The sequence below is a fragment of the Lactuca virosa genome, chromosome 6, assembly GCF_052849685.1.
Source record: "Lactuca virosa cultivar CGN04683 chromosome 6, Lactuca_virosa_CGN04683_v6, whole genome shotgun sequence".
In the NCBI taxonomy this organism is placed as follows: domain Eukaryota; kingdom Viridiplantae; phylum Streptophyta; class Magnoliopsida; order Asterales; family Asteraceae; genus Lactuca; species Lactuca virosa.
The window spans coordinates 110,877,598-110,949,686 of NC_136431.1; the positions used below are offsets into that span (position 1 = coordinate 110,877,598).

The window sequence follows — 72,089 nt, forward strand, 5'->3', positions numbered from 1 at the left end:
ATACATGTTCATGAACTTATGAGTTTAGAAGATCATAGGAATTATTTGTAAGTTGCTTGTTAGATTAATTCTTGATCATTATGTGTTTTAATGGAATCCATAATTTATCCTCAAGTTATGGATTACCAAAAGTCACACTTTGAAAATCCATTAAAGAAACACATAGGTTGCATAAAATGAAAAGTCTCTCATTTTAATAAACCATTTAACTCATAAGTTATGAAAGATGAAAAGTTTTGAAAGTTACAAAACTTGCCCTCAAGTTTTGGAACATGTAAAGTCTCTTTAAAAACTTTAGTTCCAACCCCTAGAATTTTAAAAGTTCAAATTCAACCCTTATACTTTATTATATTATAAGTTAATAATAATTATATATGTATAAGAAAAAATCGTTTTACCGTTAGTAGGCCTCATTCATGAAGCCGGTCTATAAGGGGGGTATAAGGTTGCTGCCTATAAAATGGCAGCTTAATGGGTGTCCACTCTCACCCACCGCTTCCTTGATCGGTGGAGGGTCGTTAGCCGAACGGGTAAGACAAAGACTTTAAATCTTCATTAAAAGTATTAATGATAAATATAAAGTAACTAAACCTTTTATAAATTCTCAATCTTAGTTACTTTTGGAAAATGTGAATAAGGTGTTAACCCATGAAATTACACTTTGCACTTTGCTTAAGTCGGTTAGTGGAGCGCGTGTGGTTAACGGGCACACTAGATGGACTTAACAAGGTAGGCAAAGGGTAACTTAATGTTTACCATAGTATCGATGGAGCGCGTGTGGTTAACCGGCACATCGATTGAGGGGTAAATATTAATGGTACCAAGTATATTTGCATGGTTATTCACACCTTGTTTTGTGATCCTCGGCATCCCGGTCACAAAACCTGAAGGGCACACTCGAGATTGAAACATGCCATTGAAAAAATTCAATGAATCTCAAAAGAGCTAGGAGTTTCAAATCCAATTAAAACTTATTAATTTATTTCGTTTTTCATGGTGGAAATTGGTGAATCGTCATTCGCCTACCTTCAAATATTTTATAGCTTGGATTACGGCATCCCTCTTCCAAGTTATAAAATATTGTGTTGGGTCCTAGCCTTAATATTTCATATTGGGTGTTATATTAAGGACTTAAACCAACTTACTTGAATATCTCCCATATTAGATGTCTGGTTTAGACATCTATGATCTTCCCAAATCTCTTGGAGCAAGTTTTCCTAATGAAGATGATGTCCCGTGGTTGAATCATGGAAATCATACTTCAATTCCTCCACCTCCTCCAATTATTCTCCCTATCCCACAAGTTCAAGGTCACTCAAGCCCTATTGGCAAGCAAGGTCTATGTGTGCTCACATCTTGGAGATGAAGTCACATATTGACAAGCCAGGAGAGTTGGGTGTCAAGGTCTTGAGAAAGTTGGATGTTCAATCACTTTCTAAGTCACATAGTGAGTTCCTTTGGGACTACTATGTAACAGACTATGACATGACCCTTAAAGATCTTATCTAGTTGCTTGGTGCTGCTGAATCAGCAATGATTTGGAGCACTGGTAAGCAAATTTGATTAGAAGATCAACTTCCCAAACCTTGAATGGACATTGACAATGGTAAAATTGGATATCCAGAAAAGCTTTCTCTTCCCAATGGAAAGGGATCGACCATAGTCAACTCGGTTAACCAAATGGTAAAGAGAATGGCTAGGTCTGAGATAGTCCCATGTACTATTACAAAATAGTCCATATGTCTCTATTGCCAAAGGAAGGGGCATTGGTTACAAAGCTGCCTTAACTACCTGAAAGATCTGAGAGAAAGTCTAGTCAGAAAGTTTGATTCTACTTCAGGTAAGTCCACTATCTAACTCTGTTAAGTTCCTTATTAATGATTCTTAATACAAAATGTGACTCGGTTACATTTTGGTGTTTGGCAGAATCAAGCAAATGAAGGACACTTAAAGAAAGAGTATGTTGAATCTGATCGCGAAGATGAATTTCAATCGCATGGTTCGAAGATCGGATTCTTGAGCTACTACTTAGGAGTTATGATAGATTGCTAGGAAATATGTAACAACATAGTTTTCATTTAAAGCTGCATTGTAAGGAAAAAGTTTTTCCGCATTTTATAAATAAATAAAATTTTAATTTTATTTTAGTTTATATCTCCTTGCAATGGCTTTTATGGAAAATTGATGTTTATATGTTTCTAGCAATAATGGAAATGTGAATTTGATTCTTTCATTTGTGGTAGTGTCTAAATTTATCAAATAAGGAAAGATTCTCATCACCCAAGGTTTCAATTGGACCGAAACTTGGAATCATGCCAGTTGTATAGTATGATGAATGAGAACTTTCAGCTTTGGAAAAAAAATTAAGACTAATTCCTTGTTCACATGTTTATGTGAGCCAAATGAAGGACAAAGGGATTGGGTACACTTGGTTGTGTGCTGGTCAGGTTCACCACAAAACATCGATAAGACTATTCGTCATGATTTACTAAAGTTTAGTACATATGGTTATATTTACCAGTTTAAGTATAATTCTGAAACATTGGAAAAGTTTCAATGTATGGCAGGACGAATAAGAAGAATCAAATTAGGCAGAAAGATAAAAGTTTCTCTAATCTGAAAAGATGGGAGAGTACTTTAGTATCATGTTTTATGATCATCTTAATGATTTAGAAATCATATCACAATTAGTCCTCTAAGGACATCTTAGTGCATTCTTATGACTAAGAAGAGGAATCTTGAATTGTTGAAATGGTTAAATCAAGAAGATGAGTCATATTTCGTTCCAAAAACAAAAGATTGTAGTCTTCGACAGGGATGTGCGGTTACATCTAGGTTATGGAAGAAGTTCCACGAGGAACTAGGCACCCAACTGCATTTTAGTATAGCGTACCATCCCCAGACAGATGGCCAGAGTGAGAGAACGATCCAGACATTTGAGGATATGTTGCGAGCGTGTGTGTTGGATTTTGGAGGGAATTGGGATACGTATCTCCCACTAGCAGAGTTTTCGTACAATAACAGTTATCATGCCAGTATCGATCGAGCTCCATTCGAGATGCTATATGGTCGGAGGTGCAGGACTCCAGTTTGTTGGGACGAGGTTGGGCATCGGGTCATGGGGAGCACTGAGGTAGTGCTCAAGACTACCGGGTTGATTCAGCAGGTGCGCGACCGGCTGCAGGTCGCGCATAGCCTTCAGAAAAGCTATGATGACCGATGGCGATCAGATCTTGAGTTTCAGGTGGGGGATTTCGTGTTGATGAAGGTGTCGCCCTGGAAAGGGATTATCAGGTTTCGGAAGAGGGGCATGCTGGGGCCTCGGTATATAGGCCCGTTCGGGATCACGACCCGGGTGGGCAAAGTGGCATATCACTTGGATCTGCCAGAAGAGCTTAGCCAGATTCACAATACCTTCCACGTGTCTCAACTTCGAAAGTGTGTCACCGATGAGTCCGCAGTCGTGTCGTTGGATGACATTCAGGTGGATGAGAGCCTGAACTATATCGAGAAGCCGATTGCGATTCTTGATAGGAAGACCAAGGGTCTTCGGAATAAGGAAATAAGATTGGTAAAGGTGCAATGGCAACATCGAGGGGGCTCCGAATGGACCTGGGAGCCAGAAAAGGAGATACGAGAGCGCTACCCGGAGTTGTTTGGGTCAGCAGACTTCGAGGACGAAGTCTAGTTCAAGTGGGGGAGACTTGTAACACCTGTTCCAGGTAGCTATTTGATTTAGTTAAATTTCAGGGGTTTTGTTGCATAGACTCGGCGAGTTGGGAGTGCAACTCGTCGAGTAGGGGCATTTAATCATGGACGCGAATCGGGACCAACTCGGCGAGTCGGAAGGCCCGACTCGGCGAGTTGGAGCTGTAAAGAGAAAACCCTAATTTCGGGTTTTGCCTCATATATAAGGATCATTATCTGCCCTTGTGGCCTCCATTAACACCTTATCTCCCTATAGAAAGCAGTTTGCGTCTGTGAACAGCCTTGAGTGAGAGTAAGAGCGTTTGTGGGTGATTTTGGTGGGTTGTGAAGGATTTTTAAAACTTGAAGAAGAAGGAGAAAGGAGAGAAGCAGTAGATCCGACATCTACATTGTATTGGCCACCATCTTGAGGTATAAAGTCGTTACCTTGAGCTTTAGTTACTCAGATCCCTCTTCTTGGAAGTAAATGGCCATTTTTGGTGCAAAATGGAGTCATACTCGAATCTGGACTTATCACAAGGATATGGTTCCAGATCTGGACCTGTTTAGGTCCCTAATGACATAAAGTTGTCTCCTCTAGGCAGTTCAATCCCTTTCCATGCATTAAAACCTTGCATGAAGACTAGTTTTGGTGTTATGGCCATGTGAGGCCTTGCATGCACGTAAAGTTTGCAACTTTACGTGACATCTATACTAGGGAAGGCTAGATCTGAAGTTTTGAACTCTAGATTCCACTGGAAAAAGCCGAAAATGATAAGGACTAAAGGAACTCGCCGAGTCCTTTAATCGACTCGACGAGTCGGCCAAAGAGTTTACGGCCAAAGAGTTTACGGCCAAAGAGTTTGCGGCCAGAGGTTTGCGGTTGAGGGTTTGAAGTCGCGAACATTAAGGAACTCGACGGGTCACTCAAGTGACTCGGCGAGTTAAGCAAAGAACTCGGCGAGTGACTGGTTATACTCGACGAGTCGAGGTCAACATGGACTGTTGACCTTGACTGTGAACTTTGACCTTGACCTTGATTTTGACCAGGGTTGATCTGAGAGTATTTATGGAATAGTGTTACGTTAATCACTTGATGATTCGGCAAGTAAGTGTTAATTGGATTATCACACCTCCTCCAAATAGCTTATATATCAACACCGATGCGAAAAACACCAAAATCACTGGTGATTGGATCGTTTCTGTTTGCTACCCCTACGACTATTCTGCTCTAAAAATATGTAACACCAAATTATGACGTATTTGAAACTTGAATTCACAGGGCTGAATAATCTGAGCTCGAATATTAAAAATAAATAAATAAAAACAACTGACCCTGATCGATTCTATTGTTGTTTACTTGTGGAATTTTTATGTGGATTTTGGATGAATCAAAGCTGAATTGGAAAAAATGGAGGATTTGAAAGATTTAACGGTTCTAGAGAGAGAGATCCCCGCTTTTTTTTAATTTCTAATTAACAAAATATTAAAAATAAATAAATAAATAAAATCAAAGGGCATTTTCGTCTTTTCACACACACACACACACTTAACAGAATCTATTAAGAAAGTTAGTCATAAGGATCATTTGTGTGCCAGGTTTGCTCCGTAGGTACCATCTGAGGAAAAAAAAAGTTTCGTACAGACTACTTTAGGGGAAAAAAAAAACCTTAAGGACCATTCGTGTAATTTGTTCTAAACAATATTTGACGTGACACATAGAGTCTGAGAGCGTTTGAGAGTTTCTAGTTTCTAGCGTTTGACAAAACGCTCCGTTTTAAACAGAAAGTTACGTTTGACGCTACAAGCTTCTAGTGTTTACTTTAGATAAAACACTACAAATTCAAATGTTACTTCACGTAGCGTTTAACAAAACCCTATCAGCTAAAAGCTATTCGCTACCCACTATCAGTTATTTTTGTCGAACATGCCCATTGTTGATTTGTATACAAACTTCCTCTTTGTTGATTTGTTTTCTAACTAAAATCAAGAGTTTATTTTCTTTTTAAAAAAGATTAAAAAAAAAATCATTATTAAACAATATTGGATGATGACATATCGAGGAGTCCTAAAGGTCAAAACATCACTAATTACAAAAGTTGGCCTACAACTCAACAAGCAAAAAGATGGAAAATATGTCATGTATATAATTGAAAGATGAATTAATAAAACCACGTACTTACAAAATTAAATTTATAGTTATATGTATGTATAGTAGTCATTTTATATGTTTGGATCTTGCAAATGCAAAGATGTGATCATGTGAACACTTTGTACTTCGTAGTAGGTTGGGTAGATGGCATAAAAACCATTTTTGATTTAAATCTATATATAATTTTGGCTGGTTGCTTACTAATTTGAACATTTGGTTTAATGATATTTGGTTGTTTGTTAAAAAAAAACTTTTTAGAAGCATATCGGCAAACACCACTCTAGACTCTAGTATTGTACTAGATTCATAATGTTACAACATTATATCTATAATGTCACGCTAAATAAACTTTATAAAGTTAGATGACAAATTATTTTGATGATGTATAGTAAAACCCGTTCGATTATGCAAATGACTATATCCTTTGGCAAACATGTGTATGTGTAATGCCACAGTTTCTTATACAGTTAATTAATATTAATAAAAGTTTCTCATACAATTAATTAATATTAATTTTATTTTAACATGGTGCTATAAATGGTGAAACTAAACCACGTTATATGCCATTAATTCGAAATTTCGAATGCCAACCGCCGTTAGTGTTCGGTGTTGAAAGTAAAACACGTTTATAAGATGTTGGTTCAAAATAAATAAAAGAGAAATTATAGTTTTTGTCCCTATAGTTTGGTCACATTCTCACATTTGGTCCAACCTTTGCAATGTTGATAGAAACCATCCTCGTGATTTGGAATCCATGGTCCGGATAAAAAAACAATTTTACTCTTTTCAGTTTCTTTTTTTCTTTTACACATTCATAATATTTAATAATAGAAAATTAATAAAACACCCCACTCACCTAACCTCCACCCCACTGTGACATCCCCAATTTCACGGCCAGAAAAAACCGACTCGTTTACGCTTATTTAAAAATCAAAGTATCTTTTTTGAAGAATAGTATTGCGGAATTTGTTCCCCAGAAAACATGATAATGATATTATCAAAACATTCCTCAATAAATGTATTTTATTTGTGTTAAGACATTGGGTTGTCATCGTCAAAACAGAAACATAAGCATAACGAAATATTACAAGCCTTACAGTAATTAAACTAGTGTAACGCCCCGTTCCTGGTACGCATTTAATTTATTAAAATATTAAAGTATTCATTTTGTAAGAGCTACTCGACGAGTTGGTAGCCCTAACTCGTCGAGTAGATGCCATCTTGGTCGCGGGGTTTAAGTGGTCTACTCGACGCGTCGAAGCCTGGACTCGGCGAGTAGGTCCATCAGGAGGAAACCCTAATCTTCAAGGTTTGCACCCTATTTAAACATCATATCTGGCCTCCACCCCAACCTCTGTCACCTTCAAACCCTAATCTCGAAACCCTAATTCACCTTGAGTGATTTGGAGCTAGTTCTTGCCATTTTTTAGTGTTAGTGTGCATTTTGAAGCTTATGGAAGAAGAAGAAGATAGAAGGCTCAAAGGGGAAGAAGTAGATCCAGGAGCTACACTTCATTTACTGCACTTTCTGGTAATCAAGTCCCTAACTTGATCTTTCTTCTCCTATATCTATTTGTTTGCATTTTATGAAGGAATTGGTTCAAGAACCCTTAGCCCTTGGGATTGGGACGTCCCAAGTGATGTATATCTCAAATCTAGGGTCTAGGAAGGGTTCCATGGCATAAAGGTGCAAACTTTATGACCATGGAGACCCCATGCAAGTTTATATGCAAGAACATGGCCTTTTTATCCCTAAAAGACCATGCATGGGAGGAAAGCTCGGGACTTTATGTGTCCCACAGATGATAAGAGCCTAGATATAGTATATTGTGCTTTGGTTTATGGTTTTATGGCTTGTGGACTAAGTATTATGTCTTAAAGAAGTTAGGGTTTGGGTTAAACCCATTAGGAAGGACTAAGGACGGGTAAAGTTGGAAACTTTACCCTTACGAGTGCATTTCCAGTATGTAGAAGGAGTTTGGAGCATAGATCTGAATGGTATGAGCTTAATCCTTTGAGATTACTCAATCAGACAGGGGAACTCGCTGAGTCCAGGGAAGGACTCGACGAGTTGAAGCAGGTTGTGTTGGGTTTTGAGCATTCTAACACTCCTAAGGTGTACATGCAACCCTAAATACCTTGGATCTATGTTTTCTCTATTATACATGCAAATATCAATTTTCCAAGGTATTACTCTAACTAGCATACAATCATATGTAATAGAATAACCAAACTAGATAGAATACATACCTCTTTGTTGTAGCTTGATTCCATGAAGCTTAAGAGCCTAGTGCCCCAAGTGTGACACCTCAAATGGTTCACACAACATCATGAACATCTTGGAATAACCATGAGAGAAGATACTTGACTCATAGAAATCGGCTTGCCCCCTTGTGTATGCATCAGTGCCGATTTCACCAACCAATGGGGTCTTTATATAGTGGGCACATTAGGGTTACACTATGTAACCCATGACTTTACCCATTCCTTATGCTCCATGGATTTTAACCTCCATGGAGCATCCATGGGTCACCACATGGGTTAAACCCAACATAAGGAATCATGGATCATAAGCTCACATATATAAGAATGAATAAATTTACACAATCAATCCCCATATATTTAATTAGTCTCTTTTAATCACTAAATTAATTCCAAATTAATTATTGATCAATACTAATTAAATAATATGATTTCATATTAATATATTAGAACTTATAATATATTAATATGTCACATATATCCTCTTCTCACAAAAGGTCTATGCAAATGTTCTAATGTCATGCAACCCAAATGGACCATGCCGGGTCGGGTCAAGTATGTACCATTTATAGTTATGGACTTAGACACTAATCCAACAGCTCCCACTTGGATAAGTCTAATAATTATTATTGCAAGTATGACTTCATAACCCGACTAGCAATCGTAGCTCTTAAAAGCTGTTGTCGAACTCTGAACAAATCAATGACGCGTCCATTAGATAAGTGATCATATATTCCTCCATTCTAGATATCATATGGACTGAGACATGGATTATAATCATTCTCTCTGTCCATTTGTTGTTTCCCGATTTCTGATTTGTGACGGCCGACTAATTAAACAAATCAAATCAGTCCATGCTTGGCCAAGCACTTAGGGTGTCATCACTAAATCATCGAGGGGCCCACAGATATTGCTTTTATCCCTTTAAGGGTAAAAGGAATGGATAAACTTTGACTCATATGCTTGTACTAACTACTTGTTGAATCATACACAAAGGCACATTTTATAACATCGAGTTACCAATGCGTTTTCGTGCAATCAATGTATAACCAACTCATAGTCAACAACTCATAGCTTTAGGTTTGAAGAATATAAGATATTATCGTCTCATGATTCACTCGTGATAAAAATCCATGAAGTGAGTCAAATGAGCGTGGGTTTAATCCATTACTCAGAACTTATGAGCACTCATGAATGTTGCAGCAACTCTTGCTATGTCTACTACCTTGGACATCTACAAACCAGCTTCATGATAGTCTTGATTCATATCTACTTCCAACATATGACCGACTGTGGATGGTTTGAATAACTTAGTCATTCGGGAAGAATGACCTAGTTATTCTGGAAGTCAAAACATGCAAAGTGAAACACAAGAATAATACTAATCATATATGGCCCCAACACTTTGAGTGTAAATAAAACACCTTTTATCTAAGCACCATATTAATTACTCATTATTCAATGTTTCGATTCATCAACCTAATACTTGAATTAAAACAATAGTCATGCCATGCTCCAAGCATGCACACTATGTTTGTCCAAACAATAGCTATGTCATATTCCAAGTATGCACACTATGTTTGTCTATGGTCCTTACTTTGTGAAATAGATCAATTGAACATGATTCCAATGATTCTCATTTCACAATCCCAATCCTTATTGTAAATGTAAGAATACCAAACTCTTGCCATTTACTGTTAGATTCTAAGCTTATATGCAATGATCCCCTTGTAATGACTATGCCCAAGTCACAAAGACTTGGCAACAAACATTACAAAGTATTCCAGTGCAGATCAATTCCATGGAAATGAAGTCTCACATTCAAAGTACATTCCTTTGAATATCCTTCTTGCATTAAGTTTTCTAATCTTACATAGATTTAAAGAATAACTTCCACCTATGGAAACATTTCCATATGCCCATTTTGACTATCACTTGTGAACAAGAGTTGCCTCTTTTCAGAGTATGTCAATATGGTCCTATCTCTATACTTCCAACTGTCCCTGAGCAACCAATCTTTGGTAAACTTTAGATTGTCCTCGACAATTACTTAATCATTTTAGTCATATCCACTTCTAATCCTTTTCCCTCTTAATGCCCCAGGCATTTGAAAAATTTAGAATGGATGAATATTATAGCACATGTAATCGATCCTATACCCGAAGCATATGGGACACGACTTACATAAAGACATGATACTTTACCAGTCTTTTGCTTTTGCTAAAATATTTTATTTGTCATTTTATTTGCCATGTTCTCACAATTCAGATTATGAAAAGGGATGCCGTAATCATAATCGAATTTTAGAACGCAAATAATGTTGCCATATATAGAATTTCCTTATGTTGAACCATTCCAACATAACATTCACATATATATTTGACTAAATTTGATTAAAATCTCATGATCCAAGCTTTTAGATTTGAAATGAAGTACAATTTCCTCTCCCTTAATTATAGCAAAACAACTTTTTCTCAATTGAAATTTTTTTGTTTTCTATAATTAACATTGCTAACTTGCAACACTTATTATAATTATCATACTCCCACTTGCATGGTGATTATTAGCATAACACTTATGCTCCCACTAGCTTTGACATGTACCCAAAAATCAACTGGACTTCTAGAAATCAATACTTTATTGACTTTCTTACCAAAGTTCAGATTTCTGATACGAGATGCTTTGATAAGACTTTATCAAAATCATACACCTTTCCTTAGATAGCTCACTTGTGTGTCTAAACAATTATGAAAAGGGATGTCGTAATAATAATGTTTAGACCTTTTGCCATTCTCACAAGTGCATGTTAGTGTGTCGGTTAACCACACGCGCTCCACTAATGACTTTGAGAATGCAAATATCACAATTGCTATCTACTTAAAATCTACTTAGTGAAAGCATTTCCTCACCATCATTTTCATGAATCGGAGAGAAACCTTATGACACTTAGATTTTTATGGTGTATGTGTTTCTATCCATGTGAATTTGTCATAGCCATAATCACAAGACAAGGTTAGTGACAAATCCAAACTCATATGGACTGAACTTGCTTAATCTTAATTTCTTGCCACTTGGTAGCACAATGCCCACCATTGCTTCCGGGTTGTCATGCAAACAATTGAGAACTCATAGAACTCACAAGCATAGTCAACTTTACGAAATGGAACAGAAACAAGAATATGTCAACACAATGGCTTACAACCTCAAGTTGTGTGCTAGTGATTAAACAATAGGTTTCAATCTTGATTAGTTCTTGAAACTATCTCAAAATCTTTTAAGACTCCCACTGTCCTCTTGACATATAAGATTCTCTTGTCAAGAACCATTCCTTGACAAAAACAAATATTCAAGAGTTAGTGCGAGTTCTTATCAAGTTTAACACTTCATACAATTGGTCTTAGTTGGTCTTTGTTTTATCCAAAACATCACAACTAACCACCTTCAAATGTACAAGAATAGGAAACATCTTACTCTACATTTGACAAGTGTTATAAACTTTCTAAAGATTATGTCACTCAAGTTACAATCTTAGAGTATGACTCTAAGACTTGATTTTTGGAACGAAGTATGATTTATCTTTTGATTTAACCATTTCAACAATTCATGATTCCTCTCCTTAGCCAAACAAATGCACTAAAGTGTCTTTAGAGGATCAATTGTGATATGGTTTTATAATCACTAAGATAATCATAAAACAAGATACTCAAGTACTCTCCCATCTCTTCAGATTGGAGAAACTTTTATCTTTCTGCCTAATTTGATTCTTCTTATCCGTCCTGTCATACATTAAAGCTTTTCCAATGTTTTAGAATTACACTTAAACTTGTAAGTGTAACCATATTTACTAAACTTTAGTAAATCATGACGAATAATCTTATCGACCTTTGTGGTGGACCTGACCAGCACACAACCTAGTGTACCCAATCCTTCAGTCCTTCACTTGACTCACACATACATGTGAACAAGGAATTAGTCTTAATTTGCCAAAAATGAAAAATTCTCACTCATCATGCAATACAACTTGCATGATTCCAAGTTTCTATCCAACTAAAACTTAGGTGATGAGAATCTTTCCTTATTTGGTAAATTATGACACTACCACAAATGAAAGAATCAAATCCATTTTCCAATATTGCTTATCAATGGAAACATATAAACAACAATTTTTTCACAAATGCCATTGTAAGGATACTTAAAATAAATAAAATCAAAACCTTTTCTTTTATTTTAAAACTTGCGGAAAAATCTTATCCTTACAATGCAAATACATATGAAAACATGTTGTTATCTATTCCTAAGCAACATATCATAACTCTTAAGCAACAGCTCAAAATTCTGATCATCGAACCATGCGATCAAAATCCATCTTCGCGATCAGAATCAACACACTCTTTCTTTAAGCTTCCTTTGATTCTTACAAAACATCAAAATGTAATTACATTACATCATGTATTAAGAATCTCCAAAAGAGACTTCATAGAGTTAGATAATGGACTTTAACCTGAAGCAAAGTCAAACCTTTTTGACTTTTACTATCCTTATGAACTTTCAGGTAAATTCGTCAGCTTCGCAACCAATGCCCCTTCTTTTAGCAAAAGAAACATATGGACTCTTTGGAAATGGTACACTTGATTGTCTCAGACTTAGCCTTTCTCTTTACCATCAGTCAAATGACTTGACCATGGCCAATCCCTTTTCATTGGTAAGAGAAAGCTTTTCTGGACTTCCAATGTCACCATTGTCAATGTCCAAATAGGTTTGGGAAGTAGATCTTCCAATCTAATTTGCTTTTCCAATGCTCCAAATCATTGCTGATTTAGCAGCATCAAGCAAATAGGTAAGATCACTAAGGGTCATGTCGTGATCTGTCATCAGGGAGTGACTGAAGAACCAAATCAACAGCCAGCTACCTCGAGACTTCGACACCCGACTCTCCCGGCTTGCCAATATGTGACTTAACCTCCAAGATGTAAGCAGATATAGTCTTTGCTTGCCAATAGGGATTGAGTGACTTATAACTTTTCAAGTCTTGAAACTTATGGGATAGGGAGAATTATTGGAGGAGGTGGAGGAAGTGAAGCATGATTTCCAGTCCCATTAATGCACAACAAAGGGATTACACTTTCACCTTGATTTCCGTGTGGGATATCATCTTCATTAGGAAGGCTTGTTCCTAACGATTTGGGAAGACCATAGTTGTCTGAAATAGACATTTATGACGGAGAAATTCAAGTTTAGTTGATTTAAGTCCTTAATATAACACCCAATATGAAATATTAAGGCTAGGACCCAACAAACTATTTATAACAGGAAGAGGGATGCCGTAATCCAAGTTATAAAATATTTGAAGGTAGGTAAATGACGATTTACCAATTTCCACCATGAAAAACTAAATAAAATTATTAAGTTTTAATTGGATTGAAACTCCTAGATCTTTTGAGATTCATTGAACTTTCAATGGCATGTTTAAATCTCGATTGTGCCCTCTCAAGTTTATGACTGGGATGCCGAGGATCACAAACAATGTGTGAATAACCATGCAAATTAACTTGGTACCCTTAACTTTATCACCTAATTGATGTGTCGGTTAACCACACGCGCTCCACCAATCTATGATAAAGAATAAGTTACTCTTTGCCACACATTGTCAGTCCCATGTTAGTGTGCCGGTCAACCACACACGCTCCACTAACGACTTAACAAAGGTGCAAAGTGCAATTTCATGGGTTAGCACCTTTTCACATTTTCCTAAGTAACTTCGATTGGGAATTTATAAGTGTTTAGTTACTTAGTATTTATCATTATACTTTTAATGAAGGGAGAATTATAGTCCTTATCCTACCCGTTCGGCTAACGACCCTCCACCAGTCAAGGAAGCGGTGGGTGAAAGTGGACACCCATTAAACTGCCATTTGATAGGCAGTAACCTTATTCCCCCCCTTATAGACCGACTTCGTGAATGAGGCCTACTAACGGTAAGACTGACTTATTCTTATACATATCTATATAATTAAAATTATAATAATAGTATAAGGGTTGAATTTTAAACTTTTAAAATTCTAGGGTTTAATTTGGAATTAAAGCATTCATAAGCAAAACTTTACAAATTCCAAAACTTGAGGGCAAGTATTGAAACTTTTCAAAACTCTTGCATTTTCATAACTTATGAGTTTAATTAAAGTTTTAAAGACTTTAATGAAGAGACTCTTGAACATCCATAACTTGAGGACAAGTTATGGAGTACATAAAACTATTTATGACAAAAAGACTCTTCATTTTGTAACCTATGACACTTTTATGAGTTTTAAGATTCATAAATGTGACTTTTAATATAACTTGAGGACAAGTTACAAAAAACACAGTTTATGAACTACTTTTAGATCAATTTGGATTGAAAACAACTAACACATAATTTTTTCATTAATCTAAATTAACTCATAAAACAAGGTGACACAAAAAAACTTGGTAATCCATAACTTGAGGACAAGTTATGGAGTCTATCCAATGTCATTAAGATCAAGAATTACACTAACAAACAATTTGCACATAATTCCTATGATCTACCAAAACTCATAAGCATGAACAATCCATATCAACAATTTTCAAGAATCATATAAACATATATAAAACTTGAAACTTTGATAATAACTTTGAAATTGGTTTACCATAATCATTACCACACTAAAAACAAGTTTTATAAGTCCAAAACAGTTTAAGGTAATGATTCTAGACCAATTCCAACCTTAAAAGTCGAAAATATGCTGTCAGGGACTTCTACTCGTCGAGTGTATGAACCTACTCGACGAGTAGGATGAATTTCTTCATGGACTCGGCGAGTCCAATGCCCAGGAAGCCAGAATTTTCGATTTATAAGCTATTTCAGCATGTATAACTTGAAAACAAGCCTAGACTCTGATACCACTATTGGGTTTTGAGCATTCTAACACTCCTAAGGTGTACATGCAACCCTAAATACCTTGGATCTATGTTTTCTCTATTATACATGCAAATATCAATTTTCCAAGGTATTACCCTAACTAGCATACAATCATATGTAATAGAATAACCAAACTAGATAGAATACATACCTCTTTGTTATAGCTTGATTCCATGAAGCTTAAGAGCCTAGTGCCCCAAGTGTGACACCTCAAATGGTTCACACAACATCTTGGAATAACCATGAGAGAGGATACTTGACTCATAGAAATCGGCTTGCCCTCTTGTGTATGCACTAGTGTCGATTTCACCAACTAATGGGGTCTTTATATAGTGGGCACATTAGGGTTACACCATGTAACCCATGACTTTACCCATTCCTTATGCTCCATGGATTTTAACCTCCATGGAGTATCCATGGGTCACCACATGGGTTAAACTCAACATAAGGAATCATGGATCATAAGCCCACATATATAATAATGAATGATTTACACAATCAATCCTCATATATTTAATTAGTCTCTTTTGATCACTAAATTAATTCCAAATTAATTCTTGATCAATACTAATTAAATAATATGATTTCATATTAATATATTAGAACTTATAATATATTAATATGTCACATATATCCTCTTCTCACAAAAGGTCTATCCAAATGTTCCGATGCCATGCAACCCAAATGGACCTTGCCGGGTCGGGTCAAGTATGTACCAATTATAGTTATGGACTTAGACACTAATCCAACAGGTTGTCCCGATTATTATGACAGCAAGAACTCGACGAGTCTGTTAAGGGAATCGACGAGTTGACTCAGTTGACCACGAGTTTAAGCATTCAGGGACTCGCCGAGTTGGGAGATAACTCGACGAGTTGGGTTGACTGGGAGTTGACCTTGACTTTGACTTTGACTTTGACCAGGGGTAAAATGGTCATTTTTACCCTAAGAAAGGATTAGCAGATTCTGATTAAGTGTTATTATGGAATTGATAGCCGAAGAGTCGCCGGAGCAGCAGACAGGGATTCCTCACTTGAGTTTTCAGCAGTGAGTTTTGCGAGGTGAGTTTCCTTCAGTAGGAACGGGTCTACGGCACCAAGGTCGGCCCGTATATGTGATATGATAGTAGCTGAGTATGGGCGGGGCCCGAATCTCATAGTAGCTTAGAGTGGGCGGGGCCCGATACGTATAGTATTATTTGAGTATAAATAATTGATTGCTTGGTAGATATACTTGTTGTTTGTGTGAAACTTATATGCATGTTAGTAGCGGAGTGTGGGGGGGCCCGAATTCCTTAGACATCGGAGTGTGGGCGGGTCCCGAATCTCCCAGACAGCGGAGTGTGGGCGAGGCCCGAATCTCCCAGACAACGGAGTGTGGGCGGGGCCCGAATCTTCTAAACAACGGAGTGTAGGCAGGGCCCGAATCTCCTTGACAGCGGAGTGTGGACGGGACCCGAATATCCATGAGAGTGGGAGGGCCCCATATCTCCTAGTTGCATGATATTTGTATGGTATGTGGTAGTTTGGGGAGCTCAATAAGCTTCGTGCTTACACTTTTCAGTTTTGGTTTTAGGTACTTCCACTAGCAAGGGGAAGGGCTCGGGATGATCGCATGACACACACCACAGTTTCAGCATGGGATGTTCAGACTCTGATATTTTATATGATTTTGATACAGTATTTTGACACGATGTTTTGAGATACACGATTTATGGTTTTCTATATGATGATGGATGACTTATTATATTGATATAAATGATTTTAAAAAGAAATTTTCGGTCTGTATTTTTGGGGTGTTTCAACTAGTGACCTAATACTCATTGAATCTCTCAGCAGAATGTATATTTCATATAGTCACCTGTCAGGGCCGGAGCCAGAATTCAAGATAAAGGGGGCTTACATCGTAATAAAATATTAAAATCAATTTTGTATCAAAATATCATAACAGAGTAAAAAATGATAAAGAAAAAAGAACATCTAAATACGAACTAAATTGATTTTTGTAAGAATCAATCTTTAAAAAATTCCAAATGATCATAATCACCAACGATTATCATCCATTAACATTTTTTTATTAAAAAAACTAGTTCGAATATAGATAAAGATCATATTATGCTCTATTTTAGACTCCATTCTAAAAGAATTAAATTAAGTAAAATTTATAAGAGTATAAGAAGTATGTTGCTTACTTTAAGTTATGGCCGTTTTTGTTTCAAAATAAACCAAATTATCAATAATAAATTATTAATTACAATATATAGAAAACAAAATATGTGATAAGAATTAGAATTTACCAACCTATTGATTAGAAAAGTGAATAACCATGTAGCTAGTAACTTCTTGATTGAAACCTGAATAAAAATAGATACACTATCTTTGTCGAATTAAGAATTAACGAATTATATATATATATATATATATATATATATATATATATATATATATATATATATATATATATATATATATTAGGTGTGAAACCCATGTATTACATGAGTTTATTTAAAAAAAAATTAAATATTAAAATTTAACAATTTTGATACAGTATTTTGACACGATGTTTTGAGATACACGATTTATGGTTTTCTATATGATGATGGATGACTTATTATATTGATATAAATGACTTTAAAAAGAAATTTCCGGTCTGTATTTTTGGGGTGTTTCAACTAGTGGCCTAATACTCATTGAATCTCTCATCAGAATGTATATTTCATATAGTCACCTCTCAGGGCCGGAGCCAGAATTTCAAGATAAAGGGGGCTTACATCGTAATAAGATATTAAAATCAATTTTGTATCAAAATATCATAACAGAGTAAAAAATGATAAAGGAAAAAGAACATCTAAATACGAACTAAATTGATTTTTGTAAGAATCAATCTTTAAAAAATTCCAAATGATCATAATCACCAACGATTATCATCCATTAACATTTTTTTATTAAAAAAACTAGTTCGAACATAGATAAAGATCATGCTCTATTTTAGACTCCATTCTAAAAGAATTAAATTAAGTAAAATTTATAAGAGTATAAGAAGTATGTTGCTTACTTTAAGTTATGACCGTTTTTGTTTCAAAATAAACCAAATTATCAATAATAAATTATTAATTACAATATATAGAAAACAAAATATGTGATAAGAATTAGAATTTACCAACCTATTGATTAGAAAAGTGAATAACCATGTAGCTAGTAACTTCTTGATTGAAACCTGAATAAAAATAGATACACTATCTTTGTCGAATTAAGAATTAACGAATTACATATATATATATATATATATATATATATATATATATATATATATATATTAGGTGTGAAACCCATGTATTACATGAGTTTATTTAAAAAAAAATTAAATATTAAATTTTAACAATTTGAGAAGTTTGAATTTATAAGAAAAATGAGAAATTTTTTGAATTATTAAAATTAATAAGGCTTTAATAAATTGAATAGATTACATATATAAACTCTTTCTAATAAATACTTTACATATATATTACATAACATATTAAATATGGAATTTTAATTTAATAAAATGAAAAATACAATAAAATGACATGTGGAAAATAGAAAATTCAAAAATTCTAGAAAATGACATGTGTCCAAATGAAGGAGAAGATGACATGTGGTAAAAAGATTTTGATTTATTATGAAGGATATTAAAGCACATTGGAAGTTTCAACAAGGAAACTTTCCATGTTTATAATTTTAACACTATATTTTTATTTTTTCTTAATTTTGCCACTAAAGTTTCAACAAACTTTTCCTTTTTATAATTTTGCCACTTTATTTTTACTTCTTCATATTTTTGCCACTACACTTTCACTTTTACTTTTTTAAAACCCTTTTTCTTTATTCTTTTATAATTTTACCACTTTATTTTTACTTTTTTATAATTTTGCCACTAAAGTTTCAACAAACTTTTCCTCTTTATAGTTTTGGTACTTTATTTTTACTAATTGTTTCACTAAAGTTTCAACAAACTTTTCCTCTTTATAATTTTGACACTTTATTTTTACTTTTTTATATTTTTGCCACTAAACTTTTACCCGTGCAACGCACGGGCCTTTTCCTAGTTAATATGAATGATGAATAAAATCAACAGGAAATAAAAATAAAAATAAATGGGGGTGGAGACGTGTGATTTTACGCAGAGGTGGGCTTAAAAGTTAAAAGAATTCTAATATAATCATTGTATTTTCATATAAAAATAGATTTAATATAAACAACTGAGAGGGGGTCCACCTTAGTAATAACCGATGTGGGATATATATTTACTCATGAGCATATTTTATACCATAATAGAACCAGTGTTTTAAGAGAGATTGAGGAGGGCAGAGCATCCAGCAGCCCCTCGATTGTCTCCGCCCATGCCACCTGTGATACAATAAACTGAGTGGGTCAGGTTGGGAAACATGGTGAGTACATAGGGTTTTCAACCCACAATAATATAATTATTATGTTTAATAATCAAACAATTAACCCAATTTCTCATCCCCGTTATCTTTTTATTCTTAAGGATCTTCCCTAAGAATCATATATTCTTCATTTATTCATTCCTAATGATTGTCCTAAGGAATAAGCACGAAGTCCATCGCTGCCAGGGTTTATCTAACAGACACAAAGTCCATAGTTGTCGATATTATTTATTAGACACAACTGCCAATGTTATCTATTGGGCACTAAGTCCATAGCTGCCAATGTTCATTTATAAGGCACTAAGTCCATAGTTGCCACGGTTTTTAGAGTACATCTGGTGAACAAGCAGTTCAAAAACACCTACAAGTTGTGAGCCTGCTAGCGTTCCACTAGTAACCGTTCTGGAAAGGAAAGTGAAGGTTCTACGGAACAAGGAAGTGCCTTTGGTAAAGGTATAATGGGAGCAACGGAGGGGATCAGAGTGGACTTGGGAGCCAGAGGCTGAGATGCGGGAGCATCTTCCGGAGTTATTCGTCGCAGCAGACTTCGAGGACGAAGTCTAGTTCAAGTGGGGGAGAATTGTAACACCCCGACTCTCAGGTACAACTTTCAGTCGTATATTTCCATTGAAAAAGGTCGACTCGACGAGTTGGATGCCCTGACTCGTCGAGTAGGCACGGTTTTGGTCGCATGTCTTAAGTGACCCACTCGACGAGTCGGAAGACAGACTCGACGAGTTGGAGCTGGGGGATGAAACCCTAATTTCCGGGGTTTTGCACCCTATTTAAAGGGCCATTAACCTCCCTTAGCTTCTCTTACAGCCCCCTTTGAGTCCAGAAACCCTAAATCGCCGTTTTCTCTCTTATTGTGTGATATTAAGCCTTGTGGTGAATTGTGGAAGGAAGATCTTGAAGTGCTCAAGCTTGGAACAAGAGGAAGGTTGTAGATCCGGGTTCTTCTTCATCTTAGCACCGTTTTTTGAGGTAACAAGTTCTTGAATCTTTATGACAATGTTTTGTGTTTTAACATCTTATTACTACTTGTATTTTTTTATTCATGAGTTTAAATGTATTTGTAGTGATTAATTGGCTAATTTCTTGATTAAGTAAAGGATCCTCAAATTAGAAAGTAACAAGCGGTTCTTGTGGTGGTTTTAATTCACACAATCATAAAACATTTTCTCCAACATGAAAGTGAAAGCATTTGACTCCTTTTGGATTTGGTGTCTTTTTGGTTTTTAATGCTAGTTGACTTTCACTAATTACATGCTTAATAAAAATTATGACTTTGACTAAGGAAATTGTTATGAGCTTTTCTAACCATTCTAACAACTAAGAAAAGTCTAGGTAATATCAAGCTTCTTGGGTTACTATAGCCAAATTAAATATTTAAAACAAATATTGCACCATTGGATTCGAATGATATGTTCATCAAATGTTCAAGTGAGGAGACCTTAAGTCAACCATCTTTCTCTTATTGATTTTACATCAAACTCTTGTTTTTGTTGAATTGTCCATTTAAATCTTAGTTTAACTCTAGTTTTATTACAAGTATTTTGAAAGACCAAAACCCCCATTTTTTTATTTTTATTGTCATTTTACAAGTATATTTAGAAAGAGATTTTTATAGAGTGATAAATTGAACCAATCTCCGTGGATACGATCCCTTTACCACTATACACTATTTTAGTGTACAAGATTTAGGGTAATTAATTTTGTTGACCTCGACAACCACCAACGTACGCAAAGGGTACGTTGGGCGTACTGCAGTACACTGGGCGTGCTCATGCCACGTGTTGCGATCAGGTGGCAAGCCGTGGGGAAGAAGGTGTGGTCTACATCATGCCACGTGTCACTCCGAGATTAATCCGAAAATTAATTATCTTCTAAAATCCGTAACTTTCACATACAAACTCCGTTTTTGACGTTCTTTATATATCCACGCATAGGTGTCGACGTGATCTATAACTTTCATTTAGACTCTGTCGGCTAATTTTGACTTTAATTTTAAAGTTATATTTTAATAGGCTTAGACAGTTAAAGTCCGTTAAAAATTCATAACTTTGTCATCCGACGTTCGATTTCGACTATCTTTATATCGTTGAGCTCCTATTAACGAGATCTTCAATTCTCGTTTAGGTTGTGTCGGCTAATATTTGATCGATCTAAAATTCGATTTCCGGGTTGTATACTATCATGTTGAATCTTAGAAAAATCATAACATTCTCTAACGAAGTCATATTTGGACGTTCTCTACATGCACTCTCTCGGTTTAACGACTACTACGACTTTTGTTTAAATTACTAAGGCTAAAACGTATTTTTTTTTTCAAAAATCTACTTTTTACGATACGCGGAGCCGTGCCAGTTTAATCACGAAACTTCAACGGGTCATAACTTCTTCGTTATAAGTCGGATTTTAGCGTTCTTTATATGTACATAATCATTGTGATACTATAACGTTGGTTAAGATTGTTTATTCTAAATATTATTCTATCAACAAGTCATTTTGGACACTTATTATCTCTAAATTGACTAGCCCGAATCTGCGGGTGTTACAATTATCTCCCCCTTTAGAATGATTACGTCCCAGAATCATCAACAAAACAGGGCTTGTATAATGACTCCATATGTTATCTTTTCATCCTAGGTAATAATTATAACTCTTATGTCCTTTCAAATGAGTATCTAACTATTGGATTTCTTGACTGCTGGCGGTGCTCAATCTTGCACTTGCTCTTCATACTATGTTGGACTTTCAATTGTAACCTTCGAGTTACAAACTCGATCCTTATTGGAGACTCATACTCATTCTTAACTTAAGATAAGTTCTTTACTTCGATTATCGTAACAGACTGATGGGTCATGTTCTAATAACCTCTCATCGTATGATGCATTGCTTAGTCTTAAGTCTTTTAGAGACAAATTTCAGAATGGAAGACACCTTAATTCATGTTCTAATGTGATATAATCACATTCTAGCACGTAACACTTCTAGATACAAGGGGGAATCATTTCGCAAATTCCAGGTAGGAACAAAGACATCAGAACCAGGGTCATTTCTAGCTAGAGACCCTTCACTCGGAGGAGTCTGGTGAAGCAGGACCCCACCAGGGCCCCCAGGGGAGGAAAAATCAGGATTGGACTGTGGAACAATTTGAATTGGAACAATGGGCTGCTTAATCACCATCTGTTCCCATCAGACTGTTGAACGTCATCATCAATGATCACAACAACGGCCTCCGACATGGAGGAGATTGAGCTCAACATACGAGTAAAATTACATCTCGATTGAACGCGCCTCCCAATGTTGAAAAGATCAGAGGATGTCTCCTCCATGGCCAAGACGACTTTCCTCTTAGCTATGGCTCGCCGGACGTCAGAGATAATGCCTTCTTTGCTATCCTCGACCATCTCTACATGACCAGGATCGGTGACCGGAAGCGGGGCAACCGTCGTATTAGGTTGCGCGGTCAAAGGCTATTCTCTGACGGTTGCAGAAGAACCCTTCAAAGCCAACGTCACCGGAGGAGAAGTCGTGGCGAGCCGATCAGCCCCACATAGCGGATGAAGAGTTTCAACAAGATCAATCTCTTGATGCTCCGACTTCCCCCGATACCGCTTTCGCAGGACGTCATCCATATAAATAGGGGGCTCAACACCTGCAAAAACGAAAACAAGACAAGAACTCATAAGCAAAATAATAATCATTCCCGAACGTAAATCCCCTCGAAAGGGGGGGGGGGAGAGGAAGGAAGAATAACATAAAGGAAACAAAGGCAGAACCGCCTACCATCAATAACTGTGTAAAAGATAGGCATCTTCCCCCGACGTCTCCAAGAAGGGCTCATTCCAACTCCGGCAAGCAGAACCTATGAGTAATCCCGAGGCACGACCTGGATGGTCTTCAGAAGACCAACAGTAGCCTGGTTATGAGGAAACAGTTTGGGAGTAACGTCAGAGAAATTGTTTGCCCGATAACGCCCGCGACCGACTCGATTCTGGTTAACCCATAGCCATTTGTCTTGCCCGTTCTTTGGAGTCTTGTCATCAGGAACCAAGACATAACCTCCACGTCGAGCAGAGAACGTGTACTTTTCACAAGTAGCGCTGAACTGGAAGAATAACTTGAAAACGAAGAAGTCAGGAAGCACTCCATTCGCCCGACATATCATCTCAAATGCCACCGCCTTATTGACGCCGTTTGGGGTAAGCATCTGGACACTAAAACCATTCTTCTGAAGAAGCTCTTCTTGGAAGTCAATGAGAGGAAGGCGCAAACCAGCATCGAAGGTCTTCAAATAAATACATACCTTAAGTTAAAATGACGTTAAAGCCGACAAGTTACATTTTTATATTTATTATAAAAATATAAGTCATTTTATACATGATTACGAATTTTGTTATATAATCATGAATGCCGCTTTCCAAGTTATAAATTGTGTTATTATAGATAATGCGTCTTATCAACTATGCAAATCATTGAATACATGGAAATTATTGGTTTCACGTTGATTGCAACCTAGAAATTATCCAGAACGCAATCGTCATGCTGCCCGAATTATATCACAAAACTTAAGATAATTTTCGAAATGTCAAGTCTTATAGAATTTACAAATCTAAGAGTTAGATCATCGTTTTTCCTAAACGGTGAAGACTTACAGTAGTGTAATAAACGTATAATTGAAAGTTTAGGACTAAGATGCATACGCACATCGTTAGGATCCAACACACATGAGTTTTCCTATATGAGCTATGTTCGTTTCATAAACTAACACTATACATATTAGTAAAAACCCAATATGTTATAAACGTTAATTCGTATGGAACGAGGAACGACAAGTATAAGTTTGGTTGCTTAGATTTATAAGGGTAGACAGCCCCGCCAACGGTTGCTAGCTACAACCATCGTCTGACGAGTCGAACTGGGCACTGACGTTCCGGCTCTACTTGATCCACGACGTTGATAAAACGCTGGTGTGGACTTTAAGGATGCTCCTTTTTAGTGCTGGTGCAGAGGTTTCGTGTCGTAGTTCAGTTATGAGCTCATTATAGACCCCAAAGTCTGCGTTGTTGTCGTATATAACTGGATTAGGATTCATACGAGGAATGTTCACTCTTACGAGTTCAAATTTAGACTGTAAGTAGTGGGAGGATTTTGCTCTACTGATTAAGTTTCGGTTTCCAAATTAAGTAAAATATTACTTAATAAATAATACGACACAACAACACAATGTTTATAAACTTATTTATAATAAGTTATTCATATAAACGGTAATGTTAAATGTATGGAAATTCAAAGGTGTAAAACAGTTATTTTATACTTTAAAAGGGGAAAATAACTTCATTTTTATATAATGTGTCACTCAAACTTTTATATAAAATTCACTTTTGGTCACAAAGGTTACGAAGTCAAAACTTGTAGAACTCACCAATATTATTGTTGACGTATCTTAAATGCATGTATTATTGGGATCATTTCAGCCGGAAGAGCTCGCATAGAAGACTTTTCGCTATTACACTATGTTTTTGTAATTTCCAAACTATTAGGCATGTGTTGTAATTTAGAAATAGACATCGACAATGTAATTTCTATATCGGTAATAATAAAAATTGATATTTTTGTACAGTTCAATGTATGTTCCATAACTATGATAACTGATTTACGTCGCACACCTTGGTGTTTCCGCACTAGACACCATCATAACCACCACCCCCACAACCATTACCATCTCCAATCACCACCAACCCCACCACCATTACCATCATCTCCAATCACCACCAGTTCACCATCACCACCCACCACTAACCCCACCATCATCACCATCACAAATCACCACCAGCCCCACCACCATCACCATTAGTGGAAGATCATTACATAGTTATAGAAGATATTAAATTAACAAATTACCCCATCCCCATAACCATTACACCATCGCTAAAAAACATGGTAGTTTATGTAATCATTGCTCTAATGGCGTGATCAAGATAATTAATTTCCTAATAAATTTACCCAGGTAAATAATGTTTGCATTATGGTTATCTTAATTCCTGATAGGACAAGGAATTGCACCACAACCCATTCACAAACAAATGAACACCAAGAACTTGAAATTATCATTCTTTGTTGGATATATTTTACTTGTAACATCATTGAGGAAACATACATAATACCAATCTACTTTGAGAGTGATGCTCAGGATAACAATGTACTTTTAACAAACATTGAGACTTGATCTTTCACAATATTGATACCATAATCACCTAGTGGTACCAACCTGATAACAACAAGCATGGATTGAAACTTGAAGACATGCATTATAGAATGTCGATAAAAACACTGTACTTTGCACAAACCATGTGGCTTTAGCTTTTATAGACAAAACTCCAATGAGTCAAATTTAAGTTTAGGAAATATACCTTCCAATTTATGTCTAAGAATAATAAATTAGAGTTTCTCAGTTAATCCATGCATGCAATCAAATCAAGAGCTCAAACCCTATGCACAACCGCCTCCGACAATGGCAACGTCACTGACAATAATAGGATCGTTGATGCTCGTCTCTGTCACCAATGAAAGTAGCAATCGTTGTTGCTTCTCCTTCTCTCGATCTCCATCTTTCTGTCTTTCTGACACCCTCTTTGTCTTGCTTGACTTCCAATTTGTGTCTCTGTTTATCATTTTTTGATATCTGATTGAGCCTCAAGCTACTTACATCTGACTGCTCCTTCTTTCCTCCCCATTCCTGTTTTTCTTCAAACTGATGATACCAAGTGCATATTATGGTCACATATCTCGTTTTCTTGATTTGTGATACCGGAATGCAAGGGCTAGCCAACCTAGCCACGAGTAAGGATTAGGAGCGGTGCTTCTAGACAAAGAAGCAAAAGAGGGAGGGCTTTGCCGGCAACCAAAGAAGTAGAGTTAAGTTCGGGCTAATAAGAGACTAATTTACAAAAATGGTCCTTATAATTTATAATTTTATCAAGTTTAGTCAGAGGTTAATGAAATCTTTTTACAGTGTTAGTAACGAAGCTTACCCGAAGGTAACGAACTCAGGGACCACCGGTGTTACCAAAAACCTTTATAGGGACCATCCATGACAAAAAAGCCAATACCACGACCAAATTTTAGAATTTGGTCAAACAACAATGACCAAAACTGTATTTTACTCTATATTTTATTTATCTATAAGAATTTAAGAAACAATCCCATTTGAAGCAAATGTAAAATGAAAATGTAATCATTAATGAAAAAAAAAGAATACTTAATTTCTTTTTGAAGAGAAATGTTCCAATGTATTTTTATAGGGTTAATAGGAAAAATATGATATTAAGTTATTAACGATTAACGATATTCAATAAAAGATTCTAAGAATATTATGGTGTATTTTATTTTATGGTGAGAAAAGAAATATTACTCCTAAAAAGGCAAAATTTCAGACCACCTACAAGGTGACACGTGTAATGAGATAACTGAACTTACGAAACACTCCACTAGAACCACTTGATCACTTGACTGTAATCTCTTTTCCCTCCTTCCAATAAACCAGACCTCCTCCTACTAGAACTCCATGATCACTTTCGACTCCAAATTCCAAAGAGATTTCAGTTGAATCAACCATGTCAACTGCTCCCAACAGCTATCCATCTCTCTGTTCTTCTCCGGCATTACCACGAACTGCAAACTCACCAACGAAACAAACGTTATCTTTCGTCACATCCCAGTTCAAGCAAACGTTGCACAAAAAGCCCCAAACCCTAACTTTTTCAATCAGGTTAGGGAATTCGAGTTTGGAGAAACAATCGGTTTTGATCGTTAGAGCATCGTCGGAAGAATCGGCGACAGAAGAAGAGGAAAAGTATGAAGAGTATGAGGTAGAGATCGAGCAGCCTTATGGTTTGAGATTCGCGAAAGGTAGAGATGGTGGAACTTACATTGATGCAATTGCACCTGGAGGAAATGCGGATAAGACTAAGATGTTTACTGTTGGGGATAAAGTTGTGGCCACCAGGTATTCGATGAAATGCCTAACTCACTTTTCATGTTTTCTTCTCTTCGTTTTACATGTAGTTGATGATTTTACAACCGGATTTCATATCAATTTATGGATTCGATGCCATTTTGTTAGTGTAGAATTGATTGAAAACGTGGTAATCAAATGCTAAATATGTTGCAGTGCAGTATTTGGAACAGAGTTATGGCCTGCAGCTGAATATGGAAGAACCATGTACACTATTCGCCAAAGAATCGGTCCTTTGCTCATGAAAATGCAAAAGAGATATGGTTAGTTCACCTAGATATCTCAATTCTCAAACAACTGTTCAATAAAAAAACAACAATAATTATATAAATTCTTTAATTAGTGTTTGGATAAAAAGATTTCATAAGTACTTATCCATTTAAATAATGAGCTTTTGATAAGTCACTTCCTACTTACTCATTTTGACTTATTTCAAGAGTTTTTGATAAGTTGTATTATTATTACACATAAAATAAGAGTTTGACAAACACTAAAAATAACTTATCAACTTACTTATGTTTGATACCCGATAAGTTAATCCAAATACTTTTTTAAAACTCTTTTTTTTGACACCGGATAAACTAATAAGCACTTTTACAAATAAATATAAATTGTTTTAAATAAACAATCCCAAACACCCCTTAATAAAGTAACATGCGTTCATGTTGATGAACAAACTGTGAGTGGCAACTATTTAAAAGTAAATTGTGAATTGATAAAATATAGAGAAAACTAAAAGTGGTCTCTAATTTGTTTTTTTTATTGGGTACCAATACAAAAAGCTCCATTTTTGCAAAATAATAATAATAATATTAATATTAATATTAATAATAATAACAACGTTTTTTTTAGAAGAGTTTTGTTTTGGTTTTGGTAACACCATTAGTTCTTAAATTTAACCATTAGTCCTTATATGGTATTTATTTGATGTTTTTGTAATGTTTTTTTGTCACAACTCCAAGGAAAATGATTTATCTTTTATATTTGAGTATAATTGATTTTTTGCAATTTTAGTCAAAAAAAAAAATGTTTTCATTTTATTCAGAATAGGCACCGAAATGTTACAAAAACCTCAAATCAGCACCTTAATACTAAGAATTTTTTTTTTTGAGGCAAAAAATTGAAAAAACCAAGTATTATTAAGGACCTAAGATGTTATTTACTCTGTTTTCTTTTTTATGATTCATATGGTTACATTTTCGTAATTGTGTATAACATACCATTAGATACCCGTAATCCCGTATATAACACAAAAGTTGATTAAACAAAATATTAAACTGAAAGGATAAACATTAATATTTTAAAAATGAGAGGGTGTTTCAGCTTCCACAAATTAGACATTTAGGATGAATGGGAAAATTAGATAGTTAAAAACTTAAACACAAAATTGCAAAAATGGTCCCTGTGGTATGCAAATTTAAATATACAAAGTATATTAATAACAAATAACTTATTATGATACTAGCTAAATGATACTAAATTTACATAATAATTAAATATACACACTAGCAACAAAAAATAAAGCCGAAGGACAAATATCATGCAATATTAAAAAAAAATAAAAATAAATACAACTACAACCCAACACCAAATCCCGAATTTTACACAATTGATTGTACTATTTTGTTCTAATCAACACCATTTGTTGCACCATTTTGATTTAAAAAAATAGTACAAAATCAAATTTGTTATTATAATATTTTTTTACATCAAAATGTTAAACTTTCATATGTGCAATTTTGGTCATTCAAGTTTGAACTTACGCATTTATTTCTAGTTTATTTAATTGTATAACCATATTTTAAGGGTTTATGGTTTAGCCGTTTAGGGTTTACAATTAAATATGAATGAATTGTATTTTAAATGTCTTTTCATTGTTATAAGTTTCATCAAGTAATATATAACACAAATAAAAATATTTTTTTGTCAAAGTTAAAGAAAAAAAACTTCAAAAGTCAAAAACAAACTGTAGGGACCTTCCGAGCTAAAAAAATAAGGTAGGGACCATTCATGTAATTTACTCATTTTTAAACTGTTATAATAGAAGGTAAAACACAATTCAAAATTTCACAAGAACAAGACATAAAAAGGATATAATTTCATAAGATTATAAGAATGTAACAAAAACGAGAGGTGAGCCCCTTAAAAAACTTGTAGTTTTACATAGTAACAGAACATAATCATGTTACATATGTAAAACTTAATTACTTATGATTGGCAGGAAAGATGGACGACGACACTAAGCTAACAGAAAAAGAGATCATCAGAGCTGAGAGAAATTCTGGAATAGTTAGTGGCAAACTCAGGGAAATTCAAGTAAGTTTACACTTTACACTTAACAAATCCAAATTAATTTCACCAAAATCATATAGTAAGTATATGCTTTTTTAAACTTTTTTTACTGTTTGAATTCAGATGCAAAATTACTTAAGGAAGAAGGAACAAAAGGAAACACGAGAACGTGAGCTTCGTGAAGGCCTACAACTTTACAAGTAAATCACCTTTTAAACCTCCTGACTTTTACACCTCTAAAATCTCAACAACTGATCACTTTTTGTAGGAGTGCAAAGTATGAAGAGGCATTGGAAAAGTTTGAATCCGTTTTAGGGTCACAACCAGATTATAACGAAGCTTCTGTAGCAAATTACAATGTTGCATGCTGCTATTCCAAGCTTAATCAGTTACAAGCTGGACTTTCTGCTTTAGAAGATGCTCTGAAAGCTGGATTTGAAGATTTCAAGGTACTGAATGAAAACTGTTATATATATATCTTGTTGTAACAAGTTTTAATAATTATAGTTACATTTTTGCTATTAATATTGCAGCGGATTCGTTCTGATCCTGATCTAGAGAATGTAAGGAAATCTGAGGGGTTTGAGGCGTTAATGCAGAAGTTTGATGAATCATTTATCAATGAGAATGCGCTAAATGCGATTAAATCATTGTTTGGATTCGGGAAGAGCTAGAATTGAACGCTCACCAGGTTTTTGTTTTTGTTTATAGAATATGTTCATCGATTTTGGATGAAGCTCGATGTATATTTTTTGTTTTGTTTATCAATGCGGAAGTTAAGCAAGTATAATTGTGCAGAAATGGTTAGGGTTTACCTTAATTCGTTTGGGGATTGTATATCCACAATATATCCAACATATTTACATTCCTCTGATCTTCACTACAAAAAATCGTATTTTTGAAATCGAATTGGGGAAGAAATCGAACTGAAATGTATGCGAGGTTGCTGGTGGTTTTGGATATGGCGACAATTTCAATTATCATCGTTTTTTTCTTGGTCCCTTCAGATCCGCCGAAGTCGGCCATACGCCACCGGAGGACCGCCGTATCTCTTGGGGGTTCCGTCTAGTGAGCGAATGAAGGCTAGGGTTTCACCTACAAGTGGTCGCCGGAAGCTTCAGGGTGGAAGATTATTTGTGGGCTGCTGGTTTATTTTGATGGATACGGAGGAAGGAGTATACGGCAATGAATAAAGAGAAAACATACGATTTACAAAGAAGTCATTAACATGCGGTAAATGAAAATAGGTAGGAAGGAAAGTATTAACAATATGCAAAGTGGAAAAGGTACGGGTAGGCTCATTTCAGTATGTTTCGGGACGCTCTGGTACGATGTACCAAATGTTGTGGTACCATGTACCAAAATTTAAAATATATTAGATAAATTTAAAACTTGCAATCAAACCAACATCAAAAATTCAAAATAGATTACATAAAATCCAACAAATATCAAAAGTCAAAACAGAATACATAAACTTAAAACTTCAAACTCAAACATGTAACTTAATCCACTATTCCACCCGTTGTTTTTTTTTCGTTGGCCATTATCTTCGTCTTCCTCGAGATCTTCCCATTCCATGTCTTTTAGCCTTGAACTTGATCCTTCCAAGTTTGTAGATTCGGGATCCATATTTCACTTCTTGTGTGTCCCTTCATTATATTTTTTAGAAAACCTTGAACTCAAACGAATATTTGAATGAACAAAAACAAGTTTGTTAGCCCTTTTACAGCTCAGTTGGTTTCTCTTCACGTTGTGAATATAGGAATAAGTGCTCCAATTTCTTTCAGCTGAAGAGTTGCTTATACGTTGTGGCAATACCTTTTTTGCCACGTCAGCTAACTCCGGCGTTTCCGAGCCATAAGTAGACCACCAATCAATTGCTTCCATAGTAACCGCAATAAAGACCCTTCTTCATGTTTAATGTAGCAAATTGTTCTCGCAACAATCATTATTCGTCTCTATTTTCAGAAATGCGATTAAATGCTTCCATGACACCTTGTATAACTTCTTTATCAAGGTCAGGTGTTTCCCTACGAGTTCCACCCGGTGCTAACGTTTCAAGATAACGCGTATCGTAAAACCGTGGAGTTAATGAAAATACTAAACAATGTAATGGTATGCTCATTTTCTCCCACTTGTTCAATACATTTGTTGTACTTAAGGGAAATACGATGCATACATATTTTCCTTCATTACATCTTGTATTTCCCCTAACATATTATCCACCTTCTCATATATTTCTCCCATTTTGGGCCTTAACCATCGCAAAATTTGATCAACCGATAAATTGGCTTCATGATGCGTAAAATATTTTCAACTTCGACCCAAAAGTCGTCATCTTTTATATGATTAACAAGTTGTACAATTGTTCTAGTGTGTTCATCGTTGTGTTTCACCTAATATCTCCACAAATTACGAGCAATTTTTGTAGATATGGCCTTTCTACAAGTGAATAACCTCTTCAACAAAATGTAGCGAAAAGCAAATCGGGTTTTTGCAACCTTCAAAAGCTCCAACTTTGAAGTCTCCCTAAGAATGAACAAAGTTTGTCCATGATTTAGAATATATTTGACAATCGTTTTCCCCTCCTATAACAAAATAAACTCGCTTGCAAAATCTTTAAAATCGGGTTTAAGGTATGAACACAGCATGGCGACAAAAAAATATTCTTGTATACCTTTTCCAATTCCTTTCCAGCAACTTTACAATTGGCGATATTGTCCGTCACAACACTGGGAACATTACTTGGGCCGACAGAATTAACCACTTGGCTTAGAAATCTTTACCTGTTTTCTCCACTCCAGAAAAGTCAGTGGCATACATAAACATAGAACCTTGATTATTTACAGCAAGAACTATCACACCCCCGAACCAGACGGCGGAAACGTCCGAGGGCTCGTGTGACTTAAATTGAAATATCATCACAATGAATATACATGAAACATAACATAAACATCACCATGCATTAATACATTACAACTGACATTGTTCACATCAAGTACATTGTTTACATTACAACATCACAGAACATAAATTGTTTAACGATTGACATTGCACAAAAGAAATTTCAGAAACACGCTTGATGATTCTTCATTCTAACGGTTACCTGAGAATACAAGTTATTTTGAAAACGGTCAACATATATAATGTTGATGAGTTCATAAGCATGTTTGATATAAAAATAGTTTGTATTGTTTGTAAAACCCAGAAAATCCGATATTTTCTGTAACAACAACTGTTTACAAAAAAATGTGATGATCTCATAAGTGTATATGTATGTGATTTCAAAACATGTAAAAGTGAATGCCTTTCATAATTGTTCCTTGAATTTTAGTTGTTGTATGTAGAAGTGAATAATGTTGTTCCCCGGAAAACCCGATGTTTTCCAATTTTAAATAGTATGATAGTTTTGTATTATTGTATACATCACTTTGCATCGTCACAGTGTATGAATATGATTTCCCATGAATACTTAGATGGTAATGGATCTCTATGTGAGTCGTTATAACCATGCATAATAGTGACTAATTCGCATGTCTTGGCATTTTTCCAAACGCCGGTTTTGATCAAGATTTTGTCACCCTAGACTGGCCGAGTCTAACCGTAGCGAACAGCTCAGGTGTGGGGGAGTCACCCCCGTATAGATCTATACACAAACTCTCGCTCTCCCTCCAGGAGACTTTGATTATAACTACAGGCTACGACTGACACTTATTGGTGCCACCCGTTATTTCTCACTAAATCCTAATGAAATTGAATAACATTGTTTTACAACCCGATTGATATTTACGTGAATATGAAGTAAGCCTAACAGACACGAAAGAGGACAACGGTGGCCCACTAATCATGTATGTTATTATAGGCTGTCGAGTATGCTACAGACACGTTATAGCCCATTAAGCATATGATGAATGTTTAGGGCCCTATTAGCAATGCAAATGGGCCACTAAGGCCCAACAACATGTTAAAGCTGATAAAGGCCCATTGGGCATGTAATTGGGTCACCAAGACCCAATAAACATGTTTTGATTATATTGGGCCCAACAATTGTATAATTGGGTCACGAAGGCCCAATAAGCACGAATAGGAAATATTGGGCCCAACCATTGAATCGTTTATCTGTTTGTCGTTATAAGTTGTAGTATGGGATTTGGTTTACACTTAGTGTTTACTTTCGATGTTAAAATACTCAATGCTGGTTATAACTATATTTCTTAGTTTTTATAAAAATACCATTTTTAAACCTTCATGTTGTAAAAATTTATATCTTTGATCAAATTGTTTAGAAATTTACATATTTGGCCCAAAATGTTTATTTGACTATTTCAGTCCCTTTTTCATACAAAATTTACATTTTCAGCCCTTAATGGTGCAAAATGACACTTTTAGTCCTTTTTGATGAAAAATGACATTTTAGTCCATTAGATTATTTAACTTGGCATTTTCGGCCCAAATAAAATCTTAAATTATAATTTCAGCCCAAAATACAACTTTTGACATTTTCAGCCCTTATTTGCTAAAAATTTACCCTTTTGGCCCATTTGCCGTAAGTTTTACACTTTTGGCCCAAAATCTAAAAACTTTGCATTATTAGTCCAATTTAGCAAAAAGGGTCATTTTCAGTCCCTGAATTTAATTTATTCACGTTTTTTATTTATATTTTGATAAATTTACAATTTCAGCCCCAAGTTTCATCATTTTCGCAAATTTGGGCCCAAAAACCGTTGGGGCCCAAATAATAGCCTAATAAGCAAAAATTTATGTTTTTGGTCCCTTGAGAAGTATTATTTCCATAAAAATCATATTTTATATAGATATATACCATATTATCCTTGTAAAAATCGAAAATGTCATCTTTTAACCAAATCTTTGTTATTTTTGCAAAAATGACACTTATGAAAATCTTTGGCCTTGTTTTTCACTTCTTAAACATAAAGACTCTTAGATCTTTGAAGTATGTTGTTTATTATGTTTTTGTTTATGTATCCTTCACACTTTAGCCATAGATCTCGAGATATAACAAATAATATCACATTTTCACAACACAAACCAAAGAAATCACATATAACATGCAAACACACATAGATCAACACATAACACTTGTATTCTCCCCCCAAAAACAAGTAAAACCGAAAACAAGGGGGTATGAACTCACCTTGCTTAGTTGTTCTCGGTTTTGAAGAAGAATGGAAGAAGTCTTGACCTTTAGCAAGCTTTCTTGAGTGATTTTCGGACTTAGAAGGTTTCTAAGAGTTAGATCATGAAGTAAAGCTATGTAAGAAGGAGTTCTTAACATTAAGAGGGAAAATAGATGTTTGTGTTTAATAACAACTTACCAAAGGTTGAAAAAACTTGTGAAGATCCTTGAGAACAAGTAAATTTCGAGATTTTGATGGAAGAAGGAAGGTGTTCTTGAGAGAATTTGGAAGTGTTTGAAAAATGAATTATGTGTGTGGGTGTGTTGATGTTCTCGGCCGAAGGCAAGAAGAAGAGAGGGAAGAGAAAGAGGGTGAGGTGATGTGCATGGATACCCTCCATGCAATAGTGAGGTGTCTCATGCACATAATTCACTTCATTTCCCCTTTTTTTTGCATATATATATATATATATATATATATATATATATATATGTATGTATGAATATGTGTATATATATATATATATATATATATATATATATATATATATATGGGCCGATTTTGTTGGGATTTAAAAGGGAAGAATGGGTTTTTTTGGGCCATTCATAGCTTTGTTCAAATTTCATAGGCCCATAATTACTTTTCGGCCCATTGGGCTTCTTTGGATGGTTCACGACCCAATTAGCATAAAAGAATGGGTTTATGTCCCATTAAGGCTAATTAAGGTAGTTATGGCCCAATAAGGCTTATTAAGATAAACCAATTCATTTTTGATCCATTGTGGCCCAAAATGTTAGTTTCATGAAAGTGGGTCCAATTAGAGCCCATTTAAGGGTTCTAAGCCCCAAAATAGTCAAATTGGAAACTTATTGGTCCATTAGGCCCAATAAGGAAATCCTAGTCCACACTGGACTTAAACAGGAAATTTTAGGGTTTCCAATCTTTCGTTGACCATTTGAAGTGTTTGTATAGAGTGTTTGATGGAATTTTGTTGTTATTGAATAAACATCATGCATGCTTTCAAGTTTTGGTTACAATTTTGTCCTTGTTAATGTTTACAAAAGCATAAAATTTCCTGGTTGTGACAAGAACATTGAGCAATGGTTTATGCTTTATGTTTAACCACCCATCAGATACGATAGAAATACTGTGTGAATACCATGTATCTTTAAAGAGTGTCAAGTCTTTCTCAACATCTCTTACACATTTGTCTTGTAGAACAGTTATTGCTTTCTAACTTGATGGCGCTTTATAACCTTCGATTGCCTTTCTTAATGTGTTTACCATGTTACGAAATTGAGGATTCCACAAAACATTAAATGGAATCCCATTAGCACATAAGACACTCACAATTTTCAAATCAACTGCACTTCTCTCCATTATTGTAAAAGATTGTTCTATCGGTTTCTTAGAGGTCAAACTTGGTTTTTTTGTTAAAACAGAATTCCTTAGTGATTCAAAGACTTCAAACTTTTCAGCCTCTTTCACCTTCTTTTGCAACCTTTCATAAGTTTCTCGGTATTTCAGTACAATGGGACACCTCTTAATTTCAGGTCTTTTTCCGAGTTGAGTACCAAAAAATGAATATAAATTTGTGTGTACGAGCTAGTGAATGTTCCATGACAAAGTTTACAAACCCACTTTTTAGAACCCCCTGGATTTTTACTGCCACAAAAACTAACAAAAGTAACTTCATCGTATAAAGGCTTAGCATCTACCGTTTGGGTTTTTCGCTATGTACCTTGACTCCCACTTGGCTGACTTGTCTAATGTTCTAATCGGCATTCTGGTTGGTTGTCGTTGTCTTCTTCATCTCCAAGATCAACATAATCATCTTCTTCCTCCTAGTACTGTTGTGATTGTTGACCTCCATCATTTTCCTCATAGATAATAGTACTTCTTTTTTTTTTTTTTCCAAAAACCATGATTTTGTATTTGTAATCAAGAATCGGGATTCAAGAATCAAAATAAAGTATGAAATCTGATTTTTTATGTTCGGGAAATTAAATTGAATGAAAATTGTGATGGGAGGGAAGCCTAATATAGGCCGAATTACAGAGTATGAACTCAATTTTCGAGGTTCGCTCATAATGTGATCCATTACAGAGAAACGCCAAAGAGATGCTTGACTCTTCAAAGTCCCACTCACGTACCCAATCGATTGCATGCACATTTTAGAATCAGGCAAGTCGCGGTTTGGATAGAATCAGGTACGTCATAATTGCAATTTTGGAACGCCAATTTTAGGTTTAGAAACACGATTTCGAGCGTCCCCGGTACATGTTCGTACCGCATTTTGGTACGTGCGAACTAGTATGTAGAACGCGCCTTCCTTAGCGATTTATATGACTATGATATAGCCTTTCAAGAGAAGACAAAAAAAGAACATAGAATGACATGATCTTGTATTGGGTGTAGCTTTCTTTTAATAGAAATAAGTAGTTTGTTTGTGATGAATTGGTTTGTTTGATTTGTTGAAGTAGCAATTCATTCTCAAGTTGAACATTGTTGTGAACTATGTTCACTATTTTATATTCCTGTGGGATAATCTATTGCATATATATAATGCTCACCAAAATTTCATGGTATTCTCAGCTAAAGTATTTATTGGAATGAAATAGTCATTTATTTTTTGAAGTTCATCCGAGATGAACATTACTTTTCGTGGGTTATTTACATTATAAAGTGAACATTAGGGAACATTGTGTTTCAGAAGTTTTTCATAGAGCTCGTTTATATCTTAGGTTTTAATTTTCATAAAGAGTGTTGTTTTTAGCAACCTTCGTGTGTGTCGACTTCTTTTGCTCAAGCTCCAATGAACGGTAACAAGTTTTTAAGTCGAGGATTTTATGGAATTTCTATCACAGTGGTAATATTCATTTTGAATGATAAATGGTGTTAAATGATAGTCATATTATACGATTATATTAACCCATAAAGATGTAGTTCTCTATTTTAATGTGATTTACTTAATTGTACAGATTGATAAACTATGTTTTAAGTTGAAAATGAATATATATATATATATATATATATATATATATATATATATATATATATATATATATATATATATATATACACACACACACACACACACACAAAGATGTAAGATCAAATGAGAAGCAAAACTTTCGTGAGAAATATGAGAAATGAACTATTTGCATGTTTTTTTTGGCAAAACAAGTAAATGAATCATTAGATGATACAAAAATAACACGAGTTAGAAAAAGTGACCGAAAAAATGCCTCGGTAATTCATTTTTAGTGACTCAAGCGATGATTTTCTTTTTGGAAAATTTTAGTGAATAATCCAAAAAATGAATCTTTGAACCGTTTTTTTGGGAGATTTTTTGTAAATTATCTTATTTTTGTATCATTTAATGATTCATGTCTTTGGTTCGTCAAAAAACATGTATTTGATTCATTTTTCACGTAATTTTTGTTTTTCACGGGATCCATATATATGTATATATGTGTGTATATATATATATATATATATATATATATATATATATATATATACACACACACGAGGAAGAACATGTTTATACTTTACATTTAAGGGATAATGCCATAAAAAAACTTATGTTTGGCAGAAACTTGCGGTTTTATCCTTTTAGACTGATCGGTATGGTTCTAAGTATTTATGTAGCTAGGAAAGCATCAATATTCTTCTTCTCTCTATAAATTTTTTTGGGGGTGGTGTTCCAAGCTTTGAACGCCGCTGTAAGGCCAGGAAAGAAGAAAAAGAGAGGAAGAATGAGAGAAGAATGACGTGTTGAGCCAAGTTACGATGGCAATGAGCTTTTACATAACAAGAAGCGGGGTTGGTGTTCCTCCATCCATAACGATGTTGTAGATGTGCCATATCGGCGCCTCCACGACGTTTCATACGCATACCGCACAACCTTATGGATTTTAGGTGCGCTAATGCCTCGAACTTACAAACTTGTTTTCATTTATGGCATTTTGTAGGTAAAACCAGTCACCATGACATGGCGATGATTGGGATTGTTTTGTTGACATGTAGTTGAGCCATGTTAGCATGTTCCTCAGTATTAAAAAGTAGAATGCACCATGCGCCAAGAAGGATTTTGTAACGTCCCAAAAATACTAGTAAAAATTTTCATTTTCAAAACACCCTAAACGATACAACCATTTGTTCCAAAACTAACCAAAGTATAAAATATTCTCAACATCAGAGTGAATCAAATAAACAATACGGAATAAAATCCATGGGATGTTGTGTGATCATATCAGACCCTTCCTTTTAAAACCAGAAGTACCTGAACATTTAAACTACAAAATTGTAAGCACAACGCTTAGTGAGTTTCCCAAAATACCAGATAACCATACAGGCCCACCCATAACATATATCCCCCATTCAATTCAACGGGCCCCGCCCAACTCACGTATTGGTCCCCACCCATCATACATAACAAGATCCACCCAATTCACATAATGGGCCCCACCCAACATACAAACAGTCCCCACCTATCATACATCCATGAGTCACAAAGACAACTAGCATCCTACATAGTATAATGGAAAGACTCACCTCTCAAACGCAGTCAATAACTAACAGGCACACACCGTCGAAAATTGGTTGCTACACACCTCCTAATGGATCATACAAGGTAAACTCTTAGTCTACCTTCTAAAACTAGCCATTTGACTAAAAGTCAACCCATATCGAAAAGTCATTGGTCAAAGTCAAAGTTAACTCGAGTTGTCTTCCATGTCATGGCCAACTAATGGCCACATTGTGGTCATTCAACTTGAGCCCGATCAAAACCGCCTACCACGTCGTGGCAGGATCCATACAACATATTCGCGTCCGGGCCAGTCTCCATGCTGTGGCAAGCAAGTTACCACGCCGTGAGAATTGTAAAAGGACAACTTAATGGATTAAGCTCTTATCTTCAAATCTCAAGAGCTCCAAAGCTCATATCTGAATCTCTACAAGGTCTTAACGGATAAAGTTTCCAACTTTATCCATTAAGACACATCGATAAGTCAAGATCTCTACTCCAAAGTTCTTAATGATAGTACCAAAGGCATAAACACCAAAATACTTCATGCAAGACCATTTTCCAACCAACACCATGGTCTAGAAGCTAAAATATGCACTCAAATGCTCTGGAGTATACTTAAACTCCAAGTACAAGAAGATTGAGACAAAACAGATCATAAAAGATTTAGAATGAGATCTAGAGTAACAATGAGAAAGGTTGAGACTTTATACCTCCACAAGGTCTGAAATAAGATGAAACTGATTGATCTAAACTGGAACCAAGCTAACAATACACAAGATGAGCTTCTCCTTCCTTCAAGCTTCACAAAAGGCTTCACACACTCAAAATACACACACTAGGCTAGGGTTTGGGGTGGATCGATTAGAGGCCGAAGGTTGCTAACTGAGGCAGCCCTAGGAGTTAGTGCCCTTAAATATGGTACAAACCCGAGAATCTAGAGTTTGTACCAAAATGGTTGCCACATCGTGGCAAATAGGCTGCCACAAAGTGGCACCAAGCAGATCCGCATTCCTGATCAGAGACAATTGGCACGCCGTGGGGCCTTAACACCCAAAATTTCCACAAATACTAATTAAAATAATTAACTTAGGAAAAACAATACCTGAAAATTGAATGTTACATATTTGATCCGACTCAATGGGTCTCAAATCCATGAACTTTTCCTTACCACTAAGCTAGGACAATTTTAATGTAAAATTTGTTGAACACTAATATGTATAATACCTGAAGTTTATTATTATTATTATTATTGTTATTATAAACATAAATAAATAGATGGATAAATATTTCTTAAATATGTTATTATTAGAATTATATATATATATATATATATATATATATATATATATATATATATATATATATATATATATATATATATATACGTTATCGTTAAATGTATAGTCACTTTTTAAATACGTGTAACTACACTTTAAAAAAATTATATTACCCTTCTAAAAAGTGTATCTTTTTTTAAAGAACGTATCTACAATTTTAAATACATAGTTTAAATACGTTATATTTTAATGTATAAATAGTTTATTATAATTACTTTTAAAATACGTTATCATTAAGTTTTTTTAGATCTTGAATAGAGATAATTAGGTTTCCGGATTCGATTACGTGGGATTCACTGATTCCGATGCCGTTGACGGAACCACTTATGATGCTTGTGTTTGAGTCATTAGCGATTGCGATTTCGACTGTGTTGTCGGAATCTGATGGGTCCGACAGTATTATCAATTCCCGATCTTGGATTTTTCTCTTTCCATGTTGTAGGTGGAGATTGGTGACTGTACGACACAGCTCCAATGGCTGGACTGGTTTTAAGAGAATTGGTTTTAGACAGATTCAATTGCAGGAACCGGTTTCCAATTAAATCAATTTCATAGATGGGTTAAAATTTAGGTTCAGGTAGGGAAAAATTATTGATGCTCAAATCCAACAATGTTAACGAGTGAGAGAATGGAGGAGAAAGGAGATTTGCAATTAAAGGGCTCAAAGTTCCCGAGATAATTGCTGCGTTTGTATTCCTAGGTGTTGTTGATTTTGACACGTAAAGTTATGTGGACAGCAGCAAGCCTTGTCAAAATCCACTTATGTAGCTCAACTGATGTTGTCTTTTAGCTTTGATTAAAATGGCGTCTTTTGTCATATTCTAACTTTATGCAAGCATTTCTTGCCGTATTTGACTACTACTTCTTCAAATTGTCATCTTTTGACCAGATGTATACTGTTGTTTTGGTTATTTGTGGTAATACTATATGATTGTGTGGAATGAAGATATGATAGTAGAATTATGGTCAACACAAAGTCACAAACTTCTATGGACAAAAACAGTCATAAATGGAATTTAACAAAATGAGTACACAATAATAGCAAATTTTTCTTTGCACAAGAATATCTTGTTTTGGATGTTAGCAAAATAAGCACGATAATAATGAATATTTCTTCGCACACTTGTGTAAATACTTTTACCGACATAAAGCGACAGCTAAGCAATCGCAATTCGAAAAGAATATTTATTCCTTTTAGAGATATTCTCTTGCCTTCAAATGAGAGAATTACTTCTTTTATTTTAGCCAAATCTAACGGGTAAAATAGGCATATGCTTAAAATCATAGAAAATATGCGTACCAACAAGAGGACTATGTTTCACAAGATTAGCAGCAATTTGGTCTTCATCAAGAGACACCACACTAAATTACTCACTGATGCTACAATCTTGTTTTTATCAAATTTACATCTTCCACTATCACTTCCTGTGCAAGGATAGTCTTCTTCCCTCGTAATCCCACCAGCTTTCAAAGTGTACTCAAAGCACTGTTCATCATACATCCATCACACCACATCCCGAATCACATGAATCCTTTTCTTCTGTATCACACTGCACTTAACACAGGTTTCAATCAATAGAATAACAAAAATCGACATAAAGTCACAATCGAATTAAAAGTTTAGGGCTCAAACAAGCCTTATGGTGTGGAGCTCGAGATCGGCTCGTGAAGATTTATGCAGGTCTGTCAGTTGATTTTAAAGGCCTATGCGAAAATAAAAATGGACCCCCTAAATATATTTTTATTTTTAGAAAAATTAAATATCTTCCTACATTTTGTTCCTACAAATCTTCCTACCCAATTAAATGATGACATGTGTCACATTTAATGTTCATTTTAATGATATTTTAGTATACTAAAATAACACATGTCATCATTTAATTGGGTAGGAGGATTTGTAGGAACAAAAGTAGGAGAATATTTAATTTCTCTTATTTTTATAACCAACGTTCACTAATATTATGATAAGCTGATAATTATTTTAAAAATTATCCAAATAAAAGAAAAAGAAAAGTAATTAATCACATAAAAATAATAAGAAATTGAAAACAAAATAAATAAGTGTTAGATGATTAAATTTTGTATCCTACCTAGGTCAGTTTAGAAGGAAATAGTAATAAAACCACTGCTAGGCCGCTAGCCAAGTAAACTACCACTTGATTTGAAAGATATTTATAAAATGGGAAGTGATTTGTACACAACAATTTTTCTCCATACACAACAATTTATGCTTTATAAAATTGTACAATACAACACTTGAATGCACAAATTGTTGTGTATGGAAAAATTTTGTTGTGTACGAATCAGTTCCCTTATAAAATTTATTAAAAATGAAATATAATAACAAAATGTTGACTGTCTGAGTAATAAAAAAGGAAAGCGTTGTCATGCAAATTTCGAACTCGGGTAACATAGGGGGCATTCTAAATACACCATGTTAAAACCAATATCAAATCAAAACCATTAAAATAAAAGTCAAAAGTATAAAAATATTATATTAATAATATAATAATCATTAAGGGTGTGTTCAGCAAAACTAGCGGGTAGCTGTTGCTTTTATTTGTTATATAAGTGTTCGGAAAAAGTAGCTGGAAGCGTTTAAAACATGTAAAATTACATAAAAGGGCATCTTATAAAATATAAAATATAAACATAATAATGAAAAAATAATTGTCTAAATTGTTCTGTTTTAAAACTAGAAAATATTCGATAACTAGGTACTATTACAAAACCTAAAGTCATACGACAACATAAAAAATCTAGTAATAAAATCATCGACGCCGAGCATTCCATATTAACGTATCAATATCATTACGGACACACTTCATATTATTAGATCCTTCGTAAAAGTCTTCACTACTCGTGTCACTACCACGAACATCACGAAGTTCATCAATTGGTACACAATCAGGATGTTCTGCAACAAAATTAAAAAACATATTTTCCTCAGCGCTACGACGAATGTAGTTATGCAAAGCAACGTGGCCATAATAATGTCAATCTGAGTTTGCACACTAAATTTAGGCATTCCATTAAGTATCTTCCATCTACTCTTCAAGATCCCAAATGATTTTTTAATACAACTTCGCAACAATGAATGTGAGCGATTAAAAGCTTCTTGCATATTAGTTGGAGGCTCAATTTGAAATCGAGATTGATGGTATCTTGTCTTAGAATATGGAACCATATATCCATTTCTATATGGATTAACATTTATCAACCAAATAATATTTACCTGTTAAAATGGTGAAAAATAAGAAATTGTAACATCTTTTATATAATAATAGTAAAATAATGAAGATAATTATGATAATTTACCTTCAGGTGGTTTGGGGAAGTTCATTGATGGTGTGTTAATAGCATGAAGGAACACACGCGTGTCATGTGCAGATCATTCCCACCCAACAAATCCAAAGGTAAAACACATATTGAATGGGAGCTGATAAATCCACTATAACTTTTTATCCTTCCACTGATAATTATATCTATTGACATTTATACCCTTATTTAAATTATATCTTTGAAGAAAGAGAAAAGCCCATTCCATTTACTATAAACCCACGACTACTCCTCCTCTCTCTCACACACACTGACACACACATATCTCTTCTTCATAACCATTCCATTCACTGTAAAAAATAATCTCTTCCCTCCTTCGATCAAATGACAATAACCAGAAAGACTCGATTATCTCTCTCTTTACAATTTGAATAAGTTCTAGGTTTGCTTTAAGCCATAGAAAACGCATATTAATTTTTCTGCAAACTCCATCTTCAATCAAACCACCACAACCATGGAGTATCGGCTACATCTACAATTTTGATATCGATTGGAAAAAACACCCAAGGTCAAAAGCCTCATTAAACCAAAGTCTTCATGAGGGAACCAAACAGAAATCTAAGAGGCATCTTTGGATACACTTTGCTCGGTATCCTTCTCTTACCCCTTATTGGTGGTTTGGTGGCTCTACGGGTCATCGTGAGAGATTGAGAGATTGGGCTTCAATGGCAGTTACAATCTGCTAATTTGATCGATTCATCACATATACGATTCAAATATCTTTCTGGTTATCCCGTAATTTTCCCTCTTTTCGTTTTCCTTTTTGTTGTTTACATATTTTGATCGCATGAAATCAGTAGTAAATTAGAAGCTAATGGGGGTGAAGCGGTTCGTCCTCCAAGAAAAAAAATACTCAAAGAAAAAGAGTCTGAAGGTCTCCTTCGAGGTTTTTCAAATTTACAAGTTTCTAGCTCTAGGGCTTTGGCTTCTTGTATGATTTTCTCAACAAGTTAATCTCCGTTGACATTTTTTTGATGTTCTATTATTAAAATGCAAAATTTTAGTCGTTTCTGTTTCTCAACTTGATAACCAATTTTTTGGATTTACACATGTTGATAATTTAAACTATTCGAATTCAGTTGCACATAAAGCTGGGTTCTTAAAATGAAATTATAGATTGTGTTGTTGTGTGTGTGTTTGTGTTTATGTGTGTGAGAGGGTGAGAGAACGCATGTTTGATAAAAAAAGGGTATAGTTAAAGTGAGGGTATAAGGGTATAAATGTCAACAAATTTAAATATCTGTGGATGGATAATAAACCACCAGTGGAAGAATCAGCTCCCATATTGAATAGGATGACCATTCAAAATTTCATTAATCCAAGACACTCTTGTTTGAGTTGATGTCATACAAGGTTCCTTATACACATATTTGAAAAAATATGCAACAGCTAGAACACTCGCAGAGCATGAGTTTGATAATCTTTGTGAATAATAATGTTTCCTTATCTTTTTCTTTCTTTCAATATCCATTCAAACACAAACATCTATTTAAGATGATTATTATAAGCATGAAATATGCAAAAATCATATATAATCTCTAAATTAATCATAACACAGGGCATCATAAATCCAGTATGTAGAGTTAAAAATTGAAATAGAACAATATCCAAATGAAATAACCCACTCAAATTAAAAAAAAATCCTATCAATAATAAATCATCGATGAAATTATTAAAAAAAAGTTACTTGCCAATGCTATTCTTATAATTCAGCCATGCTAACCTACCCGCATCGTTTGGGAGAGTTAAAAACAATTCTCTTTTTACTGGATCTTCAAACAAACTCATTGCAAAGCACCACAAGTCACTCCCATTTGTCATTATCCCATCATCAACCATTCGATTAATCAAACCTACGACTGCACTTATACTAAAATCATGACTTTGATTGACAGTAGATGTATCCGACTCTAATAGTTCAAGAGTACATTTTTGAATGACATTTTGTTGAGTCATAAATCCCTTAAACATTACAGATCCAGCTGACTCTCTGTTTTTACGTTTCATATGTATAGGTTTAACTTTGGAACTTTCTTTGGAACTCTTTTGATGTTGAGTAGATCCCCAATATTGTTCGGTGACAAGACACCGCCGACCCAATTCATGAAATTTGAATAAAAAGCAGCGTTTTCTTCGTCTAAGTTATCCAAGTGAGAAGAGTGTCGAAGGTTTTGAGAAGAGAAAAAAGTGTCATCACTAGCTGGGACATGATCATTGGTTGCTACATCATCAATAATAACATGAGGCATAGCATTGAGAGTACTTGGATCCATGGATGGTGCCACGCAGTCTGCACCACTCGCAACCGTATCCCCAAATATTTGATCATATGCTTCTTGTAGCTCTAAAGAAGGTTGTTTTTTTCGAATTCCCTTAACATTCGTGTTTTCGTATATAGTATAATTTTTTTCTGTTAGTTTTCAAGATAACGAGAAAGTTGCATTGGTTAAAAAATATATTCAAATTTATTACCTTAATTTTTTGTCCCACCATTCATCTGGACAATTTAGTTGTCGTGTACTCTCATTCCAACCAAGACCGGTCTCCCCAATTTTTAAGGATTTCCAAAGATTGTAGTCTTTTCTCATTCCATCATACTTGTTCTTTAACACTTTGTAGTTATTTAACTTGGTATTAACATCTTTTTCAAAAATTGGCTGAAGGTCTTGCCATTTAATTGGAGAGGTACGACCATTCTTCATGATATATTTTTTTTAAAATATCACACAAAATCATGACCGACTTATCTGGCCAATCACATTTTTTCCCATTGTCATTATTCAAGGCCATAGTACCTGACTTTGAGTTCAAATAACAAATTATTAAATTTTTATAAGGAGAATAAAAAGAATGGGAAGCTTTATAAAAAGAAAAAAATGGAATAAGAATTAGAGGCAACAGGTAACAAAGAGACCAACACAAATATTTTGGATAGGGGAAGCACTTGATAGTAAACATGCTTTCAACCTCAAAGAAATTGATGACAAAAGAGTGCTTATCATTAAATGTAAACCCCACACTAGCACCCAAGAAGATCAAACAGTCCCCAAGGGAAAAATGGTAAAAACAAGATAAAACAATCCCCAAGGGTAAAATGGTAAAAACCACAGAACGAATATGAATTTTACCAACTGCTTATAGAGTGAAGAGGGTGACAGATAAAATGGAAAAAGAAAACAAGGGCCTAGTCATGTCCTTTGTTTATTTTAGAATAGAAAGTAGATATACTTAATATGATCCTTTTTCTTTCCAATACAAGCCTCTAATTCCAAAAGTGGTTATGCTTTGTGTTCCAGGTCTTGAAGAAGCAATCCACCTCTCACAATATAAAATACTCCACAGCTGTGTATCATATGGAATGCAGATTATTCTTCTTACATGTAAGATTAAGATAAAAAGGGAAGCATATATATTTACAAAGAAACTGGGACCTATATAGCTTAACCAGGTAACATAATTGTCAATTTTACTCAACACATAGGAATGTTGTTATGCTCAAAACTCATCAATAAGAGTAGTTGTTAAATACGTAGAAGGTTAATATAAATGTATTGGACTCAGTTATAGTTAGTAAATGTAACACTCAAGTTTTCTCTTTAGGCATTAATAAGGTGATATAATTGTAATGGTCAACAATTGTAACATTTATATGAAGTAATAAAGAGAATTATTAAGTATTATGTGTTCTATATGTAGTTATATGTAGTATACATGCTTAAAATGATATAATAAAATAAGAAATAAAATATGTGTCTTAAATAGAATAACAATTAGGACGAATAACCTTGATGAAAAGGATGTAGTCGTGATGAAGATTCTGGAGGTATAAGGAACACTCTAATCCGACTTATAACGAAGAATTTACGATTCCTTGAAGTTTCGCGTTCGACCCGATACGACACCGAGTGTCATAAATAGTGAATCAGAGATAGATCACTTATTAGCCTAAGTGATCTAAAGAAAAGTTGTAGTAACCATAAAACCGACAGCGTGCATATAAAGAACGTCTAAATCTGACTTCATGAGAGGAAGTTATGATTTTTCTAATATTTCAGTGTAAGTGTGTTGATACAGAAATCAGATTTTAGATCGGTTGATTTTTAGCCGAAACAATTTAAACAATAATAGAAGATCTCGTTAATAGGAGTCCGTTGATATAAAGACAGTCGAGAACGGACATCGGACGAGAAAGTTATGAATTTTTAACGGACTTTAATAGTCTAAGCCTATTAAAAATATAACTTTAAAAATAAAGTCAAACTTAGTCGATGGAGTCTAAATAAAAGTTGTAGATCTCATCGATAGCTACCTGTCAAACTGGAGCTCGTATGAAGAAGATATGAGTTTTCTCAAATTTTATAGAAATTCGTGCGCAGTCGCATGCATAGACAAGATGTGCGGGGTGCATCGACAACCCACGAGATTGAGACACGTGTCATCGCTAGATGAATGTCATGTCACCACCTCCGACATAATGTGTGGCACTGTGACAACCCGGAACTTCTATCTCGTACACTTAGTTAATTCAATCAAAGTTAAACTTGTTTTGTTGACTTCTTGCACTGTTTGAAGGTTCATTTAAGCGTTCTAGGCTTGAGTACAGCCAAGGATGAAGTTAGGAATGAGTCAGCAAGTTGTAGGGTGACAAAACCGGGCCATACACATCCTTTGGAGGAGTGTATGGCCATACACATGGGTGTGCGGCCGCACACTCATCCCTTGGCCACACACTCACCTCTAGGCAGCACACCCACCCTTATATAAAGGGTAGACCCCTTTCCTTTCATTCCTTTAACACCTTGGCAGCACACAACACCATTTCTCTCAAGATTCTTCAACCACAAACCCTCCAAAGCTTCAAAAACATGAGTAATCCATCCCTTAACTTGTTGTGCTTGAAAGACCACTCTATCTAAGCCCTAAGTGAGCAATAATCGACATGTTCTTCGTGTTTGGAAGAGAGTGCAGCCGTACACCCCCTTAAGGTGGCCGCACACTCTTAAAATGCCCTCCAAAGTGAGAGTTTGACTTCCATATTCGAGATAGACATGACCTTAGCCTTGTTGCACCTTGGAATTGGCATTTTGGACATCATCTTGTGGGGTGTACGACCGTACACACCTGTGTACGGCCGCACACACCCTTGTATGACCACACACTCCAGTGTGCGACCACACACCTTAGTGTGCGACCACACACTCCTGTGTGCGACCACACACACACATCCTAGGACCACAAACCCATTTCTAAGACCCTAAACTTGTACTACAACTAAGTATGGACCTAGAACACTTCATGGATGCAAGAATGGACCTTGAAACACCTCAAATACCCTTTCCAACATGAGTGTACGGCCGCACACCCCTTGGGCCGCACACACCTTTAAGGTGGCCATACACTCCCCTCATGCAATCCTTTAAGGTCCTAACACTTAGTGCAAGTAGTTCCAAGTCCCTAGAGTGGTTCTCCATCACATCTAGTGGTGAAATACCTTCATTTGACTCCTTTATGTGTTATTACGTGTTAATTAGGATCAAATCGTGTTCAAGGCTTCACTTGAACATCCAGCATTCGGTATCGATCCTTCATTCAAACCACTTACCCGAAGTGATTTCATACCCCTACATTTTCCGTGTTTTTAACGTTTTCAGGAGGGAATACAAGCAAAAGCATAAGGAAACTTGTGCTCAAAATATATTATTTTTGTTTAAGATAATTATATTTTCAGTATGCTTTTAACATGGAGAACAGTTTTTACCAAACGATTAAGAAATCAACTCGTAGAAAAAGCTTTCAAAACTAGGGTAATGAACTTATGAATCATATAGTAAAATGTAATATTTTATAAAGGATTCATGTTTATCATAAAAATGATTTCTATATTATTACTTGTAAATTTGTTAGTCTAAGTTTGAGACACGTCCTTGGTAACATTCCCACAGAATCAGAGTGTAGGACTAGTAGTCGTGACCAGAATCTCTTGTAGGGAGAGCGTGACTGTTGTGTATAGATCTATACAGGACTGACAATCCCGCACCTCGCTGCTAGCTACAGTTGGACCGGCAGGTCTACGGGTGACAAAGTCATAAATGATACCGGCTCTAGTACATGCCTTATCCAGTCAGTTATGGTCATGACCCTCACAACCTAGATAGCAGAGATTTACTTTTGTAATAATTAATCAAGTGAACTAACCTCAAAGTAATAACCGATAGATTACTGGAAGGTGTTAATAATACCTTCAGGATTTAGTTCATCCCGTTTTCTTTTATTTAGTTTTATTTATGTAATAAGGCTAATATATCTTATTGGGTGTAACCAGGGTTTTTAAAAGGAAACTGCTTTTATCGATATAAGTATGGTAGATACTTGTACACCTCAGTTTAGAACGGATAACCAATCATCAACCTTTAGGGAAAATATATGATTTTCCCGGGATAACCCGGCTATTTAAAAACGGATTGTTTAACATGTAACCAACGGATATTCATATTCATTCCACGACACCTTGGATTGTACATATCTTGTATGAATCTGGTAGTCATGGAATGAATGGGATTTCAAACACGCTTTTCATAAGAAAATATAGGATTTTCTTAAGCAACACTTTTCAAAAGAATCAAAGAACATGTTTCCACCTAAACTAAATGCTTATGAACTCACCAGCTTTATGCTGATATTCTTTCAAAACTTCTTGTATTCTCAGGGAATTAGTAGACAGGTACTTCCAGGAGTTCGGAGAAGTCGAAGCGTTAGAGTCACGTCTTTTCTATGAACAAAACTCTGTATTAAACAATGTAAACCTTTTTCATATATGTATTCAATGTCTGGTTGTGTTTACTATGCTTGCTATGATACAATTGTTATGATACTACACATGGCGTCCTCCGCCCAGAACGTTTCCGCCGTTCCGGTTTTGGGGTGTGACATATTGGTATCAGAGCCCTTGTTTATAGCGAACTAAGTATACCGAACCTTACATGGTATACAACTATAAATATTAAGGGGCCTAAGTGCTCTAAACTAAAAGTATACTTTAAAAAATATAAGTATTTTTATAACAAAGTATATAAGTATACCCGAGTACCAGAATCCGTGTCATAAGTAGAACAAAACAAAAGTATCTGGATGTTGGACATCGCGGTTAAACCTGGGCGGTTATGTAATCATGTCTAGGATCAATATAACCTGATCAACTATATTAATTCGAGACATGACCAACATGTGCTTGGGAGTGACTGTGGTGTTGCAACAAGCCTAAAACTAACCTAGATACCAGAAGAGTTCTAGAACCTAACATAAGGGTTAAAATACTATAGGAGTATTTTAGGATGCTATAACGACCGAACCAGAAACTTACCCAAGAATCCATCATTGGAAGTATTATTAGATTCGATGCCTATTAACTATCCTTTTTCCGTCACCTCGCGTAGATAGCATGGTTGGATTCCATCTCCCTGGCGACCCGTACTTTCCCAGCCAAGGAGATGATAGATGGATCGAGCCAGAGCCAGGAGGAAACCATGAAATCCCTTTAGATGATGACTTCGCCGAACCATTTCCTGAAGAGACTGACTTGTAACCCAAAGTCGAAAACCTACCTCAAGTGACCCCAATACCAAATCCTAACCCTCGAGTCGGATTCCAAGGTCCAACACCTATGTGGGTCGGGAGTTTGAGTAGGTGGAGCCACGAGCAAGACCAACCCCTTCCATACGAAGGAAACCGCAACTTCTACAATCTGAACGAGGGAGGCCCCGCAAATAGGGCTCTTCCAATCCTGATACGCCGAGTGGCTCGCAATGTGGAGCTATGTATGGCAACCTTTCAGCGAACTGTGGAGCTCGAAGCTGATTCGAACACCAGCACGAACCGCATACGTCGCTTCGAGATTACTCATGCGAGAGCTGTAAGGAACAATGAAGCTCTGCAGCGAGAGTTAGCTACGACCCGAGCCGAAGTCATAGAGCTCCGAGCCCGCCAGTCAGAGTACGAAAGACGCCTGCATGACGTGGAGCGTCAGCTGGCCGAATTAGGGTTTCACCTGAGGAGTGCCCGTCGCCAATAGAGGAATACCCTACTCATTTTTCCTTTTTGGTCTAAGGAATAACCTTCATATCTATGTTCTAAGTAGCTCTTTTCTGTAAACATCTCTGTCTTTCATATTGCCAAGATTTCTCTTTGTTATTAGGACTTAGACCTATTTTTAGGTCATGAGTTCCGAAATATGAAATCTCAGTTTCAGTTATGATGACAACAATGATATTTCAATTAAAGATTATCATTGTTAAAAGTATATCTTAGGTCGGTAACATGCAAATTAAGCAACTTTATCAAAATCCTACCACTGTTTTGTCTTTAAAGCATGTATCATAGGATGTGCTCTTACCTTACACGATCGTTCCTCTTCCCCATCAATTTCATATCAATCTACATGAAAAGCTTCGATGTCCTAATCGGCATGGGACGATTGAGCCTCACATCGTGCTGATGTCCTTTGTTTCGAGAAAGCGGTTTGTCTCAATCTTACCCCTGGTGAAGTCTGTTCGAACCTTCGTATCATTTCCTGCGTCAAAGCCTAGGAGCATCTGCGGAAGGGATGTTATGCATTCCTGGCTCATGCTGTCGATAAGATGCAAAAAGTTAAAGACCTCGAGAGCATCTCCGAAGTCTGCAACTTTCCCAATGTCTTCCCCAAAGACATTCCAGTGATTTCTCCCGAGCGTCAAGTTGAATCCCGTATCGACTTGATTCCCGGAGCTACTCTTATAGCTAACCCTTCATCTCATCTAGAGCCGAAGAAATGGTAGAGTTACTCAGCCAGCCCAATGAGCTGCGCAACCAGGAGTTCGTAAACTTATTGTATGTGAACCTTGTTGTGTTCAAATCTTTTCTATTCTTGATAAGACCACATCATGGGGATGTGGGTCGAATCAATGAGATTCAGACAGCAAAACGGGAAATCTCAATGCATTGATAAACATTTAGGATACATTCAGAGGCAACCATTGTTGCTCACAGACTCTTTTCTTGACATATAGCAGATCATGCCACCGAAGAAACGTAACCAACCCACCGGTAAGACACCAATCCTCCAGATGGACTCAGCTACGTTCCAAGCTACTGTCACAGCAGCCGTAGCAACCGCCCTAGCTGTTCTTAACGCTAACAACACAAATGCGGGTGGAAGTGTTAATGACAATCCAAATCTTGGTGATAACCAACAAGTGCCCACTAGGAAGGACACACCTGATTTCCAACCTAACATCCTGAAACGAAAGTTCGAAGGAAGTTGTTCGACCCAAGGACTTACTGAAAGGCAACGAATTGGGGCAGTCAATACCCCAGTCAGCCCTGCTGCTCTAACACCAACCACACCTTACTCGGGAAACCTCCCGCACTGCAGAAAATGCAACTACCATCATCATGGAGTCTGTCGAGTGCTGCATTGCACCAGATGCAACAGGAAGGGGCACACCTCCCGCAGCTGTAGGACCCTAGTCAAGTTCATCACTCTGAATACCAATGTTGGGGCAAGTCCAACCTGTTACTTCTGTGGTAGTGTAGGACATTTTAAAAGAAATTGTCCAAGGGCTAAGGATGATAAAGAAACTCGCTTCGCGAAGACCCCGACTCAACACATCACTTCCACTACCGATGCTAGTATAGTTCAAGTGTGTTGTGCATGTGGCGAAATGGGACATTTCAAAAGAGAATGCCCAACAGAGAAGAACAATGAGGAAACAGGAGGAGTCTAACTTCAGGGAATGAGGAAGCATCAAAGAAACCTGTTGTGTATTGGTACGTTTCCGAAAACCCCAATAAGTGTGCATAATTGTGATTTCTTTCTCGTCCAAATTAAATCACGACATTCCCATAAGATTTGAAACCTGAAGGAGTAAATTATGATAGCTTAGTGAATACGTTGGAGTCAGTTGTAGCTATACATGACTTGTATACACCAAGCGATTATAAGAGGATCTAGCAAGACCCATGCCATCAAGAGTTCATAGTTTCAAAACATCAGTACCCTACTACTTGTAGTAACCGCCAACTTCGAATCAAACACGGACAACGCCGGAGACATTCATCTTGGGGCACCAATGTGCTAACAAAACGATCCTCCCGGATTAACTTAACGCACGATTCTACGACGTCATTCTGTTTAGTCCGACTGAGTCTATGTCATACTAAACCCTTTTGTCTTAAAATCGTTCGATCACAAAACTCCCGTCGCTCGTAACGGAAAATAAAATGCGAACCTCGAAAATTCATCTCTTTTCGAAACCCGAAAGTATTCATGCGAAGAGTATCATCCACCAAGAAATGGACGGAGTAAGAACAATCTAGACAATTGAAGATGCTGTTGGATAAGGTGTCTAAGTCCATAACTATTTCTGGTATGTACTTGACCCGACCCGGCATGGTCCATTTGGGTTGCATGACACCATGCAATTGGATAAACTAAAATGAGAGAAATAACACTTATGGTTTATTAATATATTATAAGTTCTAATATATTAATAATATTATTTAATTAGTTTGATCAAGAATTAATTAAGTGATCAAAAGATAACTAATTAAATATATTGGTAGATTATGTAAATCTTCCATATCTTATATAGTGGGCTAAGAGGCTCCATGGATTATCAAGTTGGGTTCCACCCATAGGATGCTCCATGGATGCTCCATGGGAGTTACAAACCCATGGGTCATGGAAATGAAGAGTCATGACACATTAGGGTTTACATGGTGTAACCCTAGATGTGTCAACACTATATAAGAAACCCATTCTCCACCAAAATAGGCTACACTAAGAAACAAGAGGGCTAGAGCCGATTTTGCAAGTGTAAGATTCTCTCAAAGTTTACTCCTTTGCATTTGGTGTTGTGTGAAGCATTTGAGGCATCACACTTGGGGTGCTAGGCTCACAAGGTTTCAAGGATCATAATCAACAACAAGGTAAGTTATTCTATCTTTCATTCAAGTTAAAAATGTTCCCCATGTATGCTAGATAGGAATATAACCTTGGAATTCAACTTTGCATGATTATTAGACAAACATAGATCCAAGGTTATTAGGGTTGCATGTACACTTAGGAAGTGTTAGAATGCTCAAAACCCATCAGTGGTATCAGAGCCTAGGTTTGTTTGTTGTTTTTTTTTTGTGTGCAAACAGCTTGAAAAAAAATCGTTTTTCTGTTTTCTGGTCGTATGAAAGTTTGCACATTTGTTGCTGGAAATGGACTAGAAACATTACCCTAAACTGTTTTGATGTTTTAAAGCTTGTTTTAGATGGTGTAATGTTTATGCTAATCCATTTACAATGGCAATTATTAAAATTACAAGTTTTTTTTAAGTGTAATTTTTTGATTCTTGAAAGTGTTCATATTCATGTTCTTGAACTTATGAAGATTAGATGATCATAGGAATTGTTTGTAACCTTCATGGTAGTTTAATTCATGATCATAATGTGTTTTAATGGAGTCCATAACTTGTCCTCAAGTTATGGAAAACCAAAAGTCTCACTTTTATTTAAGCCATTAAAAGAACACAAGAGTTATAAAAATGAAGAGTCTTCATTTTTATTACTCAATTAATTCATAAGTTATAAGAAATGAAAAGTTTTGGAAGTTTACAAAACTTGCCCTCAAGTTTTGGAACATGTAAAGTCTTGATTAAAACTTTAGTTCCAACCCTTAGAATTTTAAAAGTTAAAATTCAACCCTTATACTTTATAATATTATAAGTTACTAATATATATATATATATATATATATATATATATATATATATATATATATATATGTATAACGTCAAGTCGTCTTACCGCTGGTACGCCTCATTCACGAAGCCGGTCTATAAGGGGGGTATAAGGTTGTTGCCTATAAAATGGCAACTTAATGGGTGTCCACTCTCACCCACCGCTTCCTTGATCGGTGGAGGGTCGTTAGCCGAACGGGTAAGACAAGGACTTATAAATTCTCATTAAAAGTATGATGAATATTATAAAGTAACTAAATGCTTTTATTAAATTCCCAATCTTAGTTACTTTAGGAAAATGTGAATAAGGTGCTAATCCATGAAATTATACTTTACACTTTGTTTAAGTCGTTGGTGGAGCGTGTGTGGTTAACCGACACACTAACTTGGACTTAACAAGGTAGGTAAAGGGTGACTTAAGGTTTACCATAGCATCGGTGGAGCGTGTGTGGTTTACCGGCACATCGATTAAGTGATAAACCTTGAGGGTACCAAGTGATTTGCATGGTTACTTCACACCTCGTTTTGTGATCCTCGGTATCCCAGTCACAAAACTTGGAGGGCACACTCGAGATTGAAACATGCCTTTGAAAAGTTCATTGAATCTCAAAAGAATCTAGGAATTTCTAAGAACCAATTAAAAACCTAATATTTATATTTCGTTTTTCATGGTGGAAATTGGTGAATCGTCATTCACCTACCTTTCAAATATGTTATAGCTTGGATTACGGCATACCTCTTCTAAGTTATAATATATTGTGATTGGATCCTAGCTTTAATATTACATTTGGGTGTTTTATTAAGGACTCTCTTAATATCTAAACTAATCTTGTTCTCTTCTTTCAGATGTCTTCAAACAATGCTGCTTCTGGCTCTAATCCTAATGCCTCCTTTACCCTTATGAACTTGTGTGGGAAAGTCACTTTTGATGGATCCAACTTCAATGAATGGATCAGAAACATCAGGATGATTACCCGCTACGAGGACAAAGAATATGTCCTTGACAAGGAGCTTAAGGAGATTGATGAGACCACTGCAACTCCCCAGGAGATCGCTGACTTCCGGGCACATGAAAGGGATGCTACAAAAGTGGCATGCATCATGTTGGCCACCATGACAGCGGAACTCCAAAAGTCCTATGAGGACTTCTACCCTTTTGAAATGCACCAAGATCTGATGGAAAGATACCATCAAAGTGCACGACAAGAGAGGTATGAAATCATATGCTCTATCATAACAACCATGATGAAGGACGGGGAATCTGTCACGAGCCACATGCAGAAAATGCAAAGGTATGTGGATCGGTTGCTGAAGCTTAATGTGAACTTCCCTGAGGAGCTTGCAATAGATATCATTTTGCACTCCTTACCATCGTGCTATGATCAATTCCGCATGACATATCACATGAATAAGGAAGAGGTCACACTCAGCAAACTTCAGGGACTCCTCAAGACCGCAGAAACAGGTCTTAAGGGTAAGTCAGTTTTTAACACTCCTACTCCAAACTCCGCCCCGGTTTTGGCAATCGGGAAAGGTAGAGGGAAGAAGAGGAAGAGCTCTTGGAAGGGTACCAAGGCTAGGACCCTTGATGGCTCTTCTTCAAGTGGAACCAAGAAAGGTTTTGTCACTCCTTCTTCTGACCCTAAAGAGGCTGAATGCTTCTATTGCCATGAAAAATCACATTGGAAGCGGAACTGCCCAAAATACCAGCAAGATGTGAAGGATGGGAAAGTTAAACCCAACCATGCAGGTATTTACACTATCTTATCTAATAACTCACCCCATTCTAACTCTTGGGTCCTTGATACCGGTTGTGGTATTCATATCTGTTCTGATTTGCAGGGACTAAGAAGAAGTGAGAATGTGGAGCATGGAAGAATAAACTTAATCATGGGGAATAGGAAAGCTTTACCTGTCACCAAGATTGGAGTTTATACTTTATCGCTAAGTAGTGGGTTTAGTTTAGATTTGAATAAATGTTGTTATTCGCCAGAAATGGCAAGAAATATTATTTCCTTTCATGCATTGTATAAACAAGGTTTCACCTTTTCATTTGATAATGAAGTTGGTTCGATTAATGCTTTCTTTAATAATGTTCTTTATTTTAAAGCATTACCTTGTGATGGTGTGTATGAAACTGTATCTGTGGTTGATAACTTAGGAAATAATGTATTGTGTATTGATTCTGTTAATGATAATAACTTGGATAAAGCATCATTATGGCATTGTCGTCTTGGACATATAAGCAAGAAACGCATAGGCCAACTCCAAAAGGATGGAGTATTGGAGTCATTTGACCTAAAGTCAGATGATAGTTGCGAATCATGCTTACTTGGAAAAATGACAAAGTCACCCTTCACAGGTTCTTGTGAGAGGGGTGAAGGTTTGTTGGATCTTATACACACGGATGTGTGTGGGCCCTTCAAACATGCTACAAGGGATGCTAATCGTTATTATTTGACTTTTACTGATGATTACAGTAGATATGGATATGTCTACTTAATCAAGCATAAGTCAGAGACTTTTGAGAGGTTTAAAGAGTTTAAACAGGAAGTCGAGAATCAATTGGGCAGGAACATTAAGATGCTTCGATCCGATCGAGGTGGTGAGTATCTTAGTTCAGAGTTCCTCGACTATCTTAGGGAATGTGGGATTGTCTCACAATTGACACCTCCCAGGACACCGCAGTTGAATGGTGTAGCTGAGAGGCGTAATTGAACCTTGTTGGATATGGTTCGTTCCATGATGAGTCGAGCTTCGCTACCAATCTCATTTTGGGGGTATACCTTAGAGACTGCCGCCCATATCCTTAATCTAGTTCCCACAAAGAAAGTTGCCAAAACTCCTCATGAGATGTGGACTGGTAAAGTACCCAAACTAGACCACATTAAGATTTGGGGTTGCAGGCTTTCGTGAGACGCGAGACTCATGATAAGCTCGAACCTCGAAGTGAGAGGTGTATTTTCATCGGCTACCCACAGAAATCCTTTGGTTACCTCTTCTACAGACCTAGTGAGAATGCGGTCTTTGTAGCTAGGAGGGCGTTCTTTCGAGAGAGAGAGTTCATAAGCCAAGGAGACAGTGGGAGGCAAGTTGACCTTGAAGAAATTCAAGAGTCAAGTGGTGAAGGAACTTCAAACCCTAGCACTAAACTTGAGGAGGAAACTTCTGTTGAGCCAATTGACAAGTCTGTACCTCTGAGGCGTTCCACAAGGGTTAGGAATGCACCTGAGCATTACTATGGATTCCATATTAATGCGGAAGGTGATACACTTATCAGTGATGAGACGCTGATAGGTCTGGATGAACCTAACAGTTACGCGGAAGCCATGGCAGGCCCTGAGTTAGCCAAGTGGAAAGAGGTAATGGACAGCGAGATACAGTCCATGTATGACAATCAAGTTTGGAACTTGGTTGAGAATGTACCAGGTCGTAAGACTATAGGGTGCAAATGGATCTTCAAGAAGAAGACCGACATGGATGGTAATGTACACACTTATAAGGCACGACTGGTTGCAAAGGGTTTCTCACAAACTCCGGGAGTTGATTATGATGAGACCTTTTCTCCAGTGGCCAAGATTAAGTCTATTAGGGTTCTGTTAGCCATAGCTGCATTTCATGACTATGAAATATGGCAAATAGATGTCAAAACCGCTTTCCTTAATGGAAAGTTGGCTGAGGATGTTTACATGAGTCAGCCAGAGGGTTTTGTCAATACAGAGTACCCTAATAAAGTGTGTAAGCTTGAGAAATCCATTTATGGGTTAAAGCAAGCACCTCGCAGATGGAATCTTTGCTTTGATGAGAAAGTCAAAGAATTTGGCTTTTCTAGGAGTGAAGATGAATCTTGTGTATATGTCAAGGCTAGTGGGAGTATAGTTAGCTTTTTGGTATTGTATGTGGACTACATACTACTCATAGGAAATGACATCCCAACTCTGCAGGAAGTTAAGTCCCGGCTTGGGAAGTGTTTCTCTATGAAGGACCTAGGAGAAGCTGCCTATATTCTAGGGATAAGGATCTTGAGAGACCGGAGTAAAAGACTAATTGGACTTAGTCAGAGTACTTACTTGGATAAGGTGTTGAAGAGATTTGGCATGCAGGACTCCAAGAAAGGAGAGTTACCCATCCAGAGTAATGCCAGATTGAGTAAGACACAAAGCCCTAGTACTGAGGCTGAGATAGCAGAAATGAGTCGAATACCTTATGCTTCGGCTGTAGGATCGATCATGTATGCTATGACGTGTACTCGACCTGATGTAGCCTTTGCTTTGAGCATGGTTAGCAGGTATCAGGGGAACCCTGGCAAGGCACACTAGACTGCGGTAAAGAATATCCTCAAGTACCTACGGAGGACTAAGGACTGGGTCCTTACCCTCGGTGGGAGTGAAGACTTGAGAGTTGTAGGGTATAGTGATGCTAGCTTTCAGACTGATAGGGATAATTTCCGCTCTCAGTCAGGCTGGGTCTTTACCTTAAATGGAGGAGCAATTTCTTGGAAGAGTTCCAAGCAAGAGACAGTGGCTGATTCAACTTGCGAATCAGAGTATATAGCAGCTAGCGAGGTAGCAAAGGAGGCGATATGGCTGAAGAACTTCATTGGAGACCTTGGAGTTGTACCAGCTATTAAAGAGCCAATGGAAATTTTCTGTGATAGTGAAAGTGCAGTTGCCTTAGCCAACGAACCAAGGGATCACGGGAGATCCAGACACATCGACAGAAAATACCATTTCATCAGACATCGAATAGAAGAAGGACTCCTCGTGGCAAATAGGGTATCATCGGATGAGAATCCAGCAGATCCCCTCACGAAGGGACTGACTCGGGTTAAGCATCTCCAGCATGCTCGGAGCATAGGGCTGAAGGATAATATTAGATTTAGTAGTTAGATAACCTTGAAATTTGTAAAGTGTAATTGACATTAGATGATGAATAAAAGGTGTTTTATTTATGAGTAAAGTGTTGCTATCTCTTGTCGATCATTTACTATATTTCTTTTGCATGTTTTGACTTCCAGAATAATTATGTTTGGTATATCATATTATTCGAACCTCCACAGTCGGTCATATGTCGGAAGTAGGTATGAATCAAGACTGTCATGATTGGTTGCAGAGGTCTAAGTTGTTGGACATGGCTACAACACTCATGAGTGCTCATAAGTTCTGAGCATTGGACTCAACCCACGCTCACTGGAATCACTTCATGGAATTTATCTCGAGTGATCCTGAGACGGTAATATCATATAAGTCTTCAAACCTAGAGATATGATTTGTTACTTATGAGTTGGTTATGCATTGATTGTACGTTAACGCATTGGTAACTCGATGTTATAAAACGTGCTTTTGTGTATAATTCAATGAGTGGTAGAACAAACATATGAGTCGAAGTTTATCTGTTCCTTCTTGGATTAGAAGCTGATATCTGGGCCCCTCGATGATTTTCTTTTGACCTATGTACCGGGCCCGGTCAGAACTAAGTTGATGTGTTCAATTGAGTTCTATGTCAAACAAATCGGAAATCAGGAAACAAACTGTTGGACACAAAGTAAGACACTGTTCCATGTATTTGTCCGGCTGATATCTAGAACAGAGGATTATATGATCACTTATCTTAAATGACGTATCATCATCTTCTCAGTTCCGAGAGACCTTGAAAGAGCTACGATTGCCGATCGGTTCCTGAAGTATTGCAGTTATAGTTATTAGACTTATCCAAGTGGGAGACTGTTGGATAAGGTGTCTAAGTCCATAACTATTTATGGTATGTACTTGACCCGACCCGGCATGGTCCATTTGGGTTGCATGGCACCATGCAATTGGATAAACTAAAATGAGAGAAATAACACTTATGGTTTATTAATATATTATAAGTTCTACTATATTAATAATATTATTTAATTAGTTTGATCAAGAATTAATTTAGAATTAATTAAGTGATCAAAAGATAACTAATTAAATATATGGGTAGATTATGTAAATCTTCCATATCTTATATAGTGGGCTAAGAGGCTCCATGGATTATCAAGTTGGGTTCCACCCATAGGATGCTCCATGGGAGTTACAAACCCATGGGTCATGGAAATGAAGAGTCATGACACATTAGGGTTTACATGGTGTAACCCTAGATGTGTCAACACTATATAAGAAACCCATTCTCCACCAAAATAGGCTACACTAAGAAACAAGAGGGCTAGAGCCGATTTTGCAAGTGTAAGATTCTCTCAAAGTTTACTCCTTTGCATTTGGTGTTGTGTGAAGCATTTGAGGCATCACACTTGGGGTGCTAGGCTCACAAGGTTTCAAGGATCATAATCAACAACAAGGTAAGTTATTCTATCTTTCATTCAAGTTAAAAATGTTCCCCATGTATGCTAGATAGGAATATAACCTTGGAATTCAACTTTGCATGATTATTAGACAAACATAAATCCAAGGTTATTAGGGTTGCATGTACACTTAGGAAGTGTTAGAATGCTCAAAACCCATCAGATGCGTCGTGGGACACTCATCTACCCTTAATTGAACTTTATTGCAACGACGGTGACCTTCCCAGTATCGAGGTTGCATCGTTCGAAGCCCTCTATGGCCGTAAGTACAGATCCTCTCTGTGCTGGGCTGAGGTGGGCGACACGCAACCAGTCAAGAGTCAAGTCCCCGACAACACTTTCACGAGTCCTGAAATCATCCGGAAGACGACTGGGAAGATCGTACAAAAGGGGCTACGCCGATGAGAGACAAAAACCATTGGAGTTCCATATTGGTGGATGTGTCTCTTGCAGGTCTCACCCTGGAAAGGCCTGATACGCTTCGGAAAGCGTTGAAAGCTAAAATCAAGATACGTGGGACCGTCCAAGATCCTTGCTAGGATCGGTCTCGTAAGCATACAATCTCCAGTTACCCCGAGAACTCAGCAAAGTCCATCCCGTTTTCCTCGTGTCGAACCAAAAATGAGTGTCCGTCCTATGAGACACCTGCGATTTCCCCTCGAGTTAGACGAGAGTCTACACTTTGTGTGAGAATCATCTGAACTCCCGGATCGAGAAGTCAAGCGAACGAAATAACGTCACATCACGATAGTGAAGGTCCGCTGAAAGGCCAAGCGGGAAGTTGAATTCACTTGGGAACACGAGAATCCAAGGAAACAGAAGTACCCCATCTTTCCCAAGTCCATGAGTTATATATTTATTCTTAAATTTCGGGACGAAATTCCCTCTAACGGGGGGAATGATGTGACAACTCGGAACTTCTATCTCGTACACTTAGTCAATTCAATCAAAGTTAAACTTGTTTTGTTGAACTCTTGCACTGTTTGAGGGTTCATTTAAGCGTTCTAGGCTTGAGTACAGCCAAGGATGAAGTTAGGAATGAGTCAGCAAGCCGTAGGGTGACAAAACCAGGCCATACACATCCTTTGGAGGAGTGTACGGCCGTACACATGGGTGTGCGGCTGCACACTCATCCCTTGGCCACACACTCACCTCTAGGCAGCACACCCACCCTTATATAAAGGGTAGACCCCTTTCCTTTCATTCCTTTAACACCTTGGCAGCACATAACACCATTTCTCTCAAGCTTCTTCAACCACAAACCCTCCAAAGCTTCAAAAACGTGAGTAATCCATCCCTTAACTTGTTGTGCTTGAAAGACCACTCTATCTAAGCCCTAAGTGAGCAATAATCGACATGTTCTTCGTGTTTGGAAGAGAGTGCAGCCGCACACCCCCTTAAGGTGGCCGCACACTCTTAAATTACCCTCCAAAGTGAGAGTTTGACTTCCATATTCGAGATAGACATGACCCTAGCCTTGTTGCACCTTGGAATTGGCATTTTGGACATCATCTTGTGGGGTATACGACCACACACACCTGTGTACGGCCGCGCACACCCTTGTGCGACCACACACTCTAGTGTGCGACCACACACCCTAGTGTGCGACCACACACTCCTGTTTGCGACCACACACACACATCCTAGGACCACAAACCCATTTCTAAGACCCTAAACTTGTACTACAACTAAGTATGGACCTAGAACACTTCATGGATGCAAGAATGGACCTTGAAACACCTCAAATACCCTTTACAACATGAGTGTTCGGCCGCACACCCCTTGGGCCACACACCCATGGCCGCACACACCTTTAAGGTGGCCATACACTCCCCTCATGCAATCCTTTAAGGTCCTAACACTTAGTGCAAGTAGTTCCAAGTCCCTAGAGTGGTTCTCCATCACATCTAGTGGTGAAATACCTTCATTTGACTCCTTTATGTGTTATTACGTGTTAATTAGGATCAAATCGTGTTCAAGGCTTCACTTGAACATCCAGCATTCCGTATCGATCCTTCATTCAAACCACTTACCCGAGGTGAGTTCATACCCCTATATTTTCCGTGTTTTTAACGTTTTCAGGGGGGAATACAAGCAAAAGCATAAGGAAACTTGTGCTCAAAATATATTATTTTTGTTTAAGATAATTATATTTTCAGTATGCTTTTAACATGGAGAACAATTTTTACCAAACGATTAAGAAATCAACTCGTAGAAACAGCTTTCAAAACTAGGGTAATGAACTTATGAATCATATAGTAAAATGTAATATTTTATAAAGGATTCATGTTTATCATAAAAAGGATTTCTATATTATTACTTGTAAATTTGTTAGTCTAAGTTTGAGACACGTCCTTGGTAACACTCCCACATAATCAGAGTGTAGGACTAGTACTCGTGACCAGAATCTCTTGTAGGGAGAGCGTGACTGTTGTGTATAGATCTATATAGGACTGACAATCCCGCACCTCGCTGCTAGCTACAGTTGGACCGGCAGGTCTACGGGTGACAAAGTCATAAATGATACCGGCTCTAGTACATGCCTTATCCAGTCAGTTATGGTCATGACCCTCACAACCTAGATAGCAGAGATTTACTTTTGTAATAATTAATCAAGTGAACTAACCTCAAAGTAATAACCGATAGATTACTGGAAGGTGTTAATAATACCTTCAGGATTTAGTTCATCCCGTTTTCTTTTATTTAGTTTTATTTATGTAATAAGGCTAATATATCTTATTGGGTGTAACCAGGGTTTTTAAAAGGAAACTGCTTTTATCGATATAAGTATGGTAGATACTTGTACACCTCAGTTTAGAACGGATAACCAATCATCAACCTTTAGGGAAAATATATGATTTTCCCGGGATAACCCGGCTATTTAAAAACGGATTGTTTAACATGTAACCAACGGATATTCATATTCATTCCACGACACCTTGGATTGTACATATCTTGTATGAATCTGGTAGTCATGGAATGAATGGGATTTCAAACACGCTTTTCATAAGAAAATATAGGATTTTCTTAAGCAACACTTTTCAAAAGAATCAAAGAACATGTTTCCACCTAAACTAAATGCTTATGAACTCACCAGCTTTATGCTGATATTCTTTCAAAACTTCTTGTATTCTCAGGGAATTAGTAGACAGGTACTTCCAGGAGTTCGGAGAAGTCGAAGCGTTAGAGTCACGTCTTTTCTATGAACAAAACTCTGTATTAAACAATGTAAACCTTTTTCATATATGTATTCAATGTCTGGTTGTGTTTACTATGCTTGCTATGATACAATTGTTATGATACTAGGCATGACGTCCTCCGCCCAGAACGTTTCCGCCGTTTCGGTTTTGGGGTGTGATCCTTCACTTGACTCACATACTTATGTGAACAAGGAATTAGTCTCAATTTTCCAAATACGAAAGTTTTCATTCGTCACACAATACTAGTTGCATGATTCCAAGTTTCTGTCCAATTGAAACTTGGGCGATGAGAATCTTTCCTCATTTGGTAAATTTCTGACATTACCACATATAACATAACTAAGAATCAAATCCATTCACAGTATTGCTAACAATAGAACCATTCAAACACCAATTTTCATAAAATCCATCGCAAGGAAACATAAATAAGATAAATCAAAATTTATTTTATTGCGGAAAAATATTGTCCTTACAATGCGATTACAAATGAAAACTATGTAAACATTACTTGGCAATCTATCCTAACTCTAAAGTAGTAGCTTAAATATCTAATCCTTGAATCATGCGATAGTAATCCATTTCTTCGCGATCAGACTCAGCTCGCTCCTTCCTTTAAGCTTCCTTTCCTTTCTTCGATCCTTCAAAACATCAAAATGTAATCTTATCACGTCATGTATTAAGGATCTCCAAATAGGAACTTAATGGAGTTAGATAGTGGATTTTTCCTGAAGCAGAGTCATACATCTTGACTCTCCCATCTCTTAGATCTCTCAGGTAGTCAGGGCAGCTTCATAACCAATGTCCCTTCTTTTGGCAGTAGAAACACATGGATTCTTATGGAATGGTACACGGGACTATCTCAGACTCAGCCTTTCTCTTGCATAGAGAAAACTTTTCTGGACTTCCAATGTTACCATTTCCCATAGAGGGTTGGGATATTGATTTACCAGACAAATTTGCTGACCAGTGCGCCAAATCATTTCTGATTTAGCAGCAATAAGCAAATAAGTCAAATCAATAAGGGTCCTGTCGTGGTCCATCATATAGTACTCTCTAACGAACTTACCATATGATTAGGGAAGTGACTGAAGAACCAAGTCAACAGCCAACTTCCTTTAAACATCGACACCTAAAAATCCCAATCTATCAATATGTAACCTTTTATCCAAGACATGAGCACATATAGACTTTCCATTTTCATGTCTTTTGCCAATAGGGCTTGAGTAACCTTGAACTTTTCAAGTCTTCGAACATGTGGGTCAGGGAGAATTATTGGAGGAGGTGGAGGAAATGAAGCATGATCGTGGAACATCATCTTCACGTGGAAAACTTTTTCCAACGGATTTAGGAAGACCATAGTTGTCAGACTTTGACATCTATGAAATGGGAGAAAATTCAAGTTCAATTGATTGAGTCCTTAATAAAACACCCAAATGAGATATTAAGGCTAGGACCCAACACAATATCCTAAAAATTGGAAGAGGGATGCCGAAATCCAACTCGCAGAACATTTGAAGGTAGGTAAATGACGATTTACCAATTTCCATCATGAAAAACGAAAATAAGGTTAAGTTTTAAATGAATTGAAACTCCTAGATCTTTTGAGATTCATTGAACTTTTCAATGTCATGTTTAATCTCGATTATGCCCTTCATTTGTGACTGGGATGCCGAGGATCACAAATAAGGTGTGAATAACCATGCGAATTTACGTGGTGCCCTCAATGTTACAGTCACCTAATCGACGTGTCGGTTAACCACACACGCTCCATCGATCTATGACAAACATCGAGTCACCCTTCGCTACCAATGCCAAACCCAACTTAGTGTACCGGTTAACCACACACGCTCCACTAATTGTCTCGACAAGGGTACAAAGTGTAATTCCATGGAATTGCATCGATTTCACTTTTCTTAAAGTAACTAAGATTGAGAATTTTGTAAAACATTTAGTTACTTTATTCATTGTACTTTTAATGAGGAGAGGGTTTGCCCTATCCTACCCGTTCGGCTAACGACCCTCCACCAATCAAGGAAGCGGTGGGTGAGAGTGGACACCCATTAAACGACCATTTTATAGGCCATAACCTTATACCCCCTTATAGATCGGCTTCATGAATGAGGCCTACTGACGGTAAGACTAGCAGTTTAAGTTATACATATATAATATTAAACTTTTAATGTTATATATAGTATAGGGTGTATTTTACACTTTTAAAATACTAGGTGGTTTAATTTAATAAATTATACCTTTTAATTTAATTAAACATAAACCATGTCATTATGGATTTATTAACTCTCTTTTAATTATACTTTCAATTAAATTAATAAAACCATAAGGGTGTAATTTGAACTTTTCAAAACTAAGGTTTTAGAATTTAAAATTTCAAAAATTAAACTTTTAATCAAAAATTTAAATTCCAAAACTTGAGGGCAAGTTTTGAAACATTTCAAAACATTAGTGTTTAGAATTTAAATATTTCCAAATTAACCTTTTAATCAAAAATTTAAATTCCAAAACTTGTGGGACAAATTTTGAAACCTGTCAAAATATTAGGGTTTAACTATTTAAATTTCAAAACTAAAACTTTTAAAGATCAAATTTAAACTATAAAACCTAAGGGGTGTAAATTGAAACTTTTCAAACTTACTAGGTCAAATATTTGACTAATAATAATCCTATATTATCAATATTTAACCAAATCCATCAATTTTGATAAGGATAATCATTCCAAACTTAAAAATTCGGATTTTGGCAAGAAAAATGAGTTTTGGCAATTATCCTCAACAAAATCTGGCAGAAAATTCGAAAATCCCGGCACCAGAACCCTGGACTCGTCGAGTCCACAATGGAACTCGTCGAGTAGGACCTACTCGTCGAGTCCATTCATGGACTCGGCGAGTCTGCCAGTCAGAAGCAAAAAAACTTCGATTTTCAAGCAATAAATGATCAAATATGCATCAATTCATCAACAAACAGCCCTAGGCTCTGATACCACTGATGGGTGTTGAGCACTACAACATTCCTATGGTGTACATGCAAACCCTAAAGCTTTGGATCTAGTTTGTCTAATGAACATGCAATAATCATCCAAAGCCATAAACCCTAGATCTAGCATGTGATAATCAAATAACATATGAATTAGGGTTTAGATCTTACCTTGATTGTTATGTAGCAATAACAATCTCAATTCCTTATTGTAATTGGATTCTGAAAGCTTAGTGTCACAAGTGTCACACCTCTAATGGAGTCACAAACACCATAAGCAATAAGGATGAAGAAGGAGGAGAGAGAAGACACCAAAAATGTCTAGAAACCCTAAGGAATCAGTTCGCCACGTTTTGGTGCCCTAGGGGTCCTTAAATAGTGAGGCTATTAGGGTTATCTAACAAGGAAACCCTAATTTGACTGCTTAGGCCCTAAGCAGCCCATGGACTCCTCCGTTAGAGGCCTTGGACGGATTCTAAAGGGTTTCCCCATAGATTTCGTCCACTCCATCCTCTATGGAGTCCATTAGCCCAATATCCAACTATCACACAATTGACAGTTCTAGTCCCCTTTATTTAATTAATGTCTTTTAGCCACAAAATTAATTCTGATTAATTATTGACTATTATTAATTAAATAATATGATTTCTCTCTTAATATATTATTCATATAATATATTAATAAATCATAATTAATCTATTTTTCCATAAATCATCCTATCAAGTTGCTTTGGTGAAGGCAACCCAAAAGGACCATGCTCGCAATCGGGTCAAGTACATACCAAAATAGTTATGGGCTTAGACACTAATCCAACAGTTGAGTGATTTAAGGAGTTTGTAAGCCATAATATAATAAGATGTTGTAAGGCCTGTAATAATTTCGTTATGCTTATCATTCTGTATTGACAATGACATCCGAAAGTTATTAATAGAACTTATTTCTTCGAAAATGCTTGGTAATAATATTATCACATTATTGGGAACAAATTTCGCATTATAATTCTTTATAAATGATACTCTGAAATGGAATAAGCATAATTAAATCGGTATTTTTTGTCCGTGAAATTGGGATGTCACAATAAACAATCATTATGGGATAACTGTAACATTCCTGAGAAGGTTTGTGACAAGATTAAGACCAAGAATAGAAGTTTGTCAAACTAAGTTCCCATGGTGAGTGCATATGTACTTTTTACTTTAGTACATGTGACAAATTACTTGATTATTTCAAAGCAAAAGTATAAATGTTATGTAGCAGAAGTATAAGTTTCTTTATGATTGACAATGTTTATTACTCAAAGCTTCTGTAACGCTTGGTCTAGGTAATATTTATTTTCTTTTCAAGTTTTAGGGTTTTGGACTGGTGTCACAACCCCAAACCAGAACGACGGAAACGTCTAGGGGCGGATGACTTCATATACAGTATCATAACAATTGAATATGAATGAAACATAAGAACCAAACGTCATACATTACAATATACCAACATTCATTGTTTTACAAATTGTACTTGTTTATCAATTACACAAAGATAACATAAAGTATGGTTGCTCAAAAGGTAGTAAAATAATCCAGATCCAAGGCTCGAGTACTTGTTCACTGAGTCCTTGAGAATACAAGTCGTTTTGAAAAGCGTCAACATAGAATGTTGGTGAGTTCATAAGCATGTTTGTAGGAAAAACTTTGTAATATCGTCTCTTATAATAAGTTGTAAAACTCCATAAAATCCAATATTTTTTATAAAAAGTAGTTTATGAGTCTCGTTCCAAAACCGTGTATAATTGCATGCATGTCATTTATTATCCTTTGTTTGTATTTGAAAAGAGTGTATCCCCAGAAAATCCTATATTTTTTGTATATAAAAGTGTTTTGGTCTTAAAACCCTAAGACCCGAGTGGTGAAATCAATTTACAAAGTATACGAAACATAGTTTGGTGTTTTGTAAAAACTAGTATAGTGTAAATTCTTTGTAAATTCAAATAATGTTGTTATTCTCTATGTGTATTTTCCTTGTAGAGTAATAATGAATATATCCAGAAAATCCAATATTTTCTTAATAGAGAACTGTACTCTTAAACCCTAAGACCATGATGAAAATGAGTAGGGTATAAACATTAGTATATAGTTTCATTTCTTTTAATAAAACTAACGAAGTAAAGATTCCCGTAAACCAAAATAGTGTTGTTAATCCCTATGTGAGTCTCTATAACCATACTAATGACGAGAGCGCCTGGCTTGACGTTTTTCAGACGTCGGTTTCTTTAAGATACTTGTCACCCTAGACTGACCTAGTCTAGTTGTAGTGAACAGATCAGGTGTGGGGGTGTCAACCCCATATAGATCTATACACAATTACCTTGCTCTCCCTCCAGGAGACTCTGGTTATAACTAACAGGACTTACCGCGTACGCTAGGTAGGTACGACTAAAGGAGAGTCTCACAAGAGCCTTAACAGATTTACGTAAACTATGACTTCTCTTTCTTGTAAAACGACTTGAGTGTATCTAGTGTAATTGAAAATATTTATATAATCAAGTATATAAGCGCATGCAAGTTATCATGTCTGGGTGTTTTCAAAAGGTTACATCCTTTAAACTTACATCTAAACACAAGTATAAGCTCTTTTAGTATGTTAAAATAATTTTCTGGTTTTTGACTTTTCTGTCCTTGTTTTTAGAAAAATTATACAAAAATCATCGTAAGTCGAATTTTGGATCCGTAAACTCTAGAAGTTTGGAAATTGAGTCTAATTGTTTAAAATTTTTCTCATAATTTTTAATGCCCTCAAACCAGTGTGAAAATGTTCATCTTCACAGGCTGGTCCGAGATTATTCCTGAAATGATAGACAGTTTTGTAAAAATCGCCAAAAAGTATAGAAAAATCGTATGAACACGTGAGAGTAGTCATTAGAAAGGTATAAACCTGAACTATTTTCATGTAAAATAGTTTTGAAAAATATTACATTCAAGGTGGTCAAAACAGTCCATAAATGGACTATAACGTTTCTGTGGAAGGCTGGGGATTTAGTTTATGTTATACATGTTTGCACACAAGACTCATTTTTGCTACTTTTGGAGTGTATAACCCCATATTTATAGTTTTCAAGAAATATATATGTTAACAACACTTATCTCATGATTTTTATGAAGATCTATGTGATAAACTTAATGTTCAAGTAAAAACCCAAAAGTTAAACACACAACACAATGGTCCATGCAATTATCCAATGGTTAACCGAAACTTTGACTTGTATTCCCCCCCCCCCCCCACAAAGAGTATGAAAACATGAAAAATAGTGGGATATGAAGCTCACCTTGAGGTATTTGAGATGTAGATGAAGAAGAAGAAGAATCTTTGAACCTAGCTTGAGTTCTTGATGAGATTTGTGCAGTTTTGGTGTTCTAACAGCATAATCACGAAAATGAAGTGGTATGAGGAAGGATTTTTAGTGAAATCTTGGAAAAAAGTAATATAGTTCACAAAAACTTACCTAGTTTATGATCTTTGAAGAAGAAATCTTGAAGCACACACACTTCACACGATTTTTAGAGAAGAAATGAAGAGAGAGTTCTTTGAGGGTTGAGAGGAAAATGAGAAGCGTATGAGTTTGAAATGAAAAATGGAGAGGGGTTAAGGGGGTAGTAGAGGTTGACTTTGGATAGGGTTGATGTGAAGTTCCTAGTT

The 72,089-nt window shown here is 36.1% G+C and overlaps 1 protein-coding gene and 1 long non-coding RNA gene across 2 annotated transcripts; one reads left to right on the forward strand and one right to left on the reverse strand.

The window, feature by feature from the left end:
* Positions 1-25,676: 25,676 nt before the first annotated feature.
* On the reverse strand, positions 25,677-27,056 carry LOC145119304 (uncharacterized). The gene is made up of 2 exons (XR_013713769.1): positions 26,950-27,056; positions 25,677-26,303 (listed from the first exon to the last, which is right to left on the reverse strand). It is a non-coding gene; the product is annotated as an uncharacterized LOC145119304 (long non-coding RNA).
* On the forward strand, positions 26,980-30,563 carry ZKT (protein containing PDZ domain, a K-box domain, and a TPR region). The gene is made up of 6 exons (XM_079054941.1): positions 26,980-27,478; positions 27,644-27,750; positions 29,709-29,803; positions 29,903-29,979; positions 30,048-30,228; positions 30,313-30,563. The coding sequence occupies exons 1-6, from the start codon at positions 27,087-27,089 to the stop codon at positions 30,451-30,453; spliced, it is 993 nt and encodes a 330-aa protein (XP_078911067.1). The 5' UTR covers positions 26,980-27,086; the 3' UTR covers positions 30,454-30,563.
* Positions 30,564-72,089: the final 41,526 nt, after the last annotated feature.

Excerpts from the sequence above, each read along its gene's own strand:
- ZKT (XM_079054941.1), top strand. The coding sequence starts at position 27,087 with ATGTCAACTGCTCCCAACAGCTATCCATCTCTCTGTTCTTCTCCGGCA. Across the intron at positions 29,804-29,902 it reads GCAAACTCAGGGAAATTCAA|ATGCAAAATTACTTAAGGAA; the intron begins GTAAGTTTACAC and ends GTTTGAATTCAG. Across the intron at positions 29,980-30,047 it reads GAAGGCCTACAACTTTACAA|GAGTGCAAAGTATGAAGAGG; the intron begins GTAAATCACCTT and ends CACTTTTTGTAG.